This window comes from Homo sapiens, chromosome X (genome assembly GCF_000001405.40).
Source record: "Homo sapiens chromosome X, GRCh38.p14 Primary Assembly".
NCBI classification, from domain to species: domain Eukaryota; kingdom Metazoa; phylum Chordata; class Mammalia; order Primates; family Hominidae; genus Homo; species Homo sapiens.
In genome coordinates this window covers 120,703,048-120,775,136 of record NC_000023.11, presented here as the reverse complement: position 1 = coordinate 120,775,136, position 72,089 = coordinate 120,703,048, and the positions used below count along the sequence as shown (strand labels likewise).

Here is a 72,089-nt window from a genome sequence, read left to right as displayed (position 1 = left end):
TGGCGACAGAGCTAGACTCTGCTTCAAAAAAAAAAAGACAAAAACAAATTTAAAAGAAAAAAAAATAAAACACAAGAAGTCGACATGCTGTTGCTAGCTTGAGGGTGGAAGGGGACCATTTGATAAGAAAACACTCCAGGAGCTGAGAGCAGTCCCCCACTGACAGACAGCAAGGAAACAGGGACCTCAGTATTAGAACAGAAAGGAACAGAATTTTGCCAGCAACCTGAATCAGCACTGAAACAGATTTTTCCTCAGAGCTCCTAGATAAGAACTCAGCCTGGCTGAAACCTTGATTTTACCCCATGAGATTCTGAGCAGAGGAACAAGCTGAGCCACACTGTACCCAGACTTCTGGCCTAAAGAACTATGAGCTAATAAGCACATGCTGTTTTTTGCTGCTAGGTTTATGGTAATTTGTTATGCAATAATAGAAAACTAATATAAGTGACATGGAGCTACCAAGCATTATTTTCTGCCAGCCATAAGTAGAAAGAAACACTAATTTTGGAGCTAAAAGATCTGGGATTAAATCTTAGATCTTGGCTGTGTAACTGGACACATCACTTAACTTTTCTGATTCTTTTTTCCTCACTTATAACACTGGGATAATCTATATTTATTAGGATTGTTGTGAAGATTAAATGAGGTAACATAAAAACCTGCTAGCATCATGCCTGGAATATAGCAGATGGTCTATAAATTTTTTCAATAACATTTCATAAACACGTATATTTATTTATTGTGCCCACTTTGTGCTAGGCATCATGCTATGCCCTTGGGATACGAAGACATTTAAGACATGGTCCACGCCCTCAAGGAGTTTAAAGTATAACAGAGACAGATGAGGAAATCAACAATTTCTATACAGAATGATCGCCATTATGGTAGAAAGCCACAGATGGTATTATGGAAGCAGAGAGAAGGAACAACTTGATCAGGCTGGGGGTTCAAGGAATGTTTCTCGGAGAAAGTGATGCTTAACTTGCAGTTTAAAGTGCTGATTCTCAAACTTGAATGCACAGTGTAAGCACCCATGGAGCTTTAACACACACCAATATCTCCCCACCCCATCAAGAGATTGTGATGTAATTCATCTGGGGTGTGGCTTGGGCAGGGAAAACCCTCTGAAGACGCAGCACGTGCAAAAGCCCCAAGGTATGAAGCTGCATCAATCAGGAAACTACAAAGAGTTCCACATGACAGGCATGAAGGTGGGTGTGTCAGGGAGTGGTGGTACGTGATACTGGAGAGCAGCCAGATTATGCAGGACCCTGTATGGTAACGTGAACAGTTTGGAGTTTACACAGAGGGAAATAAGAAGCCATTGAAAGATAGAGAGATGCATGATCAGATGTCTTTACATTTCTAAAAGAAAATTACTCTGGTTACCATGTGGAGGACAAGTGATTGAGAAGATATCAGACAGGTGAGGGAAATCAGTTGAGAGGTGTTCCAGTAAACCAGGTGAGAAATGAGGACCACACCTAAGACAGTGCACTGAGGATGGAGACTGAGTCGACGGGACAGGTTCAAACAATATTAAGGGAGTAGAACAAAAAAGACTTGATGACTTACTGAATATCAAAGACGGAAGAGGGGAGTCATTTGTGTATATCTGCATGGGGTGGGGACATTTAGGGTGAACATAGACTGGGATACAGATATGTCTAGGTATACCTAATAAACTAATATAGCCAAGCATCAGTTTCCTGGGTCCTGTGTTAAGAAGTGTGAGTTATTGGCCGGGCGCGGTGGCTCACGCCTGTAATCCCAGCACTTTGGGAGGCCGAGGCGGGTGGATCATGAGGTCAGGAGATCGAGACCATCCTGGCTAACAAGGTGAAACCCCGTCTCTACTAAAAATACAAAAAATTAGCCGGGCGCGGTGGCGGGCGCCTGTAGTCCCAGCTACTCGGGAGGCTGAGGCAGGAGAATGGCGTGAACCCGGGAGGCGGAGCTTGCAGTGAGCCGAGATTGCGCCACTGCAGTCCGCAGTCCGGCCTGGGCGACAGAGCGAGACTCCGTCTCAAAAAAAAAAAAAAAAAAAAAAAAAAAAAGTGTGAGTTATTGCTGTTAATATGATCTCTATTTTCATATCAAGATAGTCATCTGTGGAAACTTGCAGTAATCCTAGGAAGACTCCAAGGCTTCCAGCTTAGGAAACTGAGTGGACACATTTTAGTGAGAGCTTCCCTGGAAATTGCTCAAATTAATAATAACAGAAATCCAAGACTGTAAGTACAGGGAGGGTTGAACCTCACTAAGCTGGAACCACAATGCGATTTGGGGCCCTAGCTGGCTCTGGACCTATATGCTAGTGTTCCATCATTAACCCAACTCAGTTCTACTCTTCAGTCTGATTCTTTCTGTTATGTTACCAGATAGCAGATTTTTTTTGTGGAAGCAGAATGATATTAACATATTAATCATAATAGTTCCTATCCCATTATTTCCTGTTATCATTACTGTTTTCCCGTTCCTCCCACTCATACCAGAGGGCTCCTTGGGCGACAGAGAAAATGAAGCAGATGAGAAGCAAAATCATTATATGTTAGTGGGAATCCCTGTGCCCTACAAGCCTGAGCCAATTTCTTGGGGACAATCATAAAACCAAATGAATAGGCTGGGGGCGGGGTTCAAAAATAAACTGGACATGTGCCTAACTTCTTAGATGGAGCCCAGAGAAGTGGAAAGCCCTGCAGAGTTATCCCTCACCAATATGCAAAAGGAGCAATAGAGATGGTTGTGTCACATATCTATGCAAAGGAACTGAGATAGCCTCATGGAACTTCGCAACAGTGGTGTTAGGAGCAGTCAGATGTACCCCTCTGGGTACAGAGGAGCAAGGAAATAGCTGAGAGAGAGCTGAAATCAGGAAGACTTGGCGCTCAGGACAATAATCTAACAGTGGATGGCTTTCTACCACAGTAGAAAGTGAAAACACCACAAACATAGATGCCATCTGCAGCTGGGAAGGAGGAGGTTGGCACTCTGAATTCACTAAGGAAACCCTGAACTAACTGAAATTTAAAATGACGGAAATTAAGTTTCTGCCAACTGGCCAAATGGAAACTGAAAACAGATATAGGAAACAAATACGTTACATTTTATAATAAGTTACATAATATGGACTGAGATTCCTATCCAACTACATTTACTTCAAGTTGAGGCTCTTCGTGAAGGAAGAAATCTGATTGTGCCAGTTCATATTGCATGCTAGGCCATGGGGTCACTAGCCAGTGAGGAGATTACTGTCCTTGAAGTAGCAGGTGCTCATTCCTGATCCAATAAGGAGAAGCAGGTCTGAAATTATTAGTTGAGGCTGATTATTAGCAGATTGCTCTAAAAGAAATCTCAGTGGCTTAACACGAAATGGCTTAATGGTTTATTTCTCACACATGCTATAGTCTAATATGGAACATGGAGTGGCGTGGATGGCTTTGCACCATGCAGTCATTCACATATCCATGCTCTTTCCATCATGTGGCTTCTGCCATCTTTTAGGGTCTCTGGGTCTTCCACTGGATCCTCTTTTTCTGGCAGGTTCATGTGCCAGGCCTAGAAGTGGCACTCATCATTTTGGCTCACATTCCACTGACAAGAACTGTAATACAGCCCCATCTAGGAGCAAGGGGGCAGAGAAATGCCATCTGGTGGTATACTCAGGAAGAAGAGGAGAAGACAGACATTATTGAGCCCTACTTGTCTCAACCAGGGAAGTGAGGACTGAGGAAGGGTCAAGCTAGATGGCGGCAGTCATTTTCCTTTCCCCTCCCCAAAAGGTTCTGTACAATGCTTTTCACTAATGAGTAAAACTTAGAGAAGTTCCTGGAGTAACATCTGTTTTTAGAGCAGAAGTTTCCAGAATAGATAATTAATGCTATGGAAAAGATAGGAGGAAGTGAAGTTCCTCACATTAAAAGCTGCCTAACTGAAGCCTTCAGACACGAGGAAAAAAGCTTGAGAAAGTCACTCTGAAGACTATTATATAGGTTGATTATAGCCATAATGACCCATAAAGCTTGGAATTCCATACTGTGTCAGAGCCTCCAGGTATGGAGCATTCTTGAATCTAATTTGTATTCTAACCAAAAAGTAAAAGGCCAACCACCAACAAACCAACTAAAAACCCCACCCAGTTCTCTTGACACACTTTGCTCTTAAGGGAATATGGACAGAAACACTTAACTCAAAGTGAACCCCTTAACTCAAATTGAGCCCCTGAATTCCAATAATTTAATATCTGTTGGCTGTGTGTTACATTCCTAATAAATAGCTTACATTTCAAACTCTGTTTCAGCAACTACTTCCACAGAATCCATCCTACAACATCAGACCAGGTCAGTTCAGTGACAATGCCAAGTGTGTTTAGTGCAGAAAAAAGCAAGTGACTTCTGGGGCACTTGGTCAGGGCTCAGGGTCACTGCTTGAATGGTTGCCAAGAGACAGAAGTTTGATTTTCTCTGGCCACAAGTCTCTGGCACTGAGAACTACATAGATTTGTTGAGGGCCCTGAAACTGAAGACAAATCTGATGACAGAAAGACAGAAGAAGGAGACCTTATCCCTGGGAAGAACTATCCATCAATATAGAGACTTAGTTAAATGAATTAGGATGCACTGCTACACCAGAATGATCCACAGCCCTTAAAAAGAAAGAAACAAAAGTACATTTGCTGACATGGGAGAATGCCCAAAATATATGGTTATCTGAATTTTAGAAAGCAAGTTTTAGAAAAACTTTAGTAATATGATACCATTTTAAAATTAACACATTTTAAATAAATTGGAATTTTAAGAATTTGAAATATTGTGATATAAAATATTTTAGCTTCAGTATATGTACAACGTTTGAAATAATGCAAGTCCTCCCAAATTAAAATGTCACTAAGAATCACATAATTTCAAAGTTGGAAGTCTAAGTGAACTGTAAGTCATGTTTACACTATTGCCACATGGTGGCACCAGTTTAGCTGACAAACAGAAATTCTGCCCTTCCTTTGTCAAGGCTGGTTTTGAATTACGCAAATATCTAATTATGTGGTGCCCTCAGGAACACATTCCTTGCATAAAACACAGCTGACCTGAGTACTGGTAGGCAGAACATCTGGAGGAATAGGTACCAAACTTAACCGCGGTCATCTCTGGAGAGTGGAAGTGGGGAGGGTGACTGTTGCTTGTCCATGTTTATATACTTACAATTTTATTATTTTTATATTCAGTAAGAATGGGAAACAATTTCTGATTAAAATAAATGCCTTCTTTGGATTCTTAAGCAAAACCCCAAGTGTATTTCAAATGCCATGCAGATGGCAGACAACACACACTAGGCAAGGGAAGAGGCATGACATCCTTTGGCCAGACATCTGGTGCTCCATATGAAATAGAGTCAAAGCCAAAGGAATGGGAATGCCTCAGCCATTCCGGCCCTAGCGATGTCTCCATCATGTCCAGGGTTTTTTCCCGGGCTCCCTCAGCATAGCAGTCTTTAGCCCAGCAATCATGCACGTAACCACTGGGCAGCATGACCTTACCCCTCCCCCTAATTCTGATCCTGGAGCTTTCATCAGCCTCAAAGGGCCCAGTGCAGTGGCTCATGCCTGTAATTACAGCACTTTGGGAGGTCGAGGCAGGAAGAACACTTGAGGTCAGGAGTTCGAGACCAGCCTGGCCAACATGGTGAAACCCCATCTCTACTAAAAATATATAAATTAGCTGGGCATGATGGTGCACGCCTGTAGTCCCAGCTACTCGGGAGGCTGAGGCATGAGAATCCCTTGAACCCAGGAGGCGGAGGTTGCAGTGAGCCAAGACTGTGCCACTGCACTCCAGCCTGGGTGACAGAGTGAGACTCTGACTCAAAAAAATAGAAGTAATAAAATAAAATAAATTAATTAATTGATAATGCCAAGATTGAAAACTTTGGCAGCTCATAATTTTGCTGAAAGAAGAATGGCCATCGTCTTTGCTCAATAACTGCAAAATATTTTCATATTTAGATTCCCAAAAACCAATTCAGATGACTGATTCAATGATGTTTTGTTTTTCATTTCTACATCATCCTTTTCTTTCTAGTCATCTTTGGATACACATCTGCTTTCAGCATTTGTCCACTTATAAACTATATCAAGTAAATTTTCATGTAGAAACATAAAAGTCATACATCCTTTTAGCAAAACAGGATGGCTCAGGTTCCTGTAACCAAATATTGCCTGATGAAGTCCTTCCTGTTGAATGACTAACTGGATAAGAATGCCATATTTCCTTTTTGTACTTGGACATATACTATTCCCTCATAGGTTCTTAAGTTTGAAAAGTCGTATCTAAGATATTGACATCTGTAGACTCACAGTCTGAGATTTCACTTATATGAGCAATTTTACCATCACCATTAGTCTAGAGTGCTGTCGTGTGTTTTGATTCATCTAATTTATCTAATCTAATAATTGAGAAATGTCTGTTCTCTGGGAACAAGTTGCTTCACTGAGACCTAGCTTCTCTAAACTTGGAACCCTTAAATAATAATAATAATAACAAAAAATGACAAGCTGCTCCTTTTCAACCTTGAGTAGCTTCCCACTTTGGTAAGAATAAAGCCAGATTTCTTACAATGGTGTCTAAAGCCCTCACAGTCTGCCACCTCATATTCCTCTGACCTCTAACTCCTTCTGGTCTCACCCTCATTCACTCTGCTTCAGCCTTACCAGCTTCCATGCTGTGTCTCCAATACTCCAGGCATGTTCCTGATTCAGGACCTTTATACTTACTAGGCCCCCTGCCTGGAACACTATTCTCACAGACTGCTTATTACTTTCAAGGGAAAAAACTGTAAGCACACAGTAGAGAAATTGGAAAACACTTTTTGAAAAGATGGTCAACGTTAGCATTATCAAAGGGGCAGATGGATATCAAGGACCTCTGTGATGTACTGAGATGGACACAGCACCACTTATGTAGTTTTCCAAACAGGGACACATAACCTCAATCTAACCATGAGGAACCATCAAAAAACCCAAAATAAGGAGTGTCCAATTTTTTTTTTTTTTTGGAGACGGAGTCCCGCTCTATTGCCCAGGCTGGAGTGCAGTGGCGCCATCTCGGCTCACTGCAATCTCCACCTCCCAGGTTCAAGCAATTCTCCTGCCTCAGCCTCCCGAGTAGCTGGGACTACAGGTGCCCGCCACCATGCCCAGCTAATTTCTTTTGTATTTTAGTAGAGACGGGTTTTCACTGTGTTGCCCAGGCTGGTCTCGAACTCCTGAGCTCAGGCAATCCGCCCACCTCGGCCTCCCAAAGTGGTAGGATTACAGGTGTCAGCCACTGCGCCCAGCCTAGGAGTGTTCTATTATTTTAAAAAAAGATCTTATTCTTCAAAAGTATCAGTGTCATAAAAGGCAAAAGCTATGGAAATGTTCCAGATTAAAAGAGGTGAAAGAGACATAGCCAAAGGCAATACCTGACTCTAGATTGCATCCTATGCTGGAGGGGCAAATAATGCTAAGAAGAATACTATTTAGTAAATTGGAAACATTGCCATAGAGTCAGTAGATTAGATAAAATACTGTATCTGCATTACATTTACTGAAGTTGATAATTATACCATGCTTATGTAAGAGAATATCATTATTCTAAGGAAATACACATTGAAGTATTAAGAGTCCATGATGATATATACATTACTCTCATACAGTTCAGGAATATATGTGCATATATACATACATACACATATAGAGAAAGAGAGGAGAGACTAAGTAAAGAGTATATGGGTATTTTTATTCTTATGACTTTTCTGTTTGATATTATTTCTAAATAAAAGGTTTAAAAGAATAAAAATAAAATAAAACCCAATCATTCCCCATCTCCTTATCTTGCTTTAGTTTTTGTCATAGCAAACTTCACTTCTTAATTTTTATGTCATATGTCTCTTTGTTTAATGCCTTTCTCCTCTCAACTGAAGTACAAGCTCTGTAAGGATAGGAACTGTATTTATCCTGTTCAATGCCATAGTCCTAGTGCTTACAACAGTACTGGCACACAGTAGGTGCTCAAAGAATATTTGTCAAGTGGACAAATAAATAAAGGATGGGTGACAAAAGTAATGACATCAACTAACCTTTAGGGGCACTTACAATGTGCCACACCTTATTCTAGGCACTTTAGATACATCATCCTATTTAATCCTCAGAAAAACCATATGAAGTAGTAGATGCTATTGTTTTTCCTATTTATGGATGGGAAAACTGAGGTGCCAAGAGGTAAGTCTCTTGCCTAAGATGACATAACTACTAGATAAAGGAGCTGATAGGTCTCACTCTGTCACCCAGGTTGAAATGCAGTGGCACAATCACAGCTCACTGCAGCCTTGACCTCCCAGGCTCAGGTGATCCTCCCACCTCAGCCTCCCAAGTAGCTAGGACCACAGGTCTGTGCCACCAAGACTGACTAATTTTTTGTACTTTTTTTATAGAGACAGGGTTTTGCTATGTTGCCCAGGCTTATCTCGAACTCCTGGGCTCAAGCAATCCTCCCGCCTCAGGCTCCCAAAGTGCTAGGATTACAGGCATAAGCCACCTTGCCTGGCCTCCATAGCTTTTGTTCTTAATCCTTAAAGTGTATCTCTGCCCAGCCTTACTCTTGACTTTCCTTGCCTAGGCCTAGGACTGTGAGCCATAAATCTAGCTCTGTTTTCAGGTTCTTGCTGTTTACTGGCTGCCAGATTTTCCTGACATTGCTTCACTCTCTAGGTTTCTGCCTACTGTTGGAATTAGAATCCCTGCCCCAACCCCTGACCCAGCTCTGCCATCATGCCTGTTGAGGCTCCTGATTACCACTTGCCAGACCTCCCCATACTGAATGACAGACTTTTCCATCCCAGCTGGTATACAGAGCTCCTCAGCTACCTTTCCTGAGGCCAAGTGCCTGCACACATCACGACAGAAGATACACAGAAGATTGGCTTTAATTGAGAGAGAAAGGGCCAGAGGGTAAAATACTTCTGAGGAGGGCAGGCAGGGCCAGATTTAGTCCTTTAGAGGCCCTAAATACTGAAAATAGTACACTCTACCCATGCACCCATCTCATGTTACTCAACATAACATCTTAATTTTCAAAATGATACAACATTTACATGCGTACTAAAATTCAAGTAATTTTTCTAGATCATTTTAAACTTTTATTTCAAAATATAGATTCAAAAGAAGTTCAAAAGGTGGCACAAAGAGGTTCTATGTATCATTTACCTGATTTCCCACAATGGTTACATCTTAGGTAAGTACAGTACAATATCAAAGCCAAGAAATATACACTGGTATAAAGTGTATGTAAGGTTCTTTGTCATTTTATCACATGTACATGAGTATAACCACCACCACAATCAAGATACAGAACTATTCCATCACCACGAAGATCTCCCTCCTGACATCTCTTTAAAGTCATACCTACCAACCTCTTTCTGCTATCCCTAACCTCTGGCAACCACTAATCTGCTCTTTATTTCTATAATTTTGTCATTTTAAGAATGTTATATAAATCAGTCATACAGCATATGACCTTTCACGCTATATGATTTATTTATATAACATTCTTTTTAATGCTCTTGAGATCTATTCAAGTTGAGTGTATCAATAGTTCATTCCTTTTTGTTGCTGAGTAGTTTTCCATAGTACGGATGTACCAGTTTTCAGCTATTACAAATAAAGCTGCAATGAACAACTATGTATGTGGCTGTAATTTCTTCATTTCTGTGGGATAAATGCCGAAAATGAAATTGCTGGGTAAATGATAATTGAATGTTTAGTTTTCTAAAGAAACTGTTTCCTAGAGTGGCAGTACTATTTTACATTGCTACCAGCAATATATGAGTGATTCCATTTCTCCATATCCTTTCCAGTACTTGGAATTGTCAGTATTTTTAACTTTAGCTGTCCTATATTTCTAAAATTTTTTATTTTTATTTTTTAGAGTTTTGCTCTTGTTGCACAGACTGGAATGCAATGGCGTGATCTCGGCTCACCGCAACCTCCGCCTCCCAGGTTCAATCGATTCTCCTGCCTCAGCCTCCCGAGTAGCTAGGATTACAGGTGCCCGCCACCACACCTGGCTAATTTTTTGTATTTTTAGTAGAGATGGGGTTTTATCATTTTGGCCAGGCTGGTCTCGAACTCCTGACCTCAGGTGATCCACCCGCTTCGGCCTCCCAAAGTGCTGGGATTATAGACGTGAGCCACTGCGCCTGGCCCCTTATTTCTACATGTTTTTTCACAAAATGTTGATTGAGATCATCAAAGCTTGTCAGTGCATGTGTGTGCGTGTGTAGATACATGCATATGAGTCTCTCTCACATTTTCTTATCGGTCCCCGCTAGGCCAGTGATTCAAGTATATGATTAGTCTGCCTTTTGGAGAGATGTGCCTAGAAGGGATTTTTGTGTGTGCGTGTGGGATCAGAGGGATGGAAAAGAGAGATGGGGTGTAATAAATGAAATTGTGGAGTTTTCACCTACATATGGGAATTTGATAAGTGATAAATTATGTAATATTTCAAATTAATAATGGGAAAATAAATAATTTAGTAAAGAATCTTGGGGCAACTGGAAGGCTATTTGGGAAAAAAAGTTAAGCTGGTCTCTATCTCACTTCTTATACTAAAATTAATGCCAGATTTATCAAACATAATAAAATAAAACTACAAAAGACCCCAGTTTTTTAAAAGATGATTTGTAATACAGAAGGCCTAATTACTTTAAAAAAAACTAGAAAACATTAAGAAAAATATTGACAAATTCATCTACATAGAATTTAAAACTTTAGTACGTAAAAACATATACAAATAAGAGTTTCGTTATCATTCTTTAATGTTTGAATTTTTAATCAAATACAGGTATTCCTCTTTCAATTAGTGTAAAAAGTTTCTAAACGGTTAAATTGGACTTCATCAAAATTTAAATATTTTCTTCAAAAGACCTCATTAAGAAAATAAAATAATTAAGCCATAGAATGAAAGAAAATATTTGCAATACATACATCTGACAAAGGACATTCATCTAGAGTATATAAAAAACACAACTCAATAATAAGACAAAAAATAAATTAAGACATGGACAAAATATTTGAATAGACACTTCACAAAAGAAGATATAACAGTGGCCAGTAAGCCCATGAAAAGATTCTCAACAAAGAAATGCAGATTAAAACCACAATGAAATATCACTCCATACCTACCAGAATGGCTAAAATTAAGAAGGCGGACAACACCAAATGTTGGTAGATGAAACTCTCCCAAGTGGGATAATGTTTCAATATTACCCAATGGTAAAGATTTTTCCCCTTAGAGAGAGGAAGCCTCTGTTATGGAACAGGCTTCAGACATGTGTTACAGTGGCTTCTCTTCCCCTCCCCAGCTAAGGCCAAGAGGGCACCTTTCTATGATCCTCACCTTGAGAACCTGGTGGGAGTCCCCCTTGGATTGTAGCCCCCAGGAGTTTCTAACTTCCATGGTAGCCCACACACAACCTCTCCCAGAAGCAAGTATTTTTTAAAAATAATTTTTATACTTAGTCCTTATGGATAGATACATAACACTCATCTTGCTCTAGCCCTTGTCTTACCTAGTTGAAGCTTGTTTGTCCTATGTCCCAGTCCTTCAGGCCCTGCTGAGTGACAAGAGTAGATTCAGTAAACGAATGACTAATGGTGGCATAATGCCTTCTCTTCCCAGGTAATAGATTTACATTCTAACGGGAACCTTAAGCCAAGCAAGAGATGTGTGGTAAGGATTTCAGGCCCATGGCAGGCAGGGAAAGGAGCTAATTTTCTGTGCCCCTTTAGCCACACTAGATGCTACCTCTAACTCTAGCTAAAAGACTGACTCTGACTATTCCTCACTATGCTACATTCTGTATGTAATTACAAAACCCCAACATTTCAGAAAGGGACAGTCTTGGTGAGACTAGTACAGTGGTTCTCAAAGTATGATCTCCAGACCAGCCACATCAGCATTATCTGGGAATTTATGGAAATGAGAATTCTCAGGCTCCACCTTGTGAATCAGAAACTCTGAGGGATGGACCCAGGAATCAGTGATTGAAGAAGCCCTCCAGGTGATTCCAATGCATGTAAAAGATTGAGAAATAGGCCAGGCGCAGTGGCTCACGCCTGTAATCCCAGCACTTTGGGAGGCCAAGATGGGTGGATCACCTGAGGTCAGGAGTTCTAGACCAGCCTGACCAATATGGGGAAACCCCGTTTCTACTAAAAATACAAAAATTAGGGCTGGGTGCAGTGGCTCATTCCTGTAATCCCAGCACTTTGGGAGGCCGAGGCGGGAGGATCACGAGGTCAGGAGATCGAGAACATCCTGGCTAACACGGTGGAACCCCGTCTCTACTAAAAATACAAAAAATTAGCCAGGCATGGTGGCGGGCACCTGTAATCCCAGCTACTCGGGAGGCTGAGGCAGGAGAATGGCGTGAACCCGGGAGGTGGAGCTTGCAGTGAGCCGAGATCGCGCCATTGCATTCCAGCCTGGGCGACAGAGCAAGACTCCCTCTCAAAAAAAAAAAAAAAAAAAATTAGTCAGGTGTGGTGATGTACACCTGTAGTTCCAGCTACTCGGGAGACTGAGACAGGAGAATCACTTGAACCCGGGAGGCAGAGGTTGCAGTAAGCCGACATTGTGCCACTGCATTCCAGCCTGGGCGACAGAGCGAGACGCGAGACTCCATCTAAAACAAAACAAACAAAAAAAAAAATTGGGAATCACTGCTCTAGCCCAACATTTTTGTGTTACAGATGAGAACATTGAGACCCAGGTATCCAGGTTTACTAAGTTGATACCTGATAGAACCAGTGTCCTGACCCTCAATCCAGTGTTCTTTTTAATATACCACATAGCCCCAGAAACATGCTTGCTAACTACCAATGGAAAAGGTAGCAATCTCTTCCTTCTACTAAGAAAGAGCTTTAAATGTTATTAAACATTTCAGTAAACTCAGGATGGTTACCAAACATGTGGGATGAATCAAGTACAACCACATGTGTTCCAAAGGTCAATGAGAGGCTCTTCGTGCTTTTAGCATTAATTTTGCCTCCATTGACATCAGAGATTCTGGATAACAACCGCCTCAGACAAATATTTGTAGTGTTTGGCCCTCACAATCTTCTGCAAGCAGTTGGCCAGAAGAAACACATAAAACACAGAACACAGACGTATCTGGTCTTTTCAGAAACAGCAAATAGAGAGCCACTGAAAACTGGCTCCCTTGGGGCTCTGCAAGAAACAGCTAGCACCTCTGGCGATGGAGGCCAGCCACACCTCACTACCTTGAAAAGTAGGGTAACTCAGTAGCCACATCTTTTAAAAGGATCCTAATTAGTGGAGCAGCTGGGAACTCACATACATAGGCAGAGCCAGGCTAACTTGGCAGCCTACTTCCTTAGATCATGTTGAGACTGGTTAATGTATATGAAAGAATGAGGGTCCCGAAACCATTCACTTGATGTCTTCAGCACTCCAGTGCCATCATTACCACCACCATGATCCAGAAAATCCTAGACATAGCACAAGGAATGGTATCTGAGCAACAGTTACAGTTTGGGGAATAATTACAACTACAATGTGCAGCATACCATAGGGCAAAAGAAATAACTCAGGGTCAAATTAGCAGATAATCCACAAAAACTTTCTGTTCATAAATCATCACTAGAGAACAAGACTGCCTTTCAGAAATTAAGAAGTTCAAAGATGGGAAGATGAGAAAGGACAAACTCTTTGATCTTTCCTTCTCTTACCATCTTTCCTTTCCTCCAATTTCCTGAATCTAGGATTCTACAACTTTCTCTGACACTTTGTGGTATGGCTTGAACGTCTCCTCCAAAACTCATGTTGAAAATTAATTTTCTGACTGGGCACAGTGGCTCATGCCTGTAATCCCAGCACTTTGCAAGGCCCTGGGAGGATCACATAAGCCCAGGAGTTTGAGACCAGCCTGGACAACAAGGCAAGACTCTGCTTGAAAGAGGGAAAGGAAGGGAATGGAAGAGGAGAGTGAAAGAAAAAAGCAAGGGAAGGGAAGGGAAGAAGAAGGAAGGGAAGGGAAGGAGAGAGGAGGGAATGGGAGGGGAGGGGAGGGAAAGACAGAGAAAAGGAAGGAAGGAAGGAGGGAAGGAAGGAGGGAAGGAAGGAAGGAAGGAAGGAAGGAAGGAAGGAAGGAAATAAATAAATTAACTCCCAATGTGGCAGTGTTGAGAAGTGGGGTCTTTAAAAGTTGAGTGGATCATGAGGACTCTGCCCTCATGGATGGATTAATACACTCATGGATTAATGAATTAAAGAGTTAATAGATTAATGTGTTATTATGAGAGTAGAACTGATGACTTTATAAGAAGAGAAAGAGAGACCTGAGCTAGCACATTAGTATGCTCAGTCCTCCTCAACTATGCAATACCCTGAGCTACCTCAGGACTCTTTGGAGATTTCCCATCAGCAAGAAGTCTCTCACCAGAAGCAGTCCCTCAACTTTGGACTTCCCAGCCTTCATAACTGTAAGAAATAAGTACCATTTTTAAAATAAATTATCCAGTTTCGCCCAGGTGCAGTGGCTCATGCCTGTAATCCCAGCGCTTTGGGAGACCAAGGCAGGTGTATCACCTGAGCCCTGGAGTTCGAGACAAGCCTGGCCAACATGGTGAAACCCCGTCTCTACTAAAAAAAAAAAAAAATAGCCGGGTGTGGTGGCGCACACCCATATTCCCAGCTACTCAGGAGGCTGAGGCAGGAAAATCACTTAAACCTGGGAGCTGGAGGTTGCAGTGAGCCGAGATGGCACCACTGCACTCCAGCCTGGGTGACAGAGTGAGACTCCGTCTCAAAAAAATAAATAAATAACCCAGTTTCAAGTATTCTGCTGTAAGTAACAGAAAATGGACAAAGACATCTTGCATGCTTGCTTTCTTCCAGCCTTTCTTCTTCACTCCCTACTCCTTGTTTCTTCTCTTAGACTCACTCTCCTCCAAGTACAGTCCTCTTCCTGTCCTATGCTCAGGCATGTAGCCTGATATTCAGGGGAGGTCTACAGGTTGCACCTCTCCCTCACAGCAGACTTGGGGGAAGTAGGGGCCAGCACTGTTTAGGCCTGGCCTCCACAGCTGCCAGGGTATTGGGAATCACTCAGTGCCAGAGCAAAGCTTCTTTATCTTTTTAGCTCCCTTGTCAGAGGTGCATGCAGCAGCACTGCAGCTCCCTTAGCAGGAAGTCCTCCTAAGCAGCAGAGACAGCTGAGCTACTGATGCTATGTCTACCTAAGCCCCAAGGGCTCTAGCAGCTTCTGTCTCCCCTAGGCCCCAACCGTCACAACATTAATCTTGAAGCTAGGCTGGGTTCTGACTGAACTTCTAGGCAGACCAGTGTAGAAATGGCTATTGTCACCATCTCTGCCTTACATCCCCCAGGACAGCACTCCTGTCATACTTTCCATAGGCAAAAAGCCCCACAGACTCCAGTAGATTAAACTTGCTCCCTTTTCGTTTGGACTTGGTGTTTGGATTGTTAGCCCTCTCCCCAAGAAGCTAGATTTTACGCCATTTTTTTATTCCCCCTAATCTAGGTTTTAGTTCTAAGCTCTCCAGCACTTGCTCTCAGCATGCCCTTGTGGCTCTGTCAATCCCCTGCTGGGGCTGAATTATAACCCCTTTTCCCCCACCTCACATTTGTTTTTTTACCCCTCACTTTTTTCTATCTCCTCCCCCTTTACTTTTAACCCCACTCTGTAAATTCTTCTGCCTCTTCCCCTTCTGTACCTTCCTTTTCCTTTTCTGAATACCTCCTCCCTATCAAAATTATGGCACATTTAGTGTTTTACATGAACAAGACAGGGCAATCACTCTGTGAATGGGATTCAGTAACTGAAGTGTCTCTTTTTGACCTTGACCATTTTGCACAACCAATTTTCAAAGAAAATGGATTAATCAAAATTGATTTGAACTTACTGCCCCGGTCAGAGTCTCTGAAGCCAATCTTCCCATCACAATAATTTTCCATTTTCACTGAGGCTGTCAGGATGTTAAGATAGTCAAGGGCTCTTTGCTTCCCTCTGGCCACCAAAAAGCAATTTTCGCTAATGCTGGTGAGGATTACATTAAAATTGTGTAAAAGAAAGACATGACCTCTTTTTTGTCAGCTGGTGCTCATAAGGGCTATGAAGATGCTCTCTCTCAATGGCTCTAGTCACCAAGGCTGACCTGAAATGTTGTAAGTTCAGCCAGTTGGGAAGAAAGGAGGGCATTCACTTAGAATCACCATAATTCGTTACCATTGGTTGACTCATTAAACTTCACTGACTCCATTTCTTCCAAACCATTGTTCATGCTTCTTGAAATTCAGTCAAACCACCCATTTCAGATCTTTGGAAGGGGGAAGTCTGGTCCAAACTGATGCAGTTTAAATTGGTGTTCCCAACTGATTCTGATTAACACGGAGGTGGGGGAGCACAGACAGATAGTGATACCTGTGAATTTGAAAAGGCTTCCTAGATAAATTATCTGATGCATCCAAAACATCCAGTCCTCCAGTACTATAAACTGCCTTCTTAATGTAAAGCACAGAGTGTGACTTTAGGTGCCCCCCTCCCGCCAATCATTACCAGGTGGAAGTCTTCAAGAGGCCTGTAGAAGGAAAAATGCTAAGGCGAAGATCCTCTCGTCACATACTCACTTTTAAAACCCCAAAACATCTTACTTGCACATTGTATTCTTAAGTAAAACAACTGGCCTTGGCAACAGAAGCATCAACAGAACTATAATGTGCTGATTCACTACTAGATCTTCTATTGTTATCTTTGACAAGAATGCCTGAAAATAATATTCTATGTGTTTCTAGGAAAAGAGGCTGTCTTGGGCTATTAAGGCTGCTATAACAAAATACCATTAAATGGGTACCTTATGAACAGAAATTTATTTCTCATAGTTCCAGAGGCTGGGAAGTCAAAGATCAAGGTGCCAGCAGATCCAGTGTCTGGTGAGGGCTCATTCTCTGCTTCAAAGATGGCACCTTCTTGCTGTGTCCTCACATGGTGTAAGAGACTAGCTAGCTCTCTGGGGTTTCTTTTATAAGGGCACTTAATCCCTTCATGAATGGGATGAATCTCCTTCCAAAAGCCCTCCTCTTAATATTATCACAATGGAAGTTAGGTTTCAACACATGAATTGTTGCGGGAACACAAATATTCAGAACACAGCAGAGGCCATATGAGCACTTTTTTTCAGTAGAAAAAAAAAGCCCCATGTTTTCAAACAGCTACTTAAGCACCAAGAAAACCTTCCTCAAATTAGATCCCCATTTGCTCAAAGTCTTCTCTGTTTAAAATTGGCAGTGGGCAAACTGACCACTGGTTTTAGTCCTTGATTCTAATAATCTAATTTGCCCAAAGGATTATGTGCAGTGCACAGCTGGGGCTTTTCTATCCATGGGAAATAAATTATCACTCTCATTCCTAAACATTGGCCCTGATACCTGGGCTGGGATTCTCCCTAGGGAAGTCCTGTAATTTCATTGTGCATTAAGTCTGTATGTTCTTCTGTCTTCCTGCATTCATTTATTCACTCAAATATTTATAGAATGCCTACTATTTGCCAGTCTATTGGCTGGGTACTAATTAGAGAATAGCATCAAGCAAGATAGTCAAAATGTCTTCCCTCAAAGAGTTTATAATCTGGTTTTTTTCCTGGGTCACGTTGTTATATTCTTGACTCATACTCCTTTCCTAAGCCTCTTACCTGTACCAGGTGTTTCTACCCTCCTCCTTGGACGAGTTGTAGGCATTAAATCCAGTCCATAGGGGTCTCCTGCCTTAACCCCATCCCCAAGATCCAATGCCAGTCAGAGGATCTTGATAGGAAAGTAAAAAATCCAGACAAGTCAATATCGCTCCTTACTCTAGTCCTTTCTTTTGCCCAGTCATTATCTATCCATCTATACTCAGATTATTGAAACCCACATCACAGGAATCTGATGGACAGGTCTGTGATTGTTCCTTTTTCCTTTGTGTTCCTAGACACTCCCCAGTAAACCACCGGACTTGTATGGTGCTCTGTACATTCAAATTAGAACTATGGTCATATTACCCTCATATACAGTCTCAGACCTGTACATGAAATAAAGATATAGACATAATTCAAAACCTGTATCAATCAGTGTCCCAGCAGGAAATAGATGGCACACTCAAAATGGCTATTTTGGAGAGGGGTAAGGGTCAATATTAATAAATGGACTATTTATAAAGGTGTAGGCAGGGTAACTCAGGGCTAGGAAGAGGATTTGGAGATGCCTTTACCATCATAGCCTGACTAAGAAAAGGGAGACTTTTGATGTCATCCCTACAGGTCAGCTTCCCAGGGTAGAGTGCAGGAGGGAAGACTGGAGTGAGGACCTGAAGAGGCAGACAAAAACTATCTAGCGCAGAACTTCTCATTCAAATTTTGCAGTAATTCAGACCAGGGCTGAGATCAAGGTATTGTGCATTGATCTGGGAAAATCAGCTTTGTTAAGCAAATGAGTAGGCTCATTTTTAAACTATGAAAGAACTCATTTGCATAGAACAGTGAATGACTTTTTTAATGTATTTATTAAAATAGGCCTCACTTTGACACTTTGTTAGCATTAGATTATGTTACTAAATGTGACTGAAAAAAATGAAACGAGACTGCACTTATTTAAAACAGTCTGGATTTCAGATTTACAGCTAATTCCGATTGATTTCCTTGCACCCTGTCCCCCACCAAAAATAAAAACTGGGCATACCAAATTAAGGAGCTTCGATGCTTAAAGTAACATCATAACACTGTTATCAGTTAACTAAACACTGCTCTTCTGCAGTCCATTAGAAGAACCTAGTAACAAGAAAACAGGTTGATATTAAAACTTTTACTTTAAAAAGTAATAACAGTAAATGGACCCCATTCCCAAGGCTGCCATCACATAGCCCAGGCTCCTGACCCTCTCTCTCTGCCTCCATTTCTAACCTAGAACAGTCTTCCAAGATGGCTAGCAGGATAATGCTAAAGCCCTGTCTGAAGTCCAGAAATTAAACACAATAGAGTCCATGATGAGCAAGACACTGATCACTGAGGTTGCGTCTCAGCATCAGACAGACTAGCTTGGGCATTTATCAGCTAAGACACCTCAGGTGAGCGGTTTAATTTCTCCAAGCCTCGGTTTCCTCAACTTTAAAATGGGAATAAAGAAAACATCTACATCATCAGTTGTTACAGGGATTGCATAAGGTTCTGTGTGTAAAACACCTAGCACAGTGCCTGGCACATTACATGCACACAGTAAACACTTTGATTGTCACACTCAGAAACAAGAGCTAATTTAAAGAAAAGAGGGAAAAAAACAAAGGTGAGAAGTGGGTTACCTTTCAATTAACTAAAATGTTACATTGCCCAGACTCCCATTCCCTGAGGGATCCCATTAAATTCACATTTATGGTATTGATTTTTTTCCAGGACAACAACCATTTTACACATTAAACATCTCTACCTCCTGCTATTTTATAGGTGGCTACTATAATAAGATCTCCACTCACATCAATTCAGAAGTCTATCTTTTTCCTCTGTCAAAAGCAGGAAATAAAGCTGGATAAGAGACCTAGGTCACTATGGGGGATGGAAATGTATCTAAGAATCCCCAAAGAATAGGTCAGGAGGGGGATCTGAAGTGGAATAAGAGGCTTAAGAGGAAGAAATTCAAATTGCTATGGCAGGTTTGTTTGGCTCTTGATCCAGAGAAGCCACATCTGCAAATGTTACACACACTGTCACGTGTTAGTTACTTCCCTTTTTCAAAAGGCACAAAGTCCTAGGTCACAAACCACCCCACCCCTCCCCCTAACCCAACAAGGTGAGAGAACAGGAGAGTTCAAGAACACTCAAACAAATAATACTTCCCCAACCCCTGACATAGCCTCCCTTTTTCCATGCTTGCTACTCTATAATTTATCCTCCCCACAACAGCCAGTGTGATCCCTTTTAATTCAGATCACACCACTCCTCTGCTTAAACCCATCCAATGTCTTTTTGTCTCACTCAAATTAAAAGTCCTAATCCTTACAATGGCCTACAAGGCCCTAAGCAACTTGCTAATCTGGTGTCACTAACCCCATGAACTCTCTAACCTCATCTTCTACCTCTCTTCCCCTCACTCACTTCCCTCCAGCCACACTAGACTTCTTTTCCTAGAACACACCAAACGCACTCCTGAATCAAGATCTTTGTTCTGGCTGTGACCTCTGCCAAGAATCTCTTTCTCCAGATTTTTGCATGGCTGACACCAGAAACCTTTTACAGGTTTTCCTCATTGTCCCTTTCTCTGTGAAACTTTCTTTGACCACCCTAATTCAAATTCGATCACACATCACTTCTGGCATTCTCAATCTCCCTTCCTTACTTTCTTTTTCTTCATTGTACTTATCGTCATTTAACATAACACATATCTTATTACCTTATTGTCTGTCTTTCCCATTAAAACATCGTACTCCATGATGGTAGGGATATTTGTCTCTTTTGTTCATGGATGTATTCCCAGGGCGTATAACAATGCCTGGTACATGATAAGCACTCACTATTTGTGGAATAAGTGAATTCACCTAGTTTAAAGTAACGGCCTTACCCTTACGGCATAATGTTTAGAAAAAAAAAATGTGTGTGTGTGTCTTTTTTTAAATAAAGAAGTGGCCTTCAACCCTGACTATACATTAGAATCATCTGGGCAGAGGGCTTTTTAAATCTATTCATACCAGATAATTCAGAATCTCCAAGAGTAGGACCCAGGAATCTTTCTTCGAAGCTATATAGGTAATCCTAAGGTATAGCCAGCGTTAACTCCTGGTTTAAAAAGTCAAATAGCTCTTCTTAATAACAGCCATCTCTGGGATTACCCTTCTTAGCTCAATAATTATTTGTTAAATGAAAGAATCTAGGTGAAATTAGGTTCCAACCATCATCAAGGGGAAAAAACCAAAAGGGACAGCTAGCGGTGTTGTGAGGCAGTATTCAGTGTGCTATGATTAAGAGGTAAGACAGAGAGGCAGTGTCTACAAATAGCAGTGCTTTCCTGGGGCCGACTTAGGTCCAGGAGCTGGCTTTCCATTTTAGAGGTGAAAAACCGTATTTTGCCAGCCCACACAGGTGCGAGGTGGGATCTTCTTGACGACTCCCATTCACCAAACTTACAAGAGATTGATAACACTGCATAATTATGCAACTGCATGACTAACTCATTGGTGCTCTAGCCCTGACACAGAGAAGAACCGTACAGAGACAGTACACTGGATGCAAAGGTTTTAATTTAGGGAGAGGGAGGTGGGAAGTTAGGAGAAGATCATCTGAAAAGGGCACTGCTCAGGTAGGCACTTCTCAGGTGTGCCATCCATGTGGTAAACATCTTTAGCCACTGTATGGAGCCTCTGCTTTGCCTATGTTTTTAACAGGGTTTTAAACAAGTGTTTAGACGTGCCAAACACCTGCTGGTGAAAGGAAAATGCGGGGGCGGCGGGGGGTGGTGTGCTTCAAGTGGAGAAAGATAAATTTGCATTTCCTACTCAAAAGGAGAAACAAAAATAATGCATAATGGGAGAAGAAATTTAATAACTACCATTTCTAATTGGGAACATGTTATCTCATTTAATCCTCCCCACAGCACTGTGAGGGAGGTACTATGGTTATTCCATTCTATAAGGAAGAATCTAAAGCTCAGAGAGGTTAAATAGCTTGCCAAAGATCACAGAGTTGATAAGTAGTAGAAGCAGGGTTGGAACTCTCCAAGTCCCATGCTTTAACTTAGTTGTCCTCAAACTTTCCAGTACATTAGAGTCACCTGGGGGCTTATTTGAATTGCTGACTGCTGGGACCTACTCTCACCGTCCTCCCGCAGCCCCCCGCCCCACCAAATTCTGATTTTGAGGGTGTGAGGAGGGCCCAATAATCTAATGTTACAAGCCCCACGCCTCCCCTGCCCTGGTACTTATGGTGCAAGTGGTTCTTTGTGGGGATTCACAGCTCTTCTCTTTATGTGATGCCGGTGGACAAGAAAGCTGCCTCCTCCCTCTTCACAGCACATCCAAACTCGACTTTAAAAGAAGCTTAAACCATGATTCTCTTGTGTTCTTTGATCATCTTCCACTTCCTGGAATTGCTTGATGAGTTCAAAGGCCCTTCACAGTGAGCTCAGATCAGGACAAAGTGCACACATGTCTCTTAGTGAAGCATCTATCCCAGCTGGCTCACATCCCAAGAGAAGCGAATGAGCTCTTCCCCTACACGAGGCCCCAAAATTAGAGAGCGGTGATGAGCAGCTCTGTTGCAGATCATACCCCTGGATACCTTCAAGAAAAAAAGCATCTGTTTGGCCTTGAATTAAGTTATTTGGTCTCTGATTGTTGCTCTGCACCTCTCCCTGCACAAAACCCCGGAGAAAGGGAAGCAAACATTGGCTCCCAGAGAACTGTGAGTAGTAAACGCAAAAGCCTTCCCAGCTGCAAGCTGGGCCCCACTGCAGCTGTGAGGGGTGGAGGGTAGGGGGGTATCATTTTCTTAGCCTCAGTGAAATCACCTGCATTTGAATTTAATTCTACTTTGGCCCTTCCTCAACTCCCTGTTCTAACCCTAAGCTTCTCAGAAAGCCAGCACACACACCCCCTCACCTTGCCTTCAGCTTCTCCCTCACCCCATTCCCTCTGGCCAGGTTTCTGGAGATAACTGAGTAAGATCCTCCATAGCTTGGTGGCTGTTAGGGTCTTGGTCAAGCATTTCATTAAAGAAATGGCTTAATCAAGGAAGCCCACCATTCCACTCCTTCAGAAAAGACGAAACCATTCAATTCATGTAGCAGAAATAGCATCGAGGATTCAAAACTTCACTCTGTCACTCTGTGTAAAAGTTACCTTAATCTTTCTGAGACATGTGTATAAAATAGTAATAACACCTATTATGTTCAAGTGTGATAAGATTATATTTTTAAAGTGAATATTAAAGTGGCATATAGGGATTCTAATAATAATAGCAACAATAAATAGCTAACATTTCTTGAATATTTATTTCATGCCAAGCACTGTTCTAATCACTACATTTGAATTCATTTGTAAATTACAACCATCTGAAATAAGTACTTGTATTATGCCCATTTTACAGACAAGGAAACAGGTTCAGAGGGGTGGAACAAAGTGCCCGTGGTCACAAAACGAGTTCAAATCAAAGCTGAAATTCAAACCTAGTTCTGTGACTCCAACACCTGCTGCTGATGCTATGGTCATTGCCTTTGTTGTTTACTAAGAGCCTGCTGTGTGAAAGTTATGAGTGCCACAGACAGTAATAACACATGGGCTTATCCACAATAAGTTTGCAGTCTAGACCAGATATGGAGATAAGGCCTCTGCATTAAAGAGAGGCTAATACAAGTGCCCACTGAGTAGCTCAGAAGTTCAGGGAGGAGGCAGGAAGTCCATGGAGAGGTTAGAAATTACATACCCTTGGCTCATTTAATACCTTCTGTCTTCAATAGACTTACCTTCAGTTCCTGGGCCCTTCAATGGACCATGGACTTTAGAGTTATATTGCATGGGTTCTGGTCCCAGCTATAGGTGGGTTAAGTCATCTAGCCCCTGTGAGCTTTATTTTCCTTATCTGTCAAGTGAGGACAATAATAATACTTCCCCCTCCAGTGTTCCCGTGAAGACTACTTGAGCAAACACGTGTAAATGATACAGCACATGTTCAGCACTCAATAACATGGGAGAATTTATGATTATCTTTTTTTTTACTGCTCCTGTGGAAAGTGGGACCCCCATCATATTTTCTGTGTGCGCTCAGATTCAGATTTAGAAGGTAGTAATTCCCACCCCCACTGGCCAAATGGAAGGAAGGAAAAAGGAGAAGAGGGAGGGTGGGTTCTTGGGTGTGCACGGGCAACTCAGCAGGGGCTTGGGATGATAGAGCAGGTGGGAGGGTGGACCGGAGCCCAAGCATGGTTGGGGGATTGATGGATGTATGGGCAGTTTGAAAAAAAGGGAGACAGGCATGAGCAGGGTGGAAGAGAAACTAGTATATATGAAGCCCTTTTTTGTGTCAAGCACTGGGCTGGGTGCTTTCACCCATTCAACAAGTATTTTATTATTTATGCCTAAAATGTGCCAGGCCCTGAATTTGGCACTGATGATCCAGTCATAAGCAGGACAGAGAGATATGAAAGATATCCCTGCATTGCATTCCATTTCATGGAAGACAGACAATGAGAGAGATAAATGAGTGAAATGTTGAGTATATTCAATAGTGGTAAGTGCTGTGAAGTAAAATAAAGCAATAAAGTAGTATTTTCAGAGAATGCTGGAGGTGTGACCTCTATTTTAAGTAGGATGGTCAGGGAATGTGTCACTGAAAAAGTGACATTTGAGCACATAACTCACTTAATAGCTACTATATCAAGTAGATACTGTCATCCCCATTTTCTGCATGAAGTAATTAAGTGGGGTAAGTGGGGTAGGATATTGGGAGACACTCCTCCCTGGATCTCTTATGCTCCTATACTTCTTGTTGGGCATGCCAAGAATGCAAGGCCCTGGCAACTCTTTTCCAGGGACATTTCTCAGGGTTATATTAATAGTGGCAGTGAGAAATTTTCAGGGGTGAGGTAACATGGCCTCTGGGACAAAGAGTGGGAATCCTTACCGCTTGCTACAAAACTCTGGGCTCCCCAAGCTTAGTGTCATTGTCCCACAGCTGTGATGTAAACCGACTGCATATAAAGCATGAATTTGGGTCCCTCTGTGTCATCCCTATGGGACTTGGGGACAAGGGCAAGTGACACAAACTTGCTGATGCTCATGTTGTTTAATGTGTTGTGAGTAATACAGTCTGTCTCTGATCCAGAAGTCTTGTATTTTCTTCCAGCAATCATAAAACAGTAACAAGCTAAATTATTTGATTGTAAGTGGGGTAAAATCAAATCCAAAACCTGACAGAAATACAAGCTACTGAGAATCTGTGATGTGCCACACACCCACTTTTACACATTGCACATATATAGCGAACAAAATAGACAAAAGTCCTCTTTTATAGAGTGCACACTCTATGGGAGTGAACAGACAAGGGTACAAATAAATAAGACGATTAGAGATTGTGATCAGCACTGTGAAGGAAATAAGCAGGGGTAAACGACCGTCAATATCCTCATCTGTAAAATGGGGCCAATATTAATACCTACCTCTCAGGATTGTTGTGAGTGCCCAGCTCATGGAAAGTCTTCAACAAATATGGGCTTTTGTTATTATTTCTTTTTTCCTTCTCCCATGGAAATGAGGAAAGAAAATAGCTTCCTGCTCTACTTTGTAAGGGCTAAGGGTGGGGAGAGAGCTGCAGGAGAAAAGAGGCTATTGCCATCTGAGGAATTTTTTGCTGATCAATATCTAGGAACCAAGAATTTGAAATATTACAAACAAAAAAGAATTGGAATTATAATTATAGCCCTTGGAATTACAGCCCAACTCAATGATTTGGTGCACTCCTTTCACACAAAGGTATGCACTGAAACCACAGCCTCTGCTGAATGATTCTGGCCCCAGGAGCTCCCCTTCTCCTCTTCCCTTCTCCCAGTTGCTGCCCAGGGTCTATCTTGTCCAGGGCCAGCCAGGCAGGGCTGGGCTGTTGAGTTCTGTCAGTGCAGGATGTACAGAACCCTTGCAGACCCCTCTTCCTTCCCCTCCCACTTCTACCACCGAAACGCAGCTGCTTCCTCTCTGCCCCAGTGCTGATCCTGACAGCAGTGTCTCCAGCTAACTTCCCCCTCTTCAACCTCTCCCCAGCACCTGTGTCAACATGAAGCTCACTGACAGACCCCATTCCAGTCTAGATGCAGCAGACAGTAACAAATGGTGGTTGCCGTCATGTGAAGGGCTGGAGTCCTATTTTTCTTTCTGAGCCATCATACGAGAAACTATTTCAAGGACCCATTTTGTACCTTGAACACATCCCTCTCCTTCAATAACTCAGCCAGACATCGCCCTAATAGCTCTGTCTCCCTAAAGAACAAATAGCTAGCCTCCCATTTTTCTAACCCATTTGCTGCTGCAGTCCGTGTATGTTCAAGTGATGGTTGTTGATCAAGGGGCTAATTCACAATAATGATGGGACCTCATGTCTTTGTTGCAGGGTTTTCTCCCATGTATCATATTTTAAAAGCCTTTCTGAGAATTTTGGATTTTGTTTTTGGGTTTTTTAATTCTTTAATATATTTTTTTAAATTTTTATTTCAATAGCTTTTGGGCTGCAAGTGGCTTTTGGTTACATAGATGAATTATGTAGTGGTGAATTCTGAGATTTTAGTCCACCCATCACCCGAGTAGTGTACATTGTACCTAATGTGTAGTTTTTTATCCCTGCCCCCCCTCCCAGCCTCCCCCTTCAGAGTCTCTAAAGTCCATTATATCACTCTGTATGCTTTTGTGTACTCATAGCTTAGCTCCCACTTATAAATGAGAACATGTAGTTTTTGGTTTTCCACTCCTATGTTACTTCACTCAGAATAATGGCCTCCAGCTTCATCCAAGTTGCTGCAAAAGATTGTTTCATTCCTTTTAATGGCTGAGTAACATTTCATGGTGTATATATGTATATACCACATTTTTTTTATCCACTCATTGGTCGATGGACACTTAAGTTGGTTCCACATCTTTGCAATCGTGAACTATGCTGGTATAAACCTATGTGTACAAGTGTCTTTTTCATGTAGTGACTTATTTTCCTTTGGGTAGATATCCAGTAGTAAGATTGCTGGATCGAATGGTAGATCTACTTTTAGCTCTTTAAGGAATCTCCATACCGTTTTCCATAGAGGTTGTACTAATTTATATTCCCACCAGCAGTGTAGAAGCATTCCTTTTTCCCCACATCCATGCCAACATCTATTGGTTTTTGACTTTTTAATAATTGCCATTCTTGCAGGAGTACAGTGGTATCTCATTGTGGTTTTAATTTACATTTCCCTGATGATCAGTGATTTTGAGCCATTTTTGTTTGTTTGGTTTTGGTTTTTGTTTTGTTGTGGGCTTTTTTTTTTTTTTTTTTTTTGAGACAGAGTCTCGTTCTATCACCCAGGTTGGAGTGCAGTGGCTCCATCTCATCTCACAGCAACCTCTGCATCCTGGGTTCCAGCAATTCTCGTGCCTCAGCCTCCTGAGTAGCTGAGACTACAGGCATGCCCGGCTAATTTTTGTATTTTTAGGACAGATGGGGTTTTGCCATGCTGGCCAGGCTGGTCTTGAACTTCTGGCCTCAAGTAATCCACCCGCCTCGGCCTCCCAAAGTGCTAGGATTACAGGTGTAAGCCACCACGCCTGGCCTATTTGTATATCTTCTTTTGAGAAATGCCTACTCATGTCACTTGCCCACCTTTTAATGAGATTTTTTTTCTTGCTGATTTGTTTGAGTTTCTTGTAGGTTCCAGATACTAGTCCTTTTTCAGATATGTAGTTTGCAAAGATTTTCTCCCATTCTGTGGGTTGTCTGTTTACTCTGCTGATTATTTCTTGTGCTGTGCAGAAGCTTTTCAGTTTAATTAGGTTCCAATTATTTATTTTTGTTTTTGTTGCATTTGCTTTTGGGGTCTTGGTCATGAATTCTTTGCCTAGGCCAATGTCTACAAGGGTTTTTTCGATGTTATCTTCTGAAAGTTTTATAGTTTCGCGTATTAGATTTAAGTCTTTAATCAATCTTGGGTTGATTTTTGTATAACATGAGAGATAAAGATTCAGTTTCATTCTTCTACCTGTGGCTTGCAAGTTTTCCCAGCACCATTTATTAAATAGGGTGTCCACTCCCCAGTTTATGTTTTTGTATGCTTTGTCAAAGATCAGTTGGCTGTACGTATTTGAAAAGCCTTTCTGAGACTTTTGAAAGAGATCTTTATTATATGGACATGTACCCCTTTTTCTGTGATGTCTGGAACTGGGGTAGCAGGCAGTGGTCCAGGATTTTTCTCTAAACTGTGTGTACTTTGAGTTTCCCCAGACCTTGCCAGCCTGCAGGTATATAAAAGGTCACACAATCTCTCACTCTTCCAAATTTTGCCAGCTCTTGCCTTTATCTCTTATGCAGAATTTGGCCTCTATCAAAGGACCCCTTAATAATATTAGAGTCCCCAAGGGATGTCTGCTTCCTGCCAGGGGCTGCTCTTGCTGCCCTTCTATTTATCTCTTGGTGCCTGTGCTAAGCAACCCTGCATCCACTGGGCACTGCTATCTGCTGCTACAGCTGAGGCACTGGGGCCCTTGAAATGCCAAAGCTAGGCAATATATTATTCTGCATAGGGGGAAAAGATCTCTCTTCCCTTTGTGATACTTTTTGTTAGAGGCACAGCCAAACCGGCATGCTCATGTGCTGATGTCCTACTAAGGTTTTTTAAAGAGACGACTCTTCTCTTCCACCTCCTTTTTCTCAGAAGATGTTGAAATTATTTCAAAGGCAGCTGGACCAGAAGACATACACATCTGCATTCAGAATTTCCCCTTCCCTCCCAATACTAAGGATTTCTTACTGGATCCAACTTTCTGTGCCTGGTTTGTGTTTCCCTCAGAGTGAAGTACGTAAATCAAACTTCAATCCTGTATATACTCCAGCACACCAACATCACCTGTGTACTTTTTTGTCCTTCTCTCCACAACAGCTAAGTTTAAAAAGATGAGAAAAAGACAGTGCAAAGGTGAGGGCACACAAGTGGCCTTATGTCTAGTTTGCCGCAGTAGTAAAAGTTCTTCAAAGGCTGTATACTTGTGTCAACATCAAAGAACAAAGAAACATGTGTGATGGCAGTTTCTGGTCAGAAGCAAAATGTTTTCTGTCTCCTCACAAGAGAAGTTCAAGCTCAGGCAAGAGGATATTAATTAAAAGATTGCACAGGCTATTTTGAAATTGAAAAGGGGAGGAAGGTTCATTAGATGGCCTTTGTTTTGGTCACTTTGGGCTGCTATAACAAAAATACCATAGATTGGGTGGCTTAAACCGTAGACACTTATTGCTCACACTTCTGGAGACTAGAAAATCCAAGATCGAGGTTCTTGGTGAGGGTTCTTTTCCTGGTTTGCAGATGGCTGCCTTCTTGCTGTGCCCTCACATGGTGGAGGGAGAGATCATCTCTTTGTGTCACTTAAAAGGACACTAATCCCATTTATGAGGGCTCTACTTTCATGGCATAATTACCTCCTAAAAGCCACACTTCCAAATCCCATCTGCAATGCTTTAAATATTGTTTGTCCCCACCAAAACTCATATTAAGGATTGGTTTCCAACGTGGCAGCATTGGGAGGTGGTGCCTTTAAGAGGTGATTAGTTCATTAAGATGGATTAATGTCTTTCTCATGAGACTGGGTTAGTTCTTGGGGAAATGGATTCATTCTTAGCTTGCCTGTTGTGTTTTGCCCTTTTTGCATGTACTGACTTCCCCTTCTATTCTCTGACATGTTTTGATAAAGCCCTCACCAGAAGCCAACCAGATGCAACTGCCCAACCTTGGACCTCCCCGCCATCAGAACTGTGAGCTAAATAAATTTATTTGCTTTATAAATTACCCAGCCTCAGGTATTCTGCTGTAGCCACAGAAAACAGAATAAGACACCATCACATTGGAGATTAGGGCTCCAATGTATGCAAGTGGCGGGGGGGTGTTATATTAGTCAATTCTCACGCTGCTATAAAGGACTACCTGAGACTGGGTAATTTATGAAGAAAAGATATTTAATTGACTCACCGTTCCACAGGCTATAGAGGAAGCATGGCTGGGGAGCCTTCAGGAAACTTACAATTATGGCAGAAGGGTGATGGGGAAGCAGGCACATCTTCACATGGTGGCAGGAGAGAGAGAGAGAGAAAAAGAGAGAGAGAGAGAGAGAGAGAAGGGAGAAGTGCCACACACTTTTAAACTATCCGATCTCATGAGAGCTCACTCACTATCATGATAACAGCAAGGGAGAAATCCGCCCCCATGATCCCATCGCCTCCTACCAGATCCCTCCCCCAACACTGGAAATTATAACTTAACATGATATTTGGGTTGGGACACAGTGCCAAACCATATTGGGAGGGCAGGGAGGAGACACAAACATTTAGTCCAGAGTAGCCTTCAAGGCCTATTATAATCCTGCTGCTTAGAATAGTGCGGTATTTTCCAAAGTGTGGTAGGCAAACCACCAGCGAGATATGAGATGATTATCAGTCATACCCAGATGAACATTTATAATAAGCAGTTATAGGTATATTAGTATAATTTTCTTCCATTTAGGGTACTTGATACTGGATTTCAGTTTATGGCAGTGACATAGATTTTCCTTTTAATGAAAGTTTAAAAGTTGATTCAAAAATATTAAGGAAATAATAGTGTAGACACAATGCAGTACTATTCAGCCAAAACAAAGAATGAGATCCTGTCATTTGCAAAAACATGGATGGAACTGGAGAGTATTATGTCAAGTGAAATAAGACAGGCACAGAAAGACAAACATCACATGTTCTCACTTATTTGTGGGATCTAAAAATCAAAACTATTGAACTCACAGACATAGAGAATAGAATGGTTACCAGAGGATGGGAAGGAGAGTGGGAACCTAAGGGAGGGAGGTGGAGATTGTTAATGGGTACAAAAAAATAGTTAGAAAGAATGAATAAAACCTAGTATTTGATAGCACCACGGGGTGACTATAGTCAATAATAACTTAATTGTACATTTTAAAATAACTTAAAGAGTATAATTGTATTGTTTGTAACACATAGGATAAGTGCCTGAGGGGATGGATATCCCATTCTCCATGATGCGCTTATTTCACATTGCATGCCTGTATCAAAACATCTTATGTCCCCCATAAGTATATATACCTACTATGTCCCTATAAAAATTAAAAATTAAAAAATTTTACAAAATAATAGTGTAGGCAGTACACGATATGGCAAAAATCATGAAGGTGGTATTTGAGAGGCTGGAGGCTGAGAAATGGTGGGGTAATGGTTTAAAGCTTGAGCTTTGAAGTCAGACAGATCTGGTTTCCAGCACTGACTCTACTACTTACTAGCTGAGTGACGTTGAGCAGATATGTATGTGCTTAAATATAGTGCTAGGCACCCAGATTTGACCAAAGCTTCACACTACTGAAAGCCTATGAGGACCCACCTCAAAGGCTACAGTCGTCCCTCCCAAAAGAAAAAGGCAGCCAGTGCAAAGTACCTCAGTGGGAGCTGACCTAGGGCTGGCCTCAGACCCCAGACCTGATTTTAGAGTTGTGTGTGGAAGGTCATTTTATAAAGTCATGCCCAAATGCCAGCTAAAACTCTTCCAGCCCTAACTGTAGATGGTTAATCACATGCCGGAGTGTCCTAGTCTGACCATGCTGACGAGTCTTTAGCCCCAGTCTGGCCAACAGTCTGGCTCAAGCCCATTGGGCCTCTCGTCTTAAGCCTTGCCTCTACCATGCTTTTGTGAACCCAGCCCTCATATCATCTGAGATTAGGGGGAAAGGAAGTAATTGGAAAAAGGCCACTCATGTCTACCACAGGTGGCCTAACAGTGTCTCAGAATCACTGTACTCCAGGGTTTCTTGGGAACAGAACAGAGGGGCAGAAATGATCCACACCCACCTCCATTCCACATCTTTTTATTACCCCATAAAACCACCCAGGTGCCTGTGCCTTTCAAACAACTCCTGAGCACAAAACCCTGGGAAGAGTATTTAAAGTGTATTGAGGGTGGTTTGTGTTCTTCTCAGGGGCCTCACTCTCAAGTAGGCCAACTTGCCCTTTAGTGCTGTGACTAGGCTAAGGTAGGTAAGTTAACACTAAGCCTTCCCAGTCCAACTCCAAAGAGCACGTGGGAAAAACTCCTTCCTTACAGGAGCCTGCGAGACATCTGCAGGGAAACAAACAGCCCCTCCTTTCAGCTCACTAGTCCAAAAACTACTTTTGCCAAGCATTGATGCTGCTTCCGGTTCCATCTGTCTTTCACTTGAATCCGCATCATTTCTCTTATTTAAATAGCCAAGTGAGGTCCTGGTGGTCCTCTCTCATTCTCATATTTGGTTTCTTTATTTCCATGGGAATAAGCATGAGGCCTGTAAGCAAGTGTCCTTTTTGCTTTCTCCTATTGAATATTCTACATGTAGTGGCTTCCTTTGAGTCCTACATTTTTGTTTATCAGGATAAGTTGACTTTAGGCTGAAAGTTTCAAGGGCCTTGACTGATTTGGGTTGGCTGTTGGGAAAAGAGATTTAGGGTAGAATAAAGCAGTAGGGTTTTCTAAGGCACACAAAAAGGAGAAAAGATAAGTAGGGGACAGGGCTCCTGAAAGACCAGCTGTTCCATCCAACTCTATCTTTACGCACACTATCAGTAGGGGCTTATTTAAGACAACATTCCACCTCCACCCCCCCACACACTGTTCAGCTCATTAGGGGGTCTACTGGCTTCTCAGAGCTTCCAGCAGTACTAAGGGAGATGATCTAACTCCAGCCGCTAAGGGTGTCCCAGTAGCAGAAGGCTTCTTAGGCATTTTGCCTTATTAAGCAGACCAACAACATGGTGCTCCAAGGGATAACTACCTGGGAATAGGGTTGCCAGATACATTACAGGATGAAACATTTGGGATATGCAAATGCTAAAAAAAATCTCTTGTTTATCTGAAACTCAAATTTAAGTGGACATCCTATATTTGTATCTGCAAAATCTGGCAAATTAGCAAATTTAGCAAAACCCTACCCAGAGACCCCATATGCGACTCTAAATTATCCTCTGATAAAGGGGTGAGAAATAAGGGTCCCCCAAGCTAAAATGTACTTTTTTCAAATTGTCTAATGAGAGTCAAACTCTCCGGCCCTAACCCCAGTCCCCAAACATGCAATAAGAACGCATGACTAGTTTTTCTGTTAAGAGCAGCTGGCTATATCCCTGCCTCCAATTTTCACTTGCCCTAGGTTAATTGTCCACTTTTCTCACACAAAATGAACTCTTCCCAGGTGAACTCGGCCATCTGCAAGTTTTAGAGAAATGTGTAGAATGTCTCTACATGAGGCTAGGCATGGAGATAGTCACTTAGAGGTCTCCAAGAATGTTCTCTGATTGCTCCCCATGGAATCAGCAGAGTTCAGGAGGAAGAAGGAGGGAATTATCGTCCAGCCTTTCCCCTGTGACTTCTAAGTCCATCTCTTCAAGCCGCTGCAGCCTGCAATCCCCAGCCTGGCTCCAGTAGCTTTGTTGGTGGAAACATCATTTTGCTCACAAAGACAGACCGAGATTTTCATTTTATTAAAATAAAAGAAATTTAAGATAAGATTTTATGAATATTTAGAAAAGCAGCATGTTGCATGATATAAGACATATTTACATGCCACAGAAGGAGCACAAATATTGTACTTCCAGGATGCTTTGAAAGGTATTGGATTGTTCATTGTTTACTAGCCTCCAGGCATTATTACACAAGCTAGCTTGGGAAAAATGGTGACTGCTACAGAGGCTTGGAAAATGTATAGGACACTTTCAGATTTAAAGCTGCTCCTCCCAGTACTACTTGGCCCACACAGCACACAGAAAACAGACAGGCAAGGTGGTGGGCAGGTGGGTTTCACTGACACCTCCCGAAAGGGACATCATCTGAAAGTGACCGCAGGCCTTGGGGCTCTGGCTTTACAATTGTCAGCAGCTCATAGATTAAGCTTTAACAGAGGAATCCTGTCTGGTTATGGCTCTCCCAAGGCACCTAAGCTTGAAGTCTCTCACCATTTTATTCATTTAATCAACAAACATTTAATAAATTTCTATTGTGTGTCAGCGAAACTGAGAGAGCAGTGGAAAAAACTGATACAATCCCCAAACTTGTAGAGCTGAGGGACTAATGGGAGACACAGACAAGGAAATGAGCAATTACAATACATGATGTATAAGTGTAAGTGCTGGCCGGGTGCGGTGGCTCATGCCTATAATCCCAGCACTTTGGAAGGCCAAGGCAGGCGGATCACCTGAGGTAAGGAGTTCGAGACCACACTGGCCAACATGGTGAGAACCAGTCTCTACTAAAAATACAAAAATCATCCAGGCATGGTGGTGCACGCCTGTGATCCCAGCTACTTGGGAGGCTGAGGCAGGAGAGTCGCTTGAATCCGGGAGGTGGAGGTTGAGGTGAGCTGAGATCATACCACTGTACTCTAGCCTGGGCAGCAGAGTGAGACTCTGTCTTAAAAAAAAAAAAAAAAGTGTAAGTGCTATAGGAGCACAAGGAAGAACCCCTCACCCATTCCAAGAGCATCTGGGAAAGGACCCCTATGGAAACTGAGGTCTGAACTGAGGCCTAAACGATGAAAAGGAGTTAAGGGAAAAAAGCTGTTTTAAGCAGAGGGAACATGTCCCAGTGACCAGAAGGGAATTTGAGGAGTAGAGGAATGGAGGCATGGAGTTCGAGGGCTAACCATCATCATGCATAGCATTTAGCTAGGATGTCCTGTGGGCCAGTGCTTTGCTAAGCATTTAGCATACATTGTCTCATTGGAGCCTCACAGCATCCCTCAGATGAGGCACAGGGAGATTAAGAGCCTTACCAAAGTCAAACCTCTGGTAAGAGATGAAGACAGAATTGAACCCCAGCCATCTAGCTCCAGAGCCAACATTCTTAACCTCCACTCTATAAAGCGAAATCTATATCTCAAATGAATAAAACAAATGGTGGAACTTCAGCACAGGACTCTAGCCTTCACTCCTGGAGCCACCAACCCCAGCCATAGGTCCAAATCTATCCCAGCTTCTGGCCCTTTTCTGACCTCAGAACCTCTGTCCAGTCCCTGGTTTCTTGCCAATTACCCGTGCCCAGTCATGACTCTCCCTTTCTGCTAGATCCCTGGTCAGCATGTCAGGTTCCCAGAGCTGAGACTGACTCCCTAATTCTCATGAGAACTAAAGTCTTTCTTGCCTCTGAATCCCAGTTCCTAGTCCCCTCTTATCAGACCAACTGGTATCACACTATGCCTCCTTCTCTGGATTTCTTACTATTCTGGTTTCATTGACATCTGCAGATCACTTCCGTGTCTCTGTATTTCTGGCCGATCTCTAAGGTCTAGCCATCCTCAGTCTAGCCTGACCCGAATTGGGAGGAGAGAAGTGGAAAGAGACAGAGACTTGTGAAGGCAGGAAGGGCAACTGTATGAGAGGCTGAGCGAGTGGAGAGATTTGAGAATATGGGTAAGGCTGAGGCTGAGAGCCTAGAAGCAGAGCTGGCTTTATTCTTAGGTGGAGTATGTGACCCAGACCCTTCCAAAATACCCTATTCCAATAGCTACTTGGGGGAATGAAATCCCTTTAAGAGGATGTTTGCAAAGAACTGAGAATATAGAGCCCAGGTGAGGAGAAACACCTACTGTACTTAATGTTACAGTAGAGTACATGCCTTTCTAAATGTTCACTTTGGTTGAGGAGGACACTCAGTATCTGAAAGAAAAAGGGAGAGAACCTTGTAGTGAAGAATTGTAGCCAAAAGGGAGAGTTCAAGAATATTCACAGGCATAGATATCCCAACCAGGCAGAGATGACAACTTGACTCAGGTCCAGCCTTGCCTAGACATAGTGCCTTCATCATACTACAGATGTGGTTTCTTTTTGGATGTGGTTTCTGACTTTGTTTGAGCAGATGGCCCTGACAGAAAACTTAACATTATCTGCTGTTTATTATGCACTGCCCTGTAAGACCACCACATGTGTGATAGTCCCTACAATATAGGAAGGAGCCAATTGAAGAGTTCATATTTTGGGCAACTCTACTCCCTTTTTCCTACTCCAGAGTTTAGGGACAGCTGTTGAGCAAATGGAGGAGGCAGTTAGAACTAGCCCAGGGCTTCTCAAATTTTAGTGTACACATGATCACCTGCAGGTCTTGTTAAAATGCAGATTCTGACTCAGTAGGTTTGGGGTGGGATTCAGAGTTTGAATTTCTAAGAAGCTCCAAGGTAATGCTAATGCTATCAGTTGGGGGGACACACTTTAGATAGCAAGGCTATTTCTGCCATTCTGCATTCTAATACATTAACCTGCTTCCTCATAACCTGTGAAGTGCTGAACAAATATGAAGGAATCATATTGCACTTTTATTTGATGAACCTGCCAACCCTAAATAGAATGAACAAATAAGCCCCATGAAGGAGAGAGAAGAAGTGGTGGCTGCCCATTAACAACAACAACAACAGTAAAATTATACAGGCCAAGAGGGAGAGTTATATTTTCCCCAAGTTTCCTACAGCTGTTTATTGGTCATGGGGCGCATAAAACATCTTATGAATGTTTCACTGCCGAAGAAAAATTGCTTCAAGCTGAGCTAGGATAGGAGTTAGGTATTACCATGGATATGAATATATTTTCACAGTTCAGCTCAATTACCACATTGTTTATCATGTTGCTTTACAACATTGCAGACTATTAAAGCTACTTTTTCATTTTACAGTATAGGAAACTAAGGCTGGCCAGGCAGGTGATTTCAATTTGCTCAAAGTCACATGGCTAGTTAGTATCAGAACTGAACTAGAACCACCCAATGAGCACAGTGCTCTTTCTACTGCAAGGATTTGTTAAAATAGTGTCTGAACAGGGGAAAGATTTTAAGTTAATTGGTCACAAGTGGTCCCCATACCCTGCTGTGGGGAGCTTAGCGGAGGTTCCCTGAATAAAAACATAGTTTGGGACTGGAGAAGAAATTTTCCAGGCTCTCGGTCACTCAAACAAATAGACATCTTTTTGAGCATGGATTGCCCATTTGTTTATTCAACAAACACTTGTTGAGCCCTGTGCTGGCTGGGGATAGAAATTTTTTTAAAACCCACAGTCCCTGCCTTGACAGAGCTTAGAATCCACTGAGGAGAGACTGATGTATAAATACTAAGTTCAATAAACTCCCATAGCTATTGGGGGGGGGGGCACAAGAGATGGTTTCAGAAACGAAGTAATCAGCCAAAAAGGAAAGCAGGCCAGCTAATCACTGAGCATGATGTAAGGCAGAAACTTAAGTGCAGTATGGTCAGAGTTTAGTGTAAAGAGGGAGGGAGGGATCTTTGTAAGCTACAGAGTTCACGGAAGGCTTTTTGGAAAGGTTAAGTCTAGAAGTAAGCTTTGGAGTATGTGTAGGAATCATATAACCAGAGAGGATACTTCAGATGAGGAACAGCATGAGCAAAGGTAAAGATACAAGAAAGTATATTGTCTATTTGGGGATGGCCCTTCAGATATTAAGTTTAAAACTGTTCTTAAATCACCCTTCACCTTTTGCTTCTCTTTTGCCTTTCCTATAAGTACCTCTGGCCAGCAGGTTACATTTGAATTGTTTCTTTACTCTCCAACTTCACTCTTCATGCTCACTGTGCCTCTGGTAGTCTGCAAGGCCACCATGTACAGTTGTGCATGTTGTTCACTGCACAAAGGATACCCAGTCATGGAGGTGAATGGGGGCTGAAATCCATACTGCACTGTACTCACCAAGTAATGCTTTCCTTTCCTAGTTTGATACATGTGCTTGCTAGGCCATGCCCCCAACCCAAAAAGGAGCACTTTTTCCAGTTTACAGAAAGGTACCCTAGCAGTGGCTGAGGCACTAAATCATATGTAGATGAAAGGTAAATAAGTGAGGTAAATAAGATTTATCTCTGATTTGTTCCAGCTTCAAGTCTTTACAGCTGAAGCCACTAATGAAGCCACCACAGTTCCACCACAGTTTTTATGCTAATCATGACTAAAGTAGGAAAAGTAGCAAGAGCCCCAGGGACCCTTCAGGAAGCTTAGAAGTGTCACTTCCCTGGATCCTGCATGAGGTGACCCAGAGATGACCTATGCCTGATGTGGCTCCCTTGATTTCATTTCTCTCTAATCCTAAACTGGATGACTAAGTGGTACCATTTCCCCTGACTCAGTTATTCTTTCTCATAAGAAAACTACACTTCTGTATGACTCACAACCAAGCTTATTCCTTATTTCTTATCTCCCCTACCTGGCAGTACCACCAAAATCATCCTTAGAAATCAACTGGACACGCACTTGCCATACCCACCTACCATGGTTGGTAGTCTTGTGCCAAATCCTGACTCCCTTTTCCTTCCCACCTGTCCTGTGCCACCAAGAGCCACTCTTCCCCACAAGCTACCAATCGGAGCTTTCAGACCTCCAAGTTTCCCTGGCTTTATCAGGCTTAAAGGGCTAAGCCTCTATAATATAAAAACCCAATAGTACAGGGAGTCAAAGAACTCACCACTTGTCAAGTTTCTCTCCACTTGACAGTCCAGAGCACATAGGTGGCCTACTCAACTCATTCAGTCACTCATGGACTTGGGTTGATTCCTTCATGTTTCTCTGCCCTTCTGTAAGGCAACAGCCTTATCTGCCAGTTTCAAAGCTGAGTAATGTGTGCTATGGGCACATCCATATTTCTTCTGTTAGAGGAAAAAAGTAAAGAGAAGCACATGTGCAAAGTTTAAAGAGCTGGGCCTAGAAAAAGCACACATCACTCCTACTTACATTTCACTGGTCTCAGAGCCACACCAGACCACAAAGCGGGCTGGAAAATGTACGTAAGTACCTAGCTGGACATCCTCACCCTGGCTACAGGTCTATTATTAAGGAAGATGCCAAACTATCAGTAAAAAGCATCTATTTTGTCATAATTTTTTACCCATGATAGAAACTTCATGATCAAGTATAATAAAGTTCAACCAATTTAAATAGAATCAAACTTAATGTATTAATAAATGTGTTTAAAGCATAGCATATACTTTTCCCTTACGCACTGTTTCTCAAAGTGTGGTGCATGGACTCTGGGTGATCCAGGGCCACTGATCATTCCCAGAAACCTAGCCAGTGACAGAGGAAAAAGCAATAATATTATTTCTTTACATACCTTCCACATATTTGAGATGTAAGGCTAATTATGATTTTTTACAGCAATCACATTACATTCTTTTTGTCAAATTACATTCTTAACCATCCTTATGTATTTTTTTTTTGAGACATGATCTTGCTGTGTCACCCAAGCTGGAGTGCAGTGGTGCGATCCTGGCTCACTGCAACCTCCACCTCCCAGGCTCAAGCAATCCTCCCACCTCAGCCTCCCAAGTAGCTGGGACTACAGGCATTCACCACCACACCTGGATACCTTTGGTATTTTTTTGTGGAGACCAGGTTTAGCCATATTGCCCAGACTGGTCTTGAAGTCTTGAGCTCCAGTTAAGAGAATAAACTTCCGGCTGGGTGCGGTGGCTCACGCCTGTAATTCCAGCACTTTGGGAGGCCGAGGTGGGTGGATTGCCTGAGGTTAGGAGTTTGAGACCAGCCTGACCAACATGGTAAAACCCCATCTCTACTAAAAATACAAAAATTAGCCAAGCGTGGTGGCACATGCCTGTAATCCCATCTACTCAGGAGGCTGAGGCAAGAGAATCACTTGAACCCAGGAGGCAGATGTTGCAGTGAGCCGAGATCATGCTACTGCACTCCAGCCTGGGTAACAGAGAAAGACTCTGTCTCAAAAAAAAAAAAAAAAAAGAAAAAACTTTTGAGGAGGTCGAGGACCCCGAGAAATGAGGGGGTTTGCCTAATGTCAAGCACTGGGTGTGCAAACCTGCAGCTGCTGTGACAGTTTCTGGCAGTGAGTCTCTGACACGAACAGCTCCCTCTGTTCAGGGAGGACCCGGGCACCCTCACTTTGAGTCTTGGTCTTACTTTTCATCTAAAAGGGTGGAGCGGATCCCCAGCTTTTTCAGTTCTTCCACCAGGTCCCCATTCTGGTGCATCTGGGCTCCATTCCTTTGTTCTTCCCTCTAGCTGAGGAAAAATAACCACTAACCCTGAGGAGACAGCCTGTGAGGTTTAGCTCATAACTGACATGTGGGTCAAGTGAGGCAAACTGAATAGACTCCAACATCATAGCCTGGCATTGCTATTTACCCCCCTCTAGTAAAAACAAAATTCCATCTAGTTCATGACATCTGAAAGGAGGTATCTCACGCTGCCTGCTTGGAGGGCAATTCATTTGGAAATCTCTCTGGGAAAGCACAGAGCAGAGCTGATTTATGGCACCACCACAGGGTATCACTGCAAGCATCAGGACCAAGTGGAGGAAGTGCCACTGCCCAGCCCTGAGGCCAGCATTCCAGCCTGTGAACAAATCCTGTGGGTTGGAATGCTGCTGCTAACCCAATGAGATGGACTGCTGGCCCACGCGGCAGCCTCTGACAACACTTAACTGTGAGAGACCTGGGCTCTGGGGAGGCCTCTTCCTGCTGAGTCACGGCGATGTGACCACCAGGGTGGGAACCGAGCCCAGGAAAAGTTCTTTCTGGACTAGGTCGACCCTTGTGCAGATTACTGGTTCATGCTGAGTGCTTTTCCCTGAGACATCAGGGCCTCTGTCACCCTTTCCAGACCAGCCCCTCTGGCCACTGCCATGCCAGGATGTATCTTATGGCACTCTTGGGACTCTAGGGTGAAGAACCCACCAGATTTAGAAATTTTGATGACTCAGGTACATGGAAATGTGAAGGTCTCTCAAGCTATCAACAAAGCAAACAAATTTAAAAAAATGAACAAAATCTCTATCAGGGCCTGGCGCGGTGGCTCACGCCTGTAATCCCAGCACTTTGGGAGGCCGAGATGGGCGGATCACAAGGTCAGCAGATCGAGACCATCCCGGCTAACACGGTGAAACCCCATCTCTACTAAAAATACGAAAAAAAATTAGCCGGGCGTGGTGGCGGGCGCCTGTAGTCCCAGCTACTCAGGAGACTGAGGCAGGAGAATGGCGTGAACCCGGGAGGCGGAGCTTGCAGTGAGCCGAGACAGCGCCACTGCACTCCAGCCTGGGCGACAGAGCGAGACTCCGTCTCAAGGAAAAAAAAAAAAAAAAAAGTCAATGGGATTTTTGGGGCAGTAAAATTATGTTGATTTTTCCTCTTTTTATTTTGCTGTATTTTCCAAGTTTTATATTACTTTTATGTTGGAAAAATAAACTTTACTAAGGAAAAAAGGTTTGTCGAATATTAAAGTAACAATAAAAATAAGCCTGTGTGTGTGTGACAATATCATATAAGCAGTCGAAAATGCAAATATGAAGTAAGAAGATAAATGTCTGAAAATTTGATTTTATTAGACCTGCCATCCATTTGCCCCAGTCTCCAGCATGCTCTTTATAATAAAATGTATCAAATTGTAGCACGAAGTCATCAAAGCTTTTACATAACTTTCTTCCTGTGTTGGCAGTTTATTTAAAAAAAAAAAAAAACCCAGTTATCACAGTTTCTTCTTTGTCCATCGTTTTCCATAACGGAAGAAGCTATACATAATTTGGGGGAAGATATTGTCTTTGCAGACTGACATATTTGCAGAGGGGTCATGAATAATGATTCCAAAGCTCCTAGTTTAACTCCTGAATCAGGCAAAAAATAAATGGCAATATAAGAACAAATTTTGTTTACAGCAATATCATAATACAGCATTGAATTATTACAGTGCAGTGGTTGTAATTAAGCTCACAATAAAATCTTATTAGCCCAAACACCAGACAACCTAAAATCACCCGACTGCTCACGAACGGAAATGATCAGTGCAACGCAGTTGTCTCAGTAGTGAAAACCAAAATCGGTAAGGTTTTTCTGGCAGTGAGTCTCTGACACGAACGGCTCCCTCTGTTCAGGGAGGACCCGGGCGCCCTCACTTTGAGTCTTGGTCTTTCTTTTCATCTAAAAGGGCGGAGTGGATCCCCAGCTTTTTCAGTTCTTCCACCAGACCCCCATTCTGGTGCATCTGCAAAAGAATGTCACAGCCCCGCACAAACTCGCCGTTGAGGTACACTTGCGGGATGGTGGGCCAGTTGGAATAGTCTTTAATGCCTTGTCGCAGCTCGGGGTCGTCCAGCACTTCGTAGGCCGCATAGTCGCGGACGCCGTGCACCCACAGGATCTGCACCATGGCGTTGCTGAAGCCGCACTGGGGTTGCTCCGCCGTCCCCTTGAGGGAAGACAACCACTTTGTCCTTCACCAGTGCGTCCAGCCGCTCCCCTGAAACACCACCGCCCGCACCCGAGCCCGCCGCTCGGCCGAGGGACCCGCTCATCCCTGCATGCTCGCCGAAGCCCACGACGCCCCAGGTCTTTGGCTGGCCACCTAGAGCTCTCCTCGGCCCACGGCCGCTTTTACATAATTATTAATCAAAGTACAGTTAACCCTGTGATAAACCAATTGAATATTTTGAAAGCAAGCACGAAGTAATTCTTTGCTGTATGAAGTTGATGAATATTGTGACGAAGGCAGGGAAGATATAAAAGCTATGGGGGTTTCATTCAACGTTATTAGACCTCTTGGCAAAACAAGTACAAATCACTTCATTGCCAAGAAGCTTATAAAACCAGGCACAATATCAATGACAAAGTGACTTAGAGAAAGCAGAGTGAGTCATCAGCAGAATTTTTATAACAACGTCATAGGACATCCGTAATATCTATGGCACACAATATAAAAGGCAATTATTATCACATGTGGACACCAGCAGATATTCTACTTTAGAGACAGGTAAAAACACGGATATGCAGACTCTTGGCATAGGAGTGGTATGTACACACACAGACACACACACGCACACACACACAAACACACACGGGAGAAGTGCTCCACATTTTTGACACTGAAATCCCATGCTATAAGAGAAAAGAGGTTTTTTTTTTAAATTATGCTTGTTACCTTAGATACAGATTTTCATGCAGTTGTTGTAAGAAATACTGCAAAGAGAAACCATGTACCATTTTCCCGGTTTCCCCCAATGACAGTGTCTTGCAACACCATACAGTATCACAACCAGGATATTGGCATTGATACAGTCAAGATACAGAATGGTTCCATCACCACAAGGATCCCTCATGTTGCCCTTTTATAGCCACACCCATTATCTCCAACTCCACCCCCTTCTTAACTCCTAGCAACCACTCACATGTTCTCCATTTTTATAATTTTGTCATCTCAAGGATGTTATACATTTGGAATCATATATAATCGGGTCATTGCCTTTTTTCACTTAGTACAATTTTTGTAAATCCACTCAAGATGTTGTACATATCAATAATATGTTCCTTTTCATTTGTGAGTAGTGTTCTATGCTATGGATATACCACAGTTTGCTTAACCATTCACATGTTGAAGGACATTTGGGTTGTTTCCAATTGGGGGCTATCAGGAATACACTGCGGTGAACATTTGTGTACAGGTTCTTGTATGAACATAAGTTTTTAAATCTCTGGGATAAATGCCCATGAGTGTAATTGCTGGGTTGTATGGTTGTTGCATGTTTGGTTTCATTAGAAACTGTTCAACTCTTTTCCAGAGTAGCTGTACCATTGTACATTGCCACCAGCAATATAGGAGAGATCTAGTTTCTCTTCATAAAAGGAAAGGTTTTTAATTTAGTTAACAAGTGGTTTTTTTTAATGAGTCATGAAGTAGATTGGAAAAGGGGCACTGCGGCCAATTCTGAAGAGCATTAGCCATGACTGCCGCCCAGAAATATGTAGCAAATAAAAGAGGTTGCACCCGTATGTGAAGCCACTCACGACTTGATTAACAATGATCAGCAACATGCCTTCTGATCACAGTTCAGTATTGAAAAAAACAAATACTGTGAGTATAATAAAATTTTGGCCCCTAAGAAGATGTCTTCCCAGCATGCTGTACAAAGAAATAAGCAGTAAATACTAATCTCCACTTTTCCACACTAAGCATGCCAGCTGTTGAGAGAAGCTGCTCTCCCATAACTTTTTGATACAAGGGATAGGGAAAGGGACCTTATGAAAATGATAATGCCACTAAAGAGCATTTCTCATATTCAAATGCCTTGCTGAAGACATATTTTATAGCCACATTTTCAGAATATTAAAGAACCTGTAGTTATTAGCTCAGTGGTGAAATACTGCCATGTTTAATGTTAAAGATAAAATAATCAGAATTTTTTAAGAAGACTGAACTATGATGCAAACAGCTTTGTCACTAAGAATTTGATTCTGTCCCAACATGTGGAGACTTTATGCACTTCTTGAAGAAAGAAATCGACTATATATGATTGGGTATATGTAAATATCACGTTCAAGTTCTTCAGTGGAACTTGTAACCACACTTTTTTGAACTAAATGCAGTCAAAGTGGTAATTTAGGAATGCACACCCATCTGTTTCCCAAGTTCAACTATTCTGTCTTCTAGCCTTTGACTGTGATTTGTTCAGGGACTTTAGTATCTGATGGAGTGCTTCAAAGTACTATCAGGGAACCGTCCTTGTAATATCTAGCTTTTTGGATGTATAATATCTATAGGTTTGATAAGGCCACTAAATACTTAAGGCAGTTCCCAATGACCTAGGATTCTGAATTAGAATTTTTAACTTTTTATTATGAAAAACTTCAAACATGTACAAAAGTAGAGTAGATAGGATAATGAAAGTCCAGGTATTCACTACCCAGATTCAATAGTGGAATAAATGCTTCTGGTGCCCTACATCACAGCCTCTTTCTCCACCTTGCTCAGCCAGAGCTGGGGTAGACAGTTCTATGTAAGCTCAGACTCACATCACCCTAACAAACAGTATCCTGCCCCAAAATCAAGTTTCTCTCTTCTGCTTCTGCCCTCAAGGCCTTCATGAAAGCCAATCCACATGAAAACACCTCCTAGCCTTGGAGATAACCCTCAAATGAGGGGGACAATAACTGGTGGATGAGAGCTGCAACCTCTCATCCATCAAAGGGAGAGTTCTGGGAGAATGTTCTATAGCTTCCCCCAAGCAGTCTAACCAGAATTCAGCCCTTGTTGCCCAATGCAGCAACCTCATAATGCACCTTTGCACTGACTTTTTTTCTTTCTCTAATTCTCCTTACTACCTCGCTCCTGCTTCCTGGAATAACACCCTAAATATACTAACTGCACCCATGTCCTTGCCTCAGACTGCTGTGGAGGAATCCAACTAAGACAAATAGTTTAAAATTTTTTAGCACATATACACCATGGAATACTATGCAGCCATGAAAAATGATGAGTTCATGTCCTTTGTAGGGACATGGATGAAGCTGGAAACCATTATTCTCAGCAAACTATCGCAAGGACAAAAAAACAAACACCGCATGTTCTCACTCACAGGTGGGAATCGAACAATGACAACACTTGGACACAGGAAGGGGAACATCACACACCGGAGCCTGTTGTGGGGTGGGGGGAGGAGGGAGGGATAGCATTAGGAGATATACCTAATGTAAATGACGAGTTAATGGGTGCAGCACACCAACATGGCACATTTATATATATGTAACAAACCTGCACGTTGTGCACATGTACCCTAGAACTTAAAGTATAATAAATAAATAAATAAATAAATAAATAAATATAAAAATTAAAAAAAAATTTAGCATTCTTATTTCACCTATCCTGTAATATTGTGGAGCATTTTAAAGTGTTTTTAAAGCTTGACTTTTTAAAATTTAATAGAAATAGGAAGGAAAGAAATCAACTCAACATGGAAGCTGATCTGTGATCAAGCTGTGTGTCACCAAGGTAAACCTATATACCTTGGTGAATTATTGCCCCTAAATATCATCTCTTTCCTTAATATAAAATCATTATTAAGTACATTATTTCAAATAATACTTTAATGTGATGGTGAAATGAAAAATATGATGGAGATTCATTTTAGTTTACCTCAAGGATGGTCTGTGTCAGCAGGGTGCCCTTTTTTTCCCCGAGACAGAGAGACAGAGTCGTGCTCTTCCACCCAGGCTGGAGTGCAGTGGCACAATCATGGTTCACTGCAGCCTCAAACTTCTGGGTTCAAGTGATCTTCCTGCCTCAGCCTCCCAAGTAGCTGGGACTACAGGTGTGCACTACCACACTCGACTAATTTCTTTGTGTATCTTGTTGAGATGGGGTCTTCTATGTTGCCCAGGCTGGTCTCAAACTCCTGGCCTCAAGCGATCCTCCAACCTTGGCCTCCCAAAGTGTTGGGATTACAGGCATGAGCCACCATGCCCAGCCCAGGATGCCCATTATGTGGCTCTTGAAAATGAACTATGAGGCCGGGTGCAGTGGCTCATGCCTGTAATCCCAGCACTTTGGGAGGCTGAGGCAGGTGGATCACCTGAGGTTGAGAGTTCGAGACCAGCCTGGCCAACATGGTGAGACCCTGTCTCTACTAAAGACACAAAAATTAGCCAGGCATGGTGCCTGTAATCCCAGCTACTCAGGAGGCTGAGACAGGAAAATTGATTGAACCCAGGAGGCAGAGGTTGCAGTGAGCCAAGATCGTGCCACTGCACTCCAGCCTAGGGGACAAAGAAAGACTCCATCTAAAAAAAAAAAAAAAAAAAAAAAAAAAAAAAAAACAACTATGAGAAATGCTGACTGTTCAAAAACTCCCCAGGGCTGTTCACAGGAGTCTGTGAACTTCATCAAAACGTATGCTGATGTGTGTATATCCACATGTTCAGTCATTTTCCTGGAGGAAAAAGTCAGTAGCTTTCACCAGATTCTAAAGCAAGTCCTTGACCAAAAAAGGGTTAAGAAACACTGATGAAGGGATATCGGGCACTATGACCTCTGAGTAGGGATGACTTTATTGTAGAGAGAAAGTGCTTCTGGAACTCTTTAAATCATTCTACGTGGCTGATCATCATCTTCACCAAATTGCACAGTTAGCCTCATTATGTGAATCTAACTAGAATTGATATGATTACAATAAAAGGATTTTTCCTGCTCAAGGTCTAGTTTATAAAGAAATTGAATTTTCCCCTCAAGGCTTCATTTATAATAAAATGACTTTTTTTTCTTTCTCAAGGCCTTGTTTTCAACATCTGGATTACATGATCTGGTTCCAATATTTTCCTCAAAGCTATCTCTCCTAGCCTCAAAGAACTTTTGAGAGTTTGCCAATCAACAGGAAAAACATTTAGATTACAATACATGCTCTTTCCAGACTAGCCCTAGTTCTCTCAGATATTTCTGTACCCTGAACTGGTGCACTTCCAGGAATATGAGGGATTTTGCACCAGCTGTTGATGAAACAATTCCTTCCACCTGTGTCTTGTCCAGTCCCTAAATTACTAACTCAGAAAGGAAGTTGGAAAGTTAAAGAGGCACACTTTCTCTAAGGAGCCTTAATTAGGTTTGGCATTTGAGTTTGTGGTGTTTTTCTTTCCCTATTAACAAAGGACTATTTGTACATCATAAATAGAAGTAGAGGAAGAAAATGATATCTTAAATCATCCACTTAAAAACCAAGACAAAAATGGTACAGGTGGCTTTTTAAAAGAAGGAGGAAAAATCCCCTCCACATAAGCCCTTTTCTTGAATAGGCCTCTAACTAGCCCTGGTGCAGCTGCAAGGATGCATTTAATGATTCTGTGATTTATTGCTCTACAGAGGATATTCTCAGCCATCATCTGCAGAAGAGGCCCTAGCAATATGTAGAATGGGAGACTAAGAACGTATTGGAATGGGCTAAATTTTCCATGTGGTTTCCATTTTCTTTCTTATTGTACATCAAAAGTATTTTTTTTAAGAAAACGATTTTTAGCCATCACAAATATCATAAAAGCACCCTGCCCCTAGGGCAGCTTGCAGCAGGCCTGAGCCAGAAACTGTGACTAGAAAGAGAAGGAGCTCAAAACATCCTCCATCTTGAAAGGCGAAGCTTCCTAAAGCCAGTTCTTCGCACAAAATCCTCTCTGATCTGAAGACCTATGACTTCTATTGGGTGTCCCCAGACTAAGTCACGATTGTAAGGTAGTAAAGAGCAGCTAATATCGACTGAGCACTATGGGACACCAAATGCTTTGGGTCATTTACATGGATTATTTCATTTACTACTCAATTTATTGTCTCCATTTTACAGATGAGGAAACTGAGAGCTGAGAGAAGTTAAGTCACTTTACCCAAGGGCACAAAGCCTATGAATGGAAAGCTAGGATTTGATCCCTGGTTTGTATGATTTCAATAGTAGTGCTTTTAACTACTACATAGTTGTCACCCCTTTCTTTTCTTCTAGGGTCCCTCCCTGACCACAAATATAATATAATGTCAGGAATTCCTTATACTATCCCCTAGCTACCTAGGAACTAAAACTACAGTAACCATCTATGCCTGTCCTCCAGAGTAATGCCCCATTGTACAAAATTTCCCATATTATCTAATATCTCCCCATGGAACTCTGGGTTTCCCATCAAATCTTTCAATAAAATTATGGCTTTAAATAATAAAAATCATTTCAGGTCCTCCTAATACTAATTGATAAATTTTTCTTGTATATATCCACCTACCCACATAAACACGCATCCTCTTATTCTACTAGTTCACCTATATTGAGTACTTACTATGTGCCAGACATCAAGTTAATCACTTCACATGAATCTTCTCATGTGCTTCTCCACAGTAACCCTATGAGGTAGCTGCTATTATTACATCTGTTTTACACATGAGAAAACTGAAGCTCAGAAAAGCTCCAAAGTTCAGAAAAGCTCCAAGCAAGTGGAGGAGTTAGGGTTTGAATTCAGATGTGTTTCACTTGAGAGCCCAAACCCCTAAACCACTACATTCTACTTCCCCTTTTCTTAACAGTGATAAGTCATGTTGATCGTACATACCAGTCATATAATGTGGTCAAAATAGCCCTTTACTTCTGTGGAGTTCCTCCCAAATCCCACAGCCCCAGCATAATTATGAGAAAAACATAATACGAATATCAGTGGAGGAACTTTCTAAAAAATACCTAACCAGTACTCCCCAAAACTGTCAAGGTCATGAAAAAGAAGGAAAAAATTCCAGGTGACATCTATGAAAATGATGGAGTAGGGAACTCCTGTGAAAGTTCTCAGAATCAAAATGGAGTCACTGTGGAAAAAAAAAATGACAAATAGAGCCAGGGAAGACCATGAAGGGAGGATTCTCATGCATAAATGACAGATAACAAGAACTTTCAGAAAAGACTGCAAAAACCACAACCTTGCACAAAGGCCATCACAACCTCACACACACAAAAATACTTCTGCAAGGATATCTGCCCATCAGCTGCCTGTCCAGCCTTGGAGTGATGCCACCCTTGTTACTGATCCTTGTAGCCAAGGATAAGTATCTCCAAACAATTAAGTAATCCTCATTTTTCTTTTAAAAACTTTGTCTTCATCTACCTCCCCAAAAACGCACATAGTTTACTAGGACACATATTAACATTGCAATGCTCTATTCCTGAATACATATCATTTTCTTTTGGAGGGCCTCTCTCTGTTTGTTATTTAGGTTGACATAAATGGTGTGCAGAAGTGGGACCTGAAAAAGATCTCTATCCGAAGGAATTGGTGATTATTGGAACTGGTGTACAGCACTCACTTGAGCCCTTTGAGCTCTCTGCTTCTGCAGCCTAGTTTTTCTGCCCTGATGAGTCTTCTGTCAGGCCAAGCCTCTCTCTTTTTGTAGATGATTTTGACTTTATTCAGGACTTGGTAATAAGGCCACCTTAAAAAGAGACCTTACATTCCTCCTAGGATGATAAAAGACTTTTTGTCTTTCTGGTATAAAGACAATGTCCTTCTGGTTTGAGTACTCTAGTTTCTATAGAAGTTACACCCTGTCTGTGAGACATGTCTTTTTCTGGTGAATTTACTTTTGGTTCTTTCTACACACCCAATTTAATATTTTATTTGATCTCCATGCTTCATTTAAAATTCTTATGAGCACTCTAATTTTGATTTCATTTTGGTTTGGTTTTGCATCTCTATAAATGATTTCTCTGTTTTCCCTTGCTTGTTTCTAAAAATCTTCTGAGAGCAAAAATAAAAAATTGTAAATGGTGGGCACAAGGAGGCTGGTCAAAGGCCACTAGGGTGGCTGGGCATGGTGGCTCATGCCTGTAATCCCAGCAGTTCGAGAGGCCAAAACAGGAGGATCACTTAAAGCCATGAGTTTGAGACCAGACTGGGCAATAAACCAAGAGGCCCCCATCTCTCCAAAAAAAAAAAAAAAAAAAACTAGTAAAACTAAAAGTATTTAACAGCCACTAGGGCGATCACCACCATCTAAAACATTAGTCCAAACTCCTGACAGTCTCTAATAGGATTTATAAGATTTTCTTTGCTTTCAAGAGATTAATAAGAAATGGAATGAGATTCTTAAACATTAAGGCATGCCAGGTTTTCTGGGATTCCAGCCAAGTATATTAGAGATTCTAGCGCATATGGTTTGTTTGTTTGTTTGTTTGTTTTTGTTTTTGTTTTGAGATGGAGTCTCACTCTGTCGCCCAGGCTGGAGTGCAGTGGCACAATCTCGGCTCACTGCAACCTCCACTTCCCAGGTTCAAGCGATTCTCCTGCCTCAGCCTCCCAAGTAGCTGGGATTACAGGCGCCTGCCACCATGCCCAGCTGATTTTTTGTATTTTTAGTAGACATGGGGGTTTCACCATGTTGGCCAGGTTGGTTTCAAACTCCTGACCTCAAGTGATTCACCTGCCTCGGCCTCCCAAACTGCTAGGATTATAGGCATGAGCCACCGCGCCCGGCCTAGTGCACATGTTTAAAATAATGGGCAAACTACATCAAGAAAAGTTCAGAGCTCAATGGCCATTATATAAACTGTCTGAGCTTATAAAAAAAAACCTGAAACCAACTATAGAGTTAATACAGAGAGCCTTCTAAGTTCTCTATCTCTCTACTGTTTTTCTGCCTATTTTGAATCTGCTGACTTTTCTACTGGTATTGAGATAAACTCACGACTTGTGGCGTTCCAGCCAAGAAATAAAAGGTCTTAAAAGGCTTTCAAATTAACAGCTTTACAAATTACAACATCTCTATGGCAACCAACAACCTAGACCTAAGAGACATCCCTTTTAACATAAATTTAGGTTTACCTAAATAGCAATAGCTTAGGGTGATGGAACAGTTAATTGAAGAATTAATATTCTATAAGAAATAGAACTAGATAAATGTGTATAAAAGCCTCTCTACTCAAATAGGACAAAATCTTAAGCTCAGAGCAATTATAATATAAGCTATCTTTGTCCAACATAAAAATTGCTTTGTCTGCCATGCAGGGGCCAAAAAAAAAGCCAGAAAAAAAAACTGGAAAAAAAAGCCAGAAAAAAAAGGACGCTTCCCTGCCCACATTAACTTGTCACACAAACCAAACCAACAAACGAAAGATAGATTTGTTAATAAAAATTTAAGGCTACTTGGATATTTGGGTTTCCTTATACAGTTTAGCCAGTTCTAGCTAGAATGTACACATTAAAATTTTAACCTTATATTCATTTGAAACTGAAAAAAAAGGGGGGGGGGACAAAAGGCAAACGGGATTAAAAAAAATCAGGACGCTTTACTCAAAATTTTGGTCCACAGCCTTCATTAGATTACCTATTAGGGCAAATAAAGTTTATTTAGCCTTATGAACAGGTCCCACGTTGTAAGAAGTATAATTTGGATCTAATTACCATTTATAAACTGATGAGTTTTTATTATTATCTCATGGCTAAAATTCCAAAATGAAAGTTATAAGATTCTATGTGAGTGTATATGTATATACGTACACATACTATGTTGCATGTTGTGCCTACATAGTAAAATCTGGTGTAGTCAGCCAGAAATGCCTTAAGAAATTCTATTCAGATTGGTGTAAATACGAATATCATTCAAGGCTACTATGAACACCTTTATGGGCATAAACTAGAAAACCAGAAGAAAGGGATAAATTCCTGGAAATGTACAATCCTCCCAGATTAAGCCAGGAAGAAATAGAAACTGTGAACAGGCCAATAACAAGCAGCGAGATTGAAATAACTAAAAAGCTACCAACAAAAAAAAGTCACGGACCACATGGATTCACAGCTGAATTCCATCAGACATTAAAAGAATTGGTACCAATCCTATTGACACTATTCCAAAAGATAGAGAAAGAGGAAATCCTCCCTAAATCATTCTATGAAGCCAGTGTCACCCTAATACCAAAACCAGGAAAGGACATAACAAAAAAAGAAAACTACAGACCAATATCCCTGGTGAACATAGATGCAAAAATCCTCAAAAAATACTAGCTGTAATTGAATCTAATAGCATATCAAAAAGAGAATACAGCATGATCAAGTGGGTTTCATATCAGGGATGGTGAGATTGTTTAATATATGCAAGTCAATAAATGTGATACATCACATAAAGTTAAAAACAAAAATCATATGATCATTTCAACAGAAGCAGAAAAAGCATTTGACAAAATCCAGCATCCCTTTACGATTAAAACCCTCAGCAAAATCAGCATATAGGGGACATACCTCAATGTAATAAAAGCCACCTATGACAAACCCACAGCCAACATTATACTGAATTGGGAAAAGTTGAAAGCATTGTTCCATTCCTGAGAACTGGATCAAGACAAGGATGCCTACTTTCACCACTTCTGTTCAAAATAGTACTGGAAGTCCTAGCCAGAGCAATTAGACAAGAGAAAGAAATAAAGGGCATCCAAATCAGTAAAAAGGAAGTCAAACTGTCACTGTTTGCCAGTGATACAATCATATACCTAGAAAACCCTAAAGACTCATCCAAAAAGCTCCTAGATCTGATAAATGAATTCGGTAAAGTTTCCTTTACAAAATAAATTTACCCTGCTATATGCTATACACCAAGAGCGACCAAACTGAGAATCAAGTCAACCCCTTTTACAGCAGCTGCAAAAAACAACAACAACAACAACAACAACTTAGGAATATACCTAGCCAAAGAGGTGAAAGATCTCTACAAGGAAAACTACAAAACACTGCTGAAACAAATCATTGATTAACACAAACAAATGGAAACACATCCCATGCTCATGGATGGGAAGAATCAATATTGTGAAAAATCACCATATTGCCAAGAGTAATCTACAAATTCAATGCAATTCCCATCAAAGTACCATCATCATTCTTCACAGAGCTAGTAAAAACAACCCTAAAATTCATATGAAACCAAAAAAGAGCCTGCATAGCCAAAGCAACACTAAGCAAAAAGAACAAATCTGGAGCCATCACATTACGTAACTTCAAGCTATACTACAAGGCAGTAATTACCAAACCAGCATGGTACAGGTATAAAAACAGACATGTAGACCAATGGAACAGAATAGAGAATACAGAAATAAAGTCAAATACTTACAGCCAACTGATCTGCGGCAAAGCATACAAAGACATAAATTGGGGAAAGGACACCCTATTCAATAAATGGTGCTGGGAAAACTGGCAAGACACATGTAGAAGAATGAAACTGGATCCTCATCTCTCACCTTATACAACAATCAACTCAAGATGAATCAAAGACTTAGATCTAAGACCTGAAACCATAAAAATTCTAGAAGGTAACGTCAGTAAAACTCTTCTAGATGTTGGCTTAGGCAAAGAGTTTATGACCAAGAACCCAAAAGCAAATGCAACGGAAACAAAAATAAGTACATGGAACCTAATCAAACTAAAAAGCTTCTGCACAGAAAAAGAAATAATCAGCAGAGTAAACAGACAACGCACAGAATGGGAGAAAATATTCACAAAACTATGCATCCAGGGAAGGACTAATGCTCAGAATCTACAAGGAACTCAAATAAACTAGCAAGAAAAAAAAAATAACCCCTTCAAAAAGTGAGCACACAGCATGAATAGACAATTCTCAATAGAAGATGTACAAATAGCCCACAAACATGAAAAAATGCTCAACATCACTAATGATCAAAGAAATGCAAATTAAAATGACAATGAGATACCACCTTACTCCTGCAAGAATAGCCATAATTTAAACTAAAAAATAACAGATATTGGCATTGATATGGTGAAAAGGGAACACTTTTACACTGCTGGTGGGAATGTAAACTAGTACAACCACTATGGAAAACAGTATGAAGACTCCTTAAAGAAGTAAATGTAGAACTACCATCTGATTCAGCAATCCCACTACTGGGAATCTACCCAGAGGAAAATAAGTCATTATATGAAAAAGATACTTGCACACGCATGTTTATAATAGCAGCACAATTCGCAATTGCAAAAATAAGGAACCAACCTAAATACCCATCGACCAACTAGTGGATTAAGAAAATGTGGTATATATACACCATGGAATACTACTCAACCATAAAAAGAAATGAAATAATGGCATTCACAGCAACCTGAATGGAGTTGGAGACCATTATTCTAAGTGAAGTAACTCAGGAATGGAAAACCAAACATCGCATGTTTCACTTATAAGCAGGAGCTAAGCTATGAGGATGCAAAAGCTTAAGAGTAATATAATGGACTTTGGGGACTTGGGAGGAAGGGTGGGAGGTGGGTGAGGAATTAAAGACTAGACGTTGGGTGCAGTGTACATTGCTGGAGTAATGGGTGCACCAAAATCTCAGAGATTACCACTAAATAACTTATCCATGTAACAAAAAACCACCTGTTCTCTAAAAACTAATGAAACAAAAATAAAAAATAAAAAAGAAGCTCCTTCAAGTAGTTTTTGGAACAATTTCATCTCATTGTTTTAAAGTCATACCATGTCTATCTTAAAATGAGATGTATGTTAATTGCATACATAATTTTGTTGAACTCCCGTCTTTGCCAGGCACTGTTCTAAGCATCTTACAAAGATCACTACAAATATTTATGAATTCTCACAATAACCCTGTGGATAGGCACTATTATTATCTCTGTTTTATAGGTATAGGAAATGAGAATAAGAAGGTAAAGTCATTTGCCCAAAGTCATGCAGGTAATTTGTAAAACCAGGATTTAGAGTTAGATCTCTATGATTCTGGAGCTCTAGCTCCTTTCACTGCACCCAGAACCCCAAAGTTCATTCCATTTACCTGATTCTTCCACTCTCTTTAACTGCTGTTAAGCTGTTCCAGATGCTTCTGACAATGTCATTCTTTGTTTGAATGCTTGGTTGCCTCTGGCAACAGCTATGGCTGCCATCAACATACCCAATGTCTCTGCTGCTATCACTGCTGTTACCCCACCAAGGTGTCAGGGATACTCCCACTTCCTACAGTAATTACAGGAATTTTCTTCCTGACTCAGATTCCTGGATCTGTGTATTCTAACTATAAAGGATTCGGTACTGTATACTGACCAGGGGACCAAGGCATGTACCACATCCCTGCATTTAATATATATCTGCCAGCCCTACAAAGTTTTATCCTCCTTCTGGCACCTTGGCTGAGACTCCAACAGCTTGTCCTATTATTATACCAAGCATTCTGTAAGCCCTCAGACAGTGGTGCCAGCATAGGCCACGTGGGCAGAAAAGGCCAATCCATATCTAGAATAGATAACCATTCTGCTGAAGAAGAATTGCTGTCCCCTTCAGGATAGAAAGGACCTAAGTAATTGACCTGACATCAGGTAGCCAGTTGGTCTCCCTAAAGAATGATGCTGGATGGAGAGCTGCTGGCAGGTTGAGATTTTAGCTATGGATCTTTGCTGTGGCAGGTGCTAGGTCAGCTTTAGTGATAGGAAGCCTACCCACTGGGAGTACTTCCTTCACCATTGTTCTTCAGAGCTACTGTAGAGTGGGGATATAATGAGATAGCAATCCCCTTCCACATAGTGCCAACATATTGCACTGACCCATCTGTGAATTAGGCCTGAATCCTTTCCTTCTCTATCAGATGACAGCAGCAGACCCCTCAACATGATGCAACATAGATGTGGGCTGAAAGAGGAGTGGTGGTGCAGTGGAAACAGGTGACTTCTGTCTGGGCCATCTGCTCCTACATTTTATTCATGCCTACTAAATGCGCTTAAGCCTAGGCCACGATAGATTGTTGCTGCTCATGCCCATCCTTATAGCTTGGTAGATGAGACTACACCCAATTTATTATGAGAAACTCATACTGCACAGTCATTTGATGCCTGTAGTGGAGACACTCTAAGGCCCCCTCATGAGTCACACTTGTATAATTCCCTCCCCTTGAGTATAGGTGGAACTTGCCACTTGCTTCTAGGCAATAGTGTATGGCAACAGCAATGGGATAATCCCTCCCATGATTATGTTACATTATATATAAGACTCAATCTTGCCAGGCTGAAGTGAGAGTTTCTCCTGCTGGCCTTTAAGAACTAAACTATATTATCCAGGTCTGGTGGGGTGTATCTGCAGTCCTAGTTACTGGGGAGGCTGAGGCAGGAGGATCACTTAAGCCCAGGAGTTTGAAGTTACAGTGAGCTATGATGTTGCCGCTATGCTCCAGCCTGGGCAACAGAGTGAGACACAGAAAGACCCTATACTGTCTCTAAAAAAAAAAAAACAGAAGAAAGAACTAAACTGCAATGTTGTAAAATGACCTGTGAGAGGGACATGTGGCAAGGAACTGTGGGCAGTCTCTAGGACTGAGAGGTCTCTGGGCAACAACCAGAAAGAAAACAGGGATCTCAGTCCTATAGCTGCAAGGAATTTAATTCTACCAACAACCATGTAAGCTTGAAAGAGGATCCCAAGCTCCAAAAAGGAATGCAACCTGGCCAACACCTTGATTGCAGCTTTCTGGCCCTGAACAGAGGACTCAGCTAAGCCAACACCAGATTCCTGGAGGAAACTAGGAGATAGTACATGTATGGGTTTTTTAGGTGCTAAGTTTGTGATAACATTGCAACTCAGCAAACTTTAACTCAGTAAACTTTAGTTTTGACAGTTTATGTACCCATGTAACCACTCAGAACAAGATATGTAACGTTTCCATCACTCCAGAAAGTTCCTTCATGCCCTTTCTAGTTAATCCCCTTATGCCCACCCAGAGGCAACCACTTTCTGATTTCTTTCTCCATAGACTTGTATTGCCTGTTCTTGAAAGTCATATAAATGGAATCGTTCCGTATGCATTTTGTGTGTATGCCTGGCTTCTTTCATGCAAATAATTCAGATGTTTTGAGATTATGAACTGCTTTTGACTCTCCTCATTAATAAGCACAGAATAATTGCTTCTCTCTCCAAGCTGTGATGAAATCTGATTCTGGTTACTTACCAGGAGGCAATGAGGATGGTAGGGTGGATCTTGAGAAAAAAAATACCATCTCACAAGGAACCTTCTTCACATGAAATCATTACCTGGTCTCCATGAAAAGAGAAGTTATTCTTCTCTGGCAAGGGAAAAGAGCTGCTTCAACTAGAAAAAAAAAAAAAAGCACGTTCAGAGAAATATGAGAGGTCATAACACTTGGGTTCATATATATCCCAGATCTCCATGTTCCATTCTTTTCCTATCTGATTTTGGCTTAATGAACCTGACAAGGTTGGACATTTAGTCGTCTTCACAGTTCTGTCACCCTTATTATCAGATCTTGAGTCTAGTTTTTAATACATTCTGTCCCTACAGCTGTGGGAGGTAAGACTCTCCTTTAAAGCTGCTATAGAGGCAGAGCTGCTACTGCCTTCAAATCAGCCATTCTACTCCAAAATCCTTATTAATAACATTGTTTATATATCAGTTAGGCATCAAAGCCACTTGACCTCCCCATATCTTTCCCTCCACCTACACGTCATTCTAATAAAATAGCACATACCACGGGAAAAGCTCAAGTATTTGCAAAGTCACTTCATGCCAGGGTTATGGCCATACCACTTATCACCAGCAATAGGGTCCCTATTGCTTTTAGACAAGTGAAAAATCCAATTCCAAAATCCTATCCTGTCTGTTTTACAGAACCACTTCTAATATCAAATGTCTTTGCCAGGGTCCTCTAGAAAACAGAGTCTGAACAATAATTCAAGTATTAACCATTTGAGTGTGTGCAAACCCAAAGCAACAGGGGTGATGAAAAAGGGTAAGTCAGGCAAAAAAGATGCAAACCAATGTGATGCAATGTATTACCTCACTGGCCATTACTTCAAAAAATCACAAGTCACTTGCCAGGTATGTTTGCTCAGCACATGGGACTTTTTCCAGAATGGTTGAAAGGAAAACAAGGAAAACACACACACACACACACACACACACACACACACACACACATATACATGCACAAACACACATATTTTAGAGTAGTTTTATAAGGGTGAAGTGAACTGTCTGCCTGGCTCCCTCATGCCTCTTGATTTCCATGAGTTAAGGTTCATACCCCAGAGACCCGAATCTCCTTCACTTCTAGGTTGCATCATTTGGTCCCTTGACAGCTTCTCACAAAGCCAAATCCCATACCCATGGTATGGCATTTTACCCAAGTATGGAAGTGGAGTGATAACTTGGCACTGATAGGCTCAGGGTGTAGAATGTGAAGGCCGTTCACGTGCAAGGCTTCAACTTAGAATACCACGTAGCTCTGGGAGCTCACAAGGGATGCCAAAAAAAACCTGAAATGGTAGCAGCACAGTTTGCAAAGCAGATAGCATCTTGGAAAAGAATCTAAGAAGGTACACAAGTTTGTGCCCAATACAGAAGGTTAGTCCAAATAAGACAAAACGGTAGTTTGGACTAGGTTGGTGGCAGTGGGGATGGAGAAAAAAGGACAGATTTAGCGTACATTTTGAAGATAGAGCCAACAGCACTTTCTAGTGAACTGAATGTGAGGACTCAGAGAAAGGGAGGATTCCTGGGTGACCCCTACATTTTTTTACTTGAGTAATTGGATAGACTGTTATATTATTTCTGAGATGTAGGTTATGGGGGAGGAATTAGATTTGGCATTGAAGGAATCAATATTTAGTTAATAATGTCCAAATGTTGGGTCAAAAAACTTTGTGTATTTTTTTCTAAAAACTGAAACAATACACTTAATAATCACATCTCATGATAATTTCGTCTCATAATTCAGCCAAAGATCAATCCTACAAATGGATAGAACCAGTTACCACTTACATGGTGTAGTTGGCAGAGCATGGAACAGCGTGTCCCCAAAAGATCTCCCCCATTCTACTGGCCAGATGCCCATAGCCTGTATTCTGATTTTCTATTCCGGTAACTTAAAACAACAACATTTATGTTGGTCACTGATCTACAACATGGACAATGTTTGTCACAGTAGTATCATGTGGTATCAGCTGGGGCAGCTCAACTGGGAGCTAGAGGACCTGTATCCAAGATGGCTCACTAGCATTGGCTGGCAAAGTGGTATTGGCTGTCAGGTGGGAGTCCAGCCAGGGTGGAAAGCCAGGAGCCTTGATTCCTCTCCACAGGAACCTCTGCATGGGCTTTCTCACAGCATGTGGCTGGATTCCAAGAACAAACACTCCCAGAATAGGAAGATGCCAGTTTCTTCAGATATAGGCCCAGAAACTGACACAGTGTCACTTCTACCATATTCTATTGGTCAGACATTCTCAGAATCCAAATTCAAGGGGAAGGGACTAGGCATCAACTGTCAATGAGAGGAGTGTCAAAAATTTGGGGATCACGTTTTTAAATGATCTTAGTACCCATACTCTGGTACTAATGGTACGTTTGGTTTTATGGGGCAGGTAGGGAGGAGACACCTAAACCATTCATTAAGTGTCTGTTTATATGATTTTGTCAGATGAGCCACTTGATACCCATCAGGTCCCTGAGAGAATGGGAGCCGGCATAGAGATAATAATATAGATTATAATATAGCTACCACTTTTGGGGCACTTACCATGTGCCAGACGTTATTCTGAATTCTTTACATGTATCAACTCATTGGATTCTCTCAATAATCCCAAAAGGTAACTTCATATTATTATCTTTATTTTACAGATGGGGTAATTGAGACATAGATGGGTTAAATGATTTGCCGAACGTTATACAGCCACCAAGTAGGTGAGCTTGGATTCCAGCCCAGATCTATCTAACTCCAGAGTCCACACTCAAAAAAAAAAAATGATGCTATATTGGAAAGGATAGGGATGGGCTTGTCAGAGACAGATGGGCTACTCCAGGCCACAACCCCGAGAGGGCCCAGTGGTTCAATAAGAGTTCCTTTGTAGCAGCCTTACAGGAATAAATACATGTAAAACATTAGAGCAGTTGAGATTTTTCTACCACAGAAGGTTCCTGGTCTCAGAAAGCATGGAAGGAAGAAAATATTCATTCTCTAGTACCTTTTATTTGTCAGCCATTATGCTAAGTGCTTTACATGCATAGATTTCATATAATTCTTGGAATAATCATGTGTTAATTATTGTTATTACCGCCATTTTATACCTGAGGAAACTGAGACTTAGATTATCTAATTTATGCAAGATCACACAGGTGGTAAGTGGCCATTCTGAGGTTCTAGCTGAGATTTGAGATCAAACTCCTACTCTCGATCATTACACATGAAACCTTGGGTTGATGCCTACAAGCAGGGTAGTCTCAGGACTGGGACTGTTACGTAGGGCCCTGGGAAAAAGATGGCTGGAAAAAGTTGGGAGAGAATGAAGGATACCCCATGTCTACCTAGTCTATCATATTGCTCTCAACCAAGCATCACCTCCAGCTAGTTGCCTCTTTTTAGAATGTCTCTTTGTGCCTACTTTCTTTTGTCCAAGAGGTCATTAACAGCCAAGAATATTGACTCTACAGGGCACAAGATAGCTGAACAAATTCATCTCCAATTATTGTCCTCTTTATTCCTAGTTAATTAATAGATAACTATTGAAGAGAGATTAAAATAATTGACTCCCTGATGACATTGAGCAATTAAATTCTTAGCTCTATTCACAAGTCTAATCACTGCCTAAGTGGAGATTAATAGAGATGGATTCCTTCTCCATCTAATTTCCATTTTGCAGCCAATTACCCATTAAAGGCTTCTGACTCTCCAAGATGCTTTCCTGGAAGCAAGTTTAAGTCTTGGCCCAGGGTGTTGGGTGCACCAAAATCTCACAAATCCCCACTAAAGAACTTACTCATGTAACCAAACACCACCTGTTCCTCAATAACCTATGGGAATAAAAAATTTTTTTTAATAAAAATAAAAATAAATCTTGGCCCAGTTAAGCAAATATTTCCAAGCAATTAACTCATTGCTAATTGCAAATAACTAGCTGTCCAGAAAATGGGGAAGGCAGAAGGGAACCTAGATTTTAAGATGTCAATTGGGCCACTTAAACAATTCTTAGAAGTACACTCAAAATGATTAGGTTCAATCCTACTTAGCTTTTTCCTTTGCAGATTTCTAAATCCTGGTAGCCTGGTCCCTGTACCTTCAGCTTCAACCCCTCTCTATTTTGGAAAAACTTACAGCCTCTAGTCTGGAAAGTTATAAAAACCTAAGACTAGAAACCCACCACTCTAAGGCCAGAAGTAGAGTCCAAACTAGGTTTTCAGATTAGTATTCCAGTGTTATATTTGGCCTTCCATCCCACTAATAGGGTATCTCTCCATTCCAGCCTGACCTCAACCTCAATATGCTTCTAGTCATTTTTTTTCCTTCCAAAATGGCTCTCATACTCAGCCTGCCTCACTTTCACTGGCCAGACCTAGACATCAGTTCATGAACTGCTTGTCCTAGAGACACCTCCTATGCATTAGTCTATTCTTGCACGGCTATAAAGAAATATCTGAGATTTGGTAATTTATAAAGAAAAGAGATTTAATTGGCTCACAGTTCTGCAGGCTATACAGGAAGCATAATAGCTTCTGCTTCTGGGGAGGCCACAGGAGACTTACAATCATGGTGGAAAGTGAAGAAGAAGCAGACACATATTATATGGCCAGAACAGGAAGAAGAGAGAAGGGGGGAGGTGCTACACACTTTTAAACAACCAAATCTCACGACAACTCACTCATTCATTATCACAAGAACAGCACCAAAGGGGTGGTGCTAACCCATTCGTGAGAACTCGGCTCCCATGATCCAATCACCTCCCACCAGGCCACACCACCAACACTGGAGAGTACTATGCGACATGAGATTTGGTGGCGATACAGATTCAAACCACATCATCCTGGAAGAGTTCACAGCAGCTCTGTCATTCCTAATCCTAGGTATCATAAGAGCTGAGAGAGGAAGCTACCACTTTCTGACTGATGGCATCAGTCTACTAAGTAGTTGGCAGACTGATCTTATAGACACAAATATCCACCTCTCCAGCAACAGCCCCAGAAGCATTGTCTGCACACAGTACTTCTGTGGGAGCATCTCATCACTGTCTGCAGGGACTTGGCATGACCTGGATCTTGCTTCTGAAAATCTAAGGCACCTACATACAGGAACAAGCAGAACTGCTATCCTTTATTTTCTGTGTTCGCACCTGTTAAATGTCTGGTTCCAGGTCCAAACCTGGAGTTCCGAAGAGCGGTATGTTTCATCTTGGCCTATTTCTGTCCAAACCACCTCTGGCCTGAAGCAATAGCAGCAGCACAGCCCACCCGGACTAGATTTAATTATTTCCAATAGTTACGTGTCTTCTTTACTGAGTAAATTCTCAGAAATGGAAGTTCAGGCATTGTTTCCTCAAGGACCTAAAATTGCACCAATGGTCTGAGTCTCCTCAAAATAAATACACTTTCTCATGGCCAGAAAAATAAAACAGCAAGCTCCAGATTTGCCCCATTTTTATCCTACTGTTTACAGCCTGAGTGGTAATAGTAAAGGGACAAGTATCCACATACCCTCATCTCCAACCTGCTGGATAATCCTGAAGGGATGGCATACATATTTAAAATAAATAAATACCAGTGAGTAGAATACTTACAACTTTGTCCACACATACATGAAAGTACAGCCTTTCAAATACAACTGAGCCAATTGTGAGATTGGTATATATGTTACCAGCCTGGTTGTTTCATTGACCTACTTTCTGTATACATATATATATATATATTCTTTAAAAATACATTGATTTTGGCCAGGCTCAGTGGCTCATGCCTGTAATCCCAGCACTTTGGGAGGCTGAGCTGGGTGGATCACTTGAGGTCAGGAGTTCAACACCAGCCTGGCAAACATGGCGAAACCCCGTCTCTACTAAAAATACAAAAAAATTAGCTGGGTGAGGTGGTGCATGCCTGTAATCCCAGTTACTCAGGAGGCCGAGGCAGGAGAATCACTTGAACCCAGGAGGCAGACGTTGCAGTGAGCCAAGATTGCGCCACTGCACTCCAGCCTAAGCAACAGAGTGAGACTCCATCTCAAAAACAAAACAAAACAAATATATTGATTCTAAGAGTGGGAAAGTTAGGTATTTGTTGAAAGAGCAGCTTTGTTTCTTAGTTTGGTTGCTAAGTTAGGTTGCTAAGCAGCAGCAGAGAGAGATACAGAAGCACTTTAAGCCTTTGGTTTGAGAACTTACATTTAAGTCTTTAATCCATTTTGAGTCAATTTTTGAATATGGTATAAGATAAATGTCCAATTTTATTCTTTAGCATGTGGATATCCAGTTTTCCCAATACCATCTATTGAAGAGACTTTCCTATCCTCATTGTGTATTCTTGGTGCCCTTGTCAAAAACTAGCTAACCATATATGCATGGTTTTATTTTTTATTTCTGAGGTCTCTATTTCTTTCCATTGGTCTATGTGTCTGTTTTTATGCTGGTACCATACTGTTTTGATTACTATAACTTTGTAATATAGTTTGAAATCAAGGCGTGTGATGCCTCTAACTTTGTTCTTTTTTCTCAAGATTGCTTCGGCCATTCAGGGTCTTTTGTGGTTCCATATGAACTTTAGGATTGTGTTTTCTATCTCTGTGAAATATGCCATTGGAAATGTGATAGGGATTGATGGCATTGAACCTGTAGATCATTTTGGGTAGTATAGACATTTTGACAATATTAATTATTCCAATTTATGAACATGACATATTTTCCATTTATTTTAGTAATATAATTTTCCATTTTTTAAATACATTTTCCTTTCATTTTTATAATACAATTTCTTTCATTAATGTCTTATAGTTTTCAGTGTACAGATCTTTCACCTCCTTGGCTAAATTTATTCCTAAGTATTTTACTCTTTTTAATGCTAGAGTGAAATTGGACCCTTTTCTTACACCATGTGCAAAAATAACTCAAAATGGATTAAAGACTTAAATAGATCTGAAACAAGGTCTGAAATCACAAAACTCCTCAAAGAAAGCATAGGGGAAAAGCTCAACATTTGTCTTGGCAGTGATTTTTTTTTTTTGACACGACACCAAAACACAGGCAATAAAAGCAAAAATAAACAAATGGGACTACACAGCAAAAGAAACAATCAACAAAATGAAACTACAACTTTCAGCATGGGAAAATATTACAAACCATATATCTGATAAGGAGTTAATATCTAAAATATATAAGGAAATCACACAACTCAATAGCAAAAAATAATAATAATAACCTGATTATAAAATGGGCAAATGATCTGAATAAACATTTTTCCAAAGAAGATATTCAAATGGCCAGCAGGTATATAAAAAGATGCTCAACATCACTAATCATCAGGAAAATGCAAATAAAAATCACCATGAGGTATCATTTCATACCTGTTCAGATGGCTATTATCAAAGACAGAAGTAACATGTGTTGGAGAGGGTATAGAGTAAAAGGACCCCTTATGCACTGTTGGTGCAAATGTAAATTTATTAAACCACTGTGGAAAACAGTATAGTGGTCTCTTGTATTAGGACAGAACTAATAGGATATATGTATATATAAAGGGGAGCTTATTAAGGAGTATTGACTCACATGATCACAAGGTGAGGTCTCACAATAGGCTATCTGCAAGCTGAGGAGCAAGGAAGCCAGTCTGAGTCCCAAACCTCAAAAGTAGGGAAGCCGACAGTGCAACAGCCTTCAGTCTGTGGTCGAAGATCCAAGAGTACTTACGGTCTAATGTTCGAAGGCAGGAAGCATCCAGTCGGAGAAAAAGATTTGGCCGAGAGACTAAGCCAATCTAGTCTCTCCACGTTCTTCTGTCTGCTTTTATTCTGGCCAGCTGGTAGCTGATTAGATTGTGCCCACCTGGATGGAGGGTGGGTCTGCCTTTCCCAGTCCACTGACTCAAATGTTAATCTCCTTTGGCAACACCCTCTCAGACACACCCAGGAACAATACTTTGCATCCTTCGATCTAGTCAAGTTGACGCTCAATATTAACCATCACATCACTCAAAAAATGTAAAATGAATTACCATACAATCCAGCAATACCACTTCTAGGTATATATCCAAATAAAATGACATCACTATGTCAAAGAGACATCTGTGTTCCCATATTTATTGCAGCACTATTCACACTAGCCAAGACATGAAATCAACCTAAGGGTTCATCAATGGATTAATGGATGAAGAAAACGTCACATACGCACAAACACACACAGAGAGAGAGAGAGAGAGAGAGGGAGAGAGAGAGAGAGAGAAATATTATTCAGCCATATAAAAGAAGGAAATTCTGCCACTTGTGACAACATGAATGAACCTGGAGGACATTATGCTAAGTGAAATAAGCCAGATACAGAAAGACAAATGCTGGATGATCTCACTTATATGTAAAATCTTAAAAAGTTAAAATCGCAGAAGCAGAGAGTAGAGCAGCAGTTGCCACGGGCAACCTGTGCTGGAAGAATGGGGAGAAGTTGGTCAAAGAGTACAAACTTACAATTATAAGATGAACCAGTTCTGGGGCTCTAATATACACCATGGGTGGTCAGAGAGGTGTTAATTAATTTGATTATGAAACATTTCACAATGTATATGTGTATTAGATCATCACACTGTACACCATGATTATATTAAATCTTTGTCTATTAAATATTTCTAGAAGACTTTATTATTGGGTTAAAGAAAATGAGTGACACTGTATTGCTCACAAATCCGCCACTTGAAAGCCCCACAAAATTAGCTGGCCACTAAGGCTGCCAAGGGTTTAGAAAGCCTTGTCTTACAGGCTGGAAAGCAATAAGGCTTCTGATCCAGAAGTTGATAAGGGAAATCATCCAGGACTTCAAAATAGATTTCAGTTTCCAGAGTGCAGCCACAGAGTGCTTCAGAAGACTGGGGAAGCATACCTGGTGCTGTTATTTGAAGATTTTAACCTTTGCGTCATCTGTGATGAGAGAGTCTCTAACGTGCCTTAGGATGCCCTGTTAGCCTGCTTGATATGGCGAAAAAGAGCTTAAGTTAAGGCAGTTTTTATGGTGTTTAGTAGTAAATTATGCAAAATGTTTTGCCTTAACTTGTTACTTTATTGCAAGGAAATATTTATATATTGCATGTGAGCTTAAGTCATCCCCTCACTCAAGATGGTGTGAAAAGTAACTACTCAGATTCAGTGACATGAGCCCTGTTGTTCAAGAGTGGCAAACTGCTGCATGAAGAATGGGTGGATGATAGTTTTTCCATGTTTCTGTATATTAATGAGTTGTTGGGTAGTAATTACAATAGTAGAATTGATTAAATGCATTAGAGGGCCTTTTTTCAATTATTGGTTATGAGTTGATCCAAGTGTTCAATAATTGAGGCTATTAAAAAAGAACCTGAACCTGAATAAGCATCAACAGCCAACCACTACTTTATAGGAAATAAAGAGGACAGAGAAAAATGTTAAACACTATGGGAAAGCTTTCAGCAAAATCCAGGATGTCAAAAACTCTACTAAATAAACCATCCAGTTTCTTCAACAAATAAATTACCAAAAATAAAGAGATAGGAGGGGAACCTGTAAATTAAAGTAAATATGAGACGTATCAACCAATAACAGTGTATGGATGGCAACTGTGGGATAGGGTGGGGTAGAGTTGGGAAAGTAGTGGGGATATAGAAGTAACAAGATTGATTATTAGTTAATAGTTGTTGAATCTGAGTGATGGGAACATGGGGTTTCTTTATACTGTTCTGTCTACCTTTGTATCATAATGAAAATATAAAGTATACCTACCAAAAAAAAAACCCAGGGTCTGAGGAATTTGACCATATACTTTTGTGATAGAACATGGGCTTTTCCATGAGTGAAATTTAAAGTTTCCTTAGATAGATAGATAGATAAATAGATAGATAAAATTTTTTATTTTTTTATACTTTCAACTTCTATTTTACATTCAGGGGTACATTTGCAGGTTTGTTACACTGGCATGTTGCATGATGCTGAGGTTTGGGGTACAACTGATCCCATCACTCAGGTAGTGAGCATGGTACCCAATAGGTAGTTTTTCAACCCTTGCCCACCTCTGTCCCTCCTTGCTCTTACTAGTCCCCAATGTCTATTGTTCCCATCTTTATGACTATGTGTACCAAATGTTTAACTCCCACTTATAACTGAGAACAAGTGGTATTTGGTTTTCTGGTCCTGCTTTAATTCACTTAGGATCATGGCCTCTAGCTGCATTCATGTTGCTGCAAAGGGCATGATTTTGTTCATTTTTATGGCTGTATAGTATATCATGGTGTATATGTACCACATTTTCTTCATACAATCCACCATTGATGGACATCTAGGTTGATTCTATGTTTTTGCTATTGTGTATTGTGCTGTGATGAACATACAAGTGCATGTGTCTTTTTGGTATAACAGAATGATTAATTTTCTTTTGGATATATACCCAGTAATGGGATTGCTGGGTCAAATAGTAGTTCTAAGTTATTTGAGAAATCACCAAACTGCTTTCCACAGTGGCCAAACTAATTTACATTCACACCAACAGTATGTAAGTGTTCCCTTTTCTCTGCAGCCTTGTCAACATTTGTTGCTTTCTGACTTTTTTAATAATAGCCATTCTGACTGGTGTGAGATGATATCTCATTGTGGTTTCGATTTGCATTTCTCTGATGATTAGTGATGTGGCTCATTTGTTCATGTTTTTTGGCCACTTGTATGTCTTTCTTTCTTTTTTTTCTTTTCTTTTTTTTTTTTTTTTTTTTTTTGAGATGTAATCTCGCTCTGTTACCCAGGCTGGAGTGCAGTGTCACGATCTTGGCTCACTGCCATCTCCGCCTCCTGGGTTCAAGAGATCTTCCTGCCTCAGCCTCCCGAATAGCTGGAGTTACAGGCGTCCGCCATCACACCCAGCTAATTTTTGTATTTTTAGTAGAGATGGGGTTTCACCATGTTAGGCAGGCTGGTCTCGAACTCCTGACCTTGAGTGATCCACCCGCCTCAGCCTCCCAAAGTGCTGGGATTACAGGCGTGAGCAACCGTGCCCGGCCTGTTTCTTTAGTTTAATTATAGTTTCTTTAGTTTATTTAGTTCCCACTTGTCAATTTTTGTTTTTGTTGCAATTACTTTTGAGGACTTAGTCATGAATTATTTCCCAAGGCCAATGTCCAGAATGGTATTTCCTAGGTTTTCTAGGATTCATATAATTTAAGGTCTTACATTGAAATCTTTAATCCATCTTGAGTTAATTTTTGTATACGGTAAAATTTCTGGGTCCAGTTTCATTTTTCTGCAAATGGCTAGCCAGTTATCCCCACACAATTTATTGAATAAAGAGTCTTTTCCTATTGCTTATTTTTGTTGACTTTGTCAAAGATCAGATGCGTGTAGGTGTGCAGCTTTATTTCTAAGTTCTCTATTCTGTTCCATTGGTCTATACGTCCGTTCTTGTATCAGTACCATGCTGTTTGGGTTACTCTAGTCTTTTAGTATAGTTTGAAGTTAAGTAGTGCAATGCCTCCAGCTTTGTTCTTTTTGCTTAGGATTGGTTTGGCTCTTCAGGCTCTTTTTTAGTTCCATATGAATTTTACAATAATTTTTTTACTAATTCTGTGAAAAATGATGTTGGTAGTTTGATAGGAATAGCATCGACTCTGCAAATTGCTTTGGGCAGTATGGCCATTTTAACAATACTGATTTTTCCAAATCATGAGCATGGAATGTTTTTCCATTTATTTGTGTAGTCTCTGATTTCTTTCAACATGTTTTGTAGTTCTTTTAGTAGAAATCCTTCACCTCCTTAGTTGTCTGTATTCCTAGGTATTTACATTTTTGTGGCTATTATAAATGAGATTGTATTCTTGATTTGATTCTCAGCTTTAACATTATTGATGTATATCCAGGGACCTAAGTTAGTTCCCTCCAGCCCTTTTAAAAGACACTAACCCATTCAAGGGGGTGTAGTCCTCATGACTTAGTCACTTTCCAAAAGGCCCCACCTCTTAATTAAGGATTAAGGATTAAAGAAACTTAATTGAGGATTAAGTTTCAACACATAAATCTTGGAGGACAAATTCGAACCATAGCAAGAAGGCTCATAACTTCCATCAGATTCTCAAAGAATATCAACAATCACTGCCTTGAACAAAGGCAACACACACACACACACACACACACACATCCCGTCTTTAGGGATGTTTCAGTTTCTGATCTCATCCTGGCAGGCACTATAGCTGCTTCTGCACATGAGAAATAGTTGACCTGATCTCACCTACCACTTCTTTTCTTTTTTCTTTTCTTTTCTTTCTTTCTCTCTTTCCTCCCTTCTTTCTTTCTTTTTTCCTTCTTTCTTTCTTTTTTTGGCACTTCCTTTAGGAATCTTCCCTGTCTTGATGTTTACTTCTCTGGCTATAAGGACTTGCACGGTGTGTCCATGGTTATACCTCATATTATAAGTCATTTCCAGCTACATCATTCTCACACCTACTCACCCTGAACTCTACCTTCACCTCATCCTACTTGGGTTGTCCGACTCCCATGTTCCTGCTGCTGGTCCTTCCAAGCATACCTACTAACTAATGACCCCTACCTAAAGTCTCAGATCTCTGTCCCTAACCATTCTTGGCCTCAGCTCCTCACCTGGCCCTCAGCATGTGATGAGTACAGAATGATGAAAGCAGTCTAATTGGAAAAAAAAAATGTTTCATGGAGTGAAGCAAAGGGAGATGAAATTGGACTGGATTAAGTTCAGATCAAGTTCCAAAGGTCCTTGAAGTAAGGCTGGGGAACCACTGGACATATTATAACTGGGAAAATAGCATGACTAAAGCAATGCTTTAGTACATCATTTCTGAAAAAAAGGTGTGGTATGTAATATTAATTGATGTTACATGAAAAAAAGTTATGTGGGCAATTAAGTTTGGGGAATGTAGGGTTAAAGTTAGAGATGGTTCTTTATTGCAGGACTTCTCAGACCCTTTAACATGATAATAAACATAGTGAATCTTCAGGAGGGATTTGAATGTGCCCTGGTTCTTAAACTCACATTAGCACAAAATCCTCCTTTTAATGAGGAGCATGTATCAGGGCTAATGTTTCCCAAAGCACAGTTTGAGAAACAGGATTTTAGGAAGATTGATCTGGCAAGGTATGCAAGAGAATTTGAAGTGAGATGAACCTGAGCCAGGAGACTATTGGCAGCAAAGCAGGTATAGTGGAATAGCAGACCACCCTGCCCTCAGCAGTGAGAATTAAGTGGAACAGGTGATCCCAGAAGCTTTGTGAAAAACAACAGTGGGGATTGGGGTTAAACATCTGGTGGAAGACTGAAACCGTGCTTTTTACTTTTATACTGTAGCATCAAGAAGAAAACTTTGCCATGTGAGAGAAAGATGTACTCTTTTGGTCGCTATGTTATTTCCATCCCAGGGATTTAACAAAATTATTTTTTCTATTCCACGTTAAAAGTTTACCTTGCGTTGGCCAGGCATGGTGGCCCACACCTATAATCCCAGCACTTTGGGAGGCCGAGGCGGGTGGATCACCTGAGGTCGGGAGTTCGAGACCAGCCTGACCAACATGGAGAAACCCTGTCTCTACTAAAAATACAAAATTAGCCAGGCGTGGTGGCACATGCCTGTAATGCCAGCTACTTGGGAGGCTGAGGCAGGAGAATCACTTGAACCCGGGAGGCAGAGGTTGCGGTGAGCCGAGATCATGCCATTGCACTCCAGCCTGGGCAACAAGAGCGAAACTCCGTCTTAAGAAAAAAGAAGAAGAAGAAGTTTACCTTGTGTTTTTGTACAATTGGTGCAATTTGCAAAATGTCTCCCACCTGTCATTAGCTCGCTGTTCATGTTGCAACTAAAAAGGAGATTGGAAGCTATCTAAATAGAGTTTCTTTCTATCCAGTTACAAAGCTGATTGTGTATTTTGGTAAGAGTTTTGGACAGAATATTTGCTTGAAAGAAAAGAAGAGGGAGAGAATAAGGAGGAGTAAGATAAAGAGGGAACAGTCTATCCCAGGAATGTTTTAATTTGTTACTCAGCCCCTCATCCCCACTCCAAGAGCTTTCTAGGATGATAGCCTGTAGCCAATAGTTATAAGGCTAATAGTTATATAGGTTACAATGTTGATTACATTAAAAAACACTCAACATTAACAGTTAACAAGTTCATAGCCAGAGATATCTGACTGAGGTAAGAAATTCCTAAGCACAACTAGAGGTATATTTGCTTGGTTAATCAGAGTTTCCAGAGTTAGTATCCATGACTTAAAATCCTCATGTCCTGGATCTCTTAATTGATGCTAAGTCCGTTATAACAAATTGTGGAGTTCAGGCTGTTCTCCCAAAAGATAACATTAGCTTCACCTTTCTGGTAACATTTTGAAATTAACCAACATGTTTCTAAGACTTCTGATAGCCCCTTTTAGCAGCGGCAGTCCTGGTAAAAGCAGAAGGGGAATAGTTTCCTAAAAAAAGTTCAAATAGTCTCCAGCCTTTCATCCACACCATCAGGATTAACATGGCCACCAGAGATTCTTAGATGATAAATGCAACCCCAATTTAGGCAGAGCTTGACTGGACTGGCATCCTCTTGAGAGAAAACATCCATCCCCAAGAATGCTGCTTTATTTATATAAACTTAGAGACAGCAAAATCCACATATCAGTCTGTGCCTGTTTCCTTACCTGTAAAATGGAGATGATAACAGCACCTACTTCATATGGTTGAGGTAAAGATTTAATGAGTTCATACATGTGAAATGCTGAGTATAGCACCTGACAACAATAAGTGCTCATTAAGTATTAACTATTTTTTTCATTATTTATTATGGTTAGTGTTAGATTAATACATTATCAAAGCCCAACAATCTAACAAGATACAACCATATAGTGGCTGGCAGAGAGATTCCCTTTTAGGAGCTTAGCCAATTTATGTCATTCATATCTATACATTTCTAACCCAGCAATCTCATTTCTGGGTATTTGCCCAAAAGATTTTATATCAGTTTGTCAAAAAGATGTCTGCACTCCCATG

The 72,089-nt window shown here is 41.2% G+C and overlaps 2 pseudogenes, besides 3 other annotated features; one reads left to right on the top strand and one right to left on the bottom strand.

The window, feature by feature from the left end:
* Window positions 19,968–20,047: an enhancer, noted in NCBI's record as "active region_29906". NCBI's record gives its function as "activates an Ori minimal core promoter by ATAC-STARR-seq in GM12878 lymphoblastoid cells {active_cell/tissue: GM12878}" and the evidence as "EXISTENCE:reporter gene assay evidence [ECO:0000049][PMID:35858748]".
* Window positions 25,798–25,907: an enhancer, noted in NCBI's record as "active region_29905". NCBI's record gives its function as "activates an Ori minimal core promoter by ATAC-STARR-seq in GM12878 lymphoblastoid cells {active_cell/tissue: GM12878}" and the evidence as "EXISTENCE:reporter gene assay evidence [ECO:0000049][PMID:35858748]".
* Window positions 37,451–38,650: an enhancer, noted in NCBI's record as "CDK7 strongly-dependent group 2 enhancer chrX:119870341-119871540 (GRCh37/hg19 assembly coordinates)". NCBI's record gives its function as "activates an origin of replication core promoter dependent on BRD2, BRD4, P300/CBP, MED14 and CDK7 cofactors, with strong dependence on CDK7, by STARR-seq in HCT116 cells {active_cell/tissue: HCT116}" and the evidence as "EXISTENCE:reporter gene assay evidence [ECO:0000049][PMID:35650434]".
* On the bottom strand, window positions 41,278–42,178 carry GLRX5P1 (GLRX5 pseudogene 1; annotated as a pseudogene).
* H3P46 (H3 histone pseudogene 46) lies at window positions 65,745–66,076 on the top strand (annotated as a pseudogene).